This window comes from Callospermophilus lateralis, chromosome 17, assembly GCF_048772815.1.
Source record: "Callospermophilus lateralis isolate mCalLat2 chromosome 17, mCalLat2.hap1, whole genome shotgun sequence".
In the NCBI taxonomy this organism is placed as follows: Eukaryota; Metazoa; Chordata; class Mammalia; order Rodentia; family Sciuridae; genus Callospermophilus; species Callospermophilus lateralis.
The window spans coordinates 38,494,559-38,566,647 of record NC_135321.1 but is presented as its reverse complement, the minus strand read 5'-3'; the positions used below and the strand labels follow the sequence as shown (position 1 = coordinate 38,566,647).

Genomic DNA, 72,089 nt, shown 5'->3' with positions numbered 1-72,089 from the left:
TTGTTATTACCACTATTTTTTATTGGAGTCTTATTGTGTTGCCCAGGCTGGACTCTTACTCTGGGATCAAGCTTCCCAGTTACCAGAACTGTAGGTGCCTGTCACTGCACCTGGCAAGCTTGATTACCTTTGAGGATCAAGAAGTCAAATAAGTCCCAAAGGAAAGACCTAATCTAGTTCTCAGTTTGAGCTGCAACAAGCCTCCTCATGGCTTTTACTTATTGCCTGAATTTTGCTTTCCAAACAATATAGAATAACAATGCTGATTCTTTGACATATTTGAAGAGAGCTATTGTGTGCCCTTATAATCTGCTCTTCTTGAGGATAAAAATACAAGTACCATCTTTAGCAGTTCTTTTTAGGTTTTAAGTTCCTCTTCATTTTCCTAAGAATATTTTCATCTGCCTATGTTTTTCTAAAAATGCAATGCTTAGAATTGAACACGTATTCCAGATATGATCTGCCCATTAAGAATATAATGCAACTGTTATCTCCCATCATCTGAGTGGTATACTTTTTATAATGCCGCTTAACAAATAGGAAAAAAAGATGTTAAGTTTCACAGTGATGACAAGTATGTAGCAGACAGTCCAAAAATATTTCTGAACGTTGTTAAATGAAAAGCAAACATGTTTTCTTTGTTTTGCTGTTGTTGTTTCAAATTAAAAAAAAAAACTTGAATATGAAACTAAATTTTTATGAGACCTTGAATTTTTAAAATATCCACTTTCTCAGTGTATTTGATATCTAGTTTTAACTTGGATATTGCACCACTTTTGAGGATCAGTTGGATTAGCACCAATAATCATTTTTATTTAACTCAATTTTAAAGCCATATATCAATTTAGAAGTGATTTTAGGGGTGGGGGTGGGGTTACTGGGGATTTAACCCAGGGATGCTTAACCACTGAATCACATCCCCAGACCCTTTTTAAAAATAACTGTTTTATTTGTTTGAATTAGTTATACATGACAGTATAATGCATTTTGACACATAATATTTAAATGGAGTATAACTTCTCATTCTTCTGGTTGTATATGATAATCCCCAACAAAAGGGGATTTTTTATTTTGAGACAGGGTCTTGATAAGTTACTTAGGGCCTCAATAAGTTGCTGAGACTGGCCTGGAACTTGTGATCCTCCTGTCTCAGCATTCTGAGTCACTGAGATTTACCAATAAATAAATAAATAAATATTTATTTATTGGCACTTAGCCTGCCCATGGCATGTGATATGAATGCAAAGTGGTTTTAATACACAACCACACCCAGCTCAGAAGTGATTTTTACCTGAACAGAATTCCACTGGATAGGACTTGGAGCATGAATATAATGTGAACTTTGGTCAGCTGTTGTTTTATGGTGATAGCACTTAATGATATCATGGTTTTTATCTAAGGGAGCAAAGGGCTTATTATGGGGAATCATCCCAAACAGGAAATTGGCATGATCTGTTTTGTAATGTAATAGTGAGCTGTTGTTGTTTGAGCAGAATAGATGTTTATATGAACTGAAAAAATGTTTTCTGTAGGAACCATGTAAAAGAATCGCCTAATCTAGGCCGGGGTTGTAGCCCAATGGTAGAGCAAGTGCCTAGCATGCGTGAAGCACTGGGTTGATCCCCGGCACCACATGAAAAACAGCAACAACAACAAATAAAGTCATTGTGTCCATCTACAACTAAAAAAAGATAAATAAATAAATAAAAGAATTGCCTAATCTAAATGCATTAGTCTGAGATTAGAGAGTTTGGAATCATGATTTTGTCCAAGATGATCACTAGGAACAATATGTAAAAACTGTGTTTGCTGGGTCTGGGGTTGTGGCTCTGTGGCAGAGTGCTTGCCTAGCATGTGTGGGGCACTGGGTTTGATTCTCAGCACCACATAAAAATAAATAAATAAAATAATCTACAAGTTAAAAAAAATACTGTTTGCCAACATCTCTCCAGTAATTGCTATCATGCTTTCACATAGCAGACCCTCAAAAAGACTTTATAAGTTTAACAACAACAACAACAACAACAAAAAGGCAGCAAGGGTGGGGAGTGGGGTGGGGGATGGAGGATGCCTGGAAGAAGTAGAAAAGGACAAGAGGGGAAAGAGGAAAAAGTTTCAGGAACATCACTTAAAGATTCATATGTTGTATAAGATGGGGTCTCTAAAATCAGTGTGCAATCTCTTTATTGTAGAGATGATAATTAGTCAGCTATTTGTCTCCTTGAAACTTACCTAAAAAAAAAATATAGAATAACTTAAAATAGGAAACGTTTATTTTGGCTCACAGTTTTATAGGTTTCATTCTGGTCAGCTGGCTCCCTTGCTTTGGACCTGAGGTGAAACACAACATGGTAGAAGGACATGGTGAAAAAAAAAAAAAAGGTATTTAGTTCATGGCAGCCAGGAAGCAGAGAGAAAGAGAGAAAGGGCCAGGGATAAGATATAGTACCTAAGGGAATGCTCCCATGTGCTCTATTTCCAACCATTCACCACCTGCCTACAATTTCTACCACCTCCCAGTATTCCATTCATCTATCAATGGATTAATTCACTGATGAGGTCAAAGCCCTTGTGAGCCACAAAGGGTCAAGACCCAAAAAGGGTCATGAACTATAGTTGAAAAACATTATTTTGACAAATAGTGGTGATGGTCGGGGGAGTTGGCTGAACTTGAGGATTGGCCAGGGGGTCCTGCTTATTGACAGGCGTTAGTCAGGAGATCTGGCTGATTGACAGGCGTTTTCACCGGCATCTGATTGATGTTCTTTTCTGACTCGGCCTGCTTTGTTCTAAGTTGCCACTAAGTTGCCACCAAGTCGCTGCCACCGACCTAACACTGAGTTGAATTCCCTCTCTCCTCTGGGAACTTTTCGGACCCTTCTCCAGAGACCTCTTTTCTCCTGTGACAGAATGATGTAGGTTTCCCTCCCCGCTGCTTATAGTAGAAGGGCTAGTGGCAAAGAACAATGAAGAAACTGAAGAGGTCCTCCCTGTGATACTGCCAGTTACTGGTGACGAGTTCTGTTCCCTGTTAAGGTCTGTAAACAAGTCAGATTGGCACCTGTTATTTTGCCAGAGAAATGTTAAAGTCTGTAAACAAGTCTGGATGGTGCCTGGCCAAATGCCAGAGGGAGTGGTTTGTGAAGTAACAAAAGCGAGCCATTAAGTGTGGAGGTTCCTTATTGGTTGACTGCTGTATCTATTTTATGCTAATTAGATAAGCTGTGTAAAATGTATAAATATCACTCAGATCCTACAATAAACGGCTTCCACTCCTGCTGTATCAAGGTACACAAGTTATTCGTCACCCCCCGGATATTTTGCTGCAGCCTTCCCCCCGGGCAGCTCCCTCCTGTGTTGAAGTATAACATTAAAGAAGCACACCGAGGTAGCATATAAAGCAAGGTTCATTTTTAAAGGGATAACAAAATAAATTCAAAAAATAAAATAAAAAGGGGCAACACAGACTTCTCCAGGGAGGGAGAAGGGGCCATAACTGGTATCCTGGTATTCCCATATCCTGGTATCCCCTGAAGTGAGGGCAGTTTGCCTTTTTATATGACTTAGGCTTCCTTTGTTCTGTTCCCTTCCTGCTTATCTCCTTCCTGCATAGGTGACTAGGCCTAGGAAATGCTTGGGATGGTGAAAAGGTGGGCAACAGGGGCGCAACAGGTGGGCTGGAGGAGTCTGAGAGGAGTGCTCCTGGCAGGAAGTGGGTCCAGCACAAATTAATTAGCAATTCCCATTCTGCTCATTAACAATTCTTTAGGCTGTGCAGTGTAGGTGGGGCTTTGGGGACACTAACATTTCAATCTCACTGGGGCAGTTTACGATTTCCTGGCCTCCATTTTCTCCATCAGACTCCATTTACCTAGCTACACTAACTACAAGTCCTTTTTTTTTTTTTTAGAATTTTTAATATTTATTTTTTAGTTTTCGGCAGACACAACATTTCTATTTGTACGTGGTGCTGAGGATCGAACCCAGGCCGCACGCATGCCAGACGAGCGTGCTACTGCTTGAACCACATCCCCAGCCCTAACTACCAGTCCTTAAATCTGACTTCACCTGGTTGGGCTTCAAAAGGAAGGGCAAAGAAAGGAGCTCCACATTCTTGGGATAATTCAAGAAGAGCAGTTTCTAAAAGTTAGTTTGCTTGTTAAATATTGAGCTTCCCAGACAGGTATGGTTGTGTAGGCCTGTAATTTCAGATACTGAGCCGGCCATAAGAGGATCACAAATTCGGGTTTAGCCAGTCTCAAAAACACAAAGAGGGCTGGGACACAACTTAGTTGTAGAGAATCTTTGGGTTCAATCTACAGTATAGGAAGGAAAAAACAAAAACGAAAAAGCACAGTGGTCTTCCTGGGGCCTGCCTCTAGAAATTCTGATTTAGTGGATCTGAGGTTTGCTATTAGTGATATTAAAATAGGTTAATTCTGCTGGGGATATAGCTCAGGAGTAGAGCATTTGCCTGTCATGTATTGAAAGGATAAAAGAAACTGAAGTTACAATGTAAAGGACCAGGCATTGTAAAGCTGCTTCTAAGCTGCAAAGCCTGAGTTAAAATGTAAAGGACCAGGTATTGTAAAGTTTCTAAGCTACACTCAAAGCCTGAAATTCCTGTGGCAGTTAAGACAATTCCCGGAACTGCCAATTAGATGTGTTCCCCACGCCTTGACTACCTAGGTGCTTAACAACCCGGACCCCGAGCAGCTCAGCACATACGCACTCCGGGGCCTAAACCAATCAGTTTGAATGTACACCCCGCTTTAGGACTGACCTATCCCCCTGCCCAGCCTGTTCCCGCCAATGAATGTACTAATCATGTTTGAGAGTTGTTGTTTGACTTTCCCGAGCCTCATGATGATTTGCTCTGATGTATGCAAAGCCCCCGCCCTCTCCAAAAAGTGTACTTAAGCAATGCTTAACCCCTGCTCGGGGCTCTGGGCCACTGTCCCTTCTTGAGTGAGCACAGAGCCCCAGCGCGCTGGATCTTCAATAAACCCCCTTTTGCGGTTGCATGAGTCAGTCTCTTGGTGGTCTCTTCCTCCGTTGTTTGCCGGTCCCTTACAGTATGAAGCCCTGAGTTCAATTTCCAGTATTGAGAGAGGGGGGTACATAAATCCTTTCTTTGTAGCAGCAGTAATATTGAGATCAGGGCTCAGCAAGTGGTGTGCAACAAGCTACACCCAGACCTTTATTTATTTTTATTTTTATTTTTTTTTTTTAAAGAGAGAGTGGAGGGAGAGAGAGAGAGAAAGAGAGAGAATGAAATTTTTAATATTTATTTTTTAGTTTTCAGCAGACACAACATCTTTGTATGTGGTGCTGAGGATCGAACCCGGGCCGCACACATGCCAGGTGAGTGCGCTACCGCTTGAGCCACATCCCCAGCCCCACACCCAGACCTTTAAAAGATTTTTTATTTTAGGCTGAGGTTGTAGCTCATTCATAGAGTGCTAGCCTAGCATGCATGAGGCACTGGGTTTGATCCTCAGCACCACACAAAAATACTAAATAAACAAAATAAAGGTATTGTGTCCATCTACAACTAAAAACATTTTTTAATTATTATTATTTATGTTTACTTTAAGCCAGGTACACACCTGTAATCCCAGTGGCTGGAGAGGCTGAGGCAGGAGGATTCACAAACTCAAGGCCAGCCTCAGCAATTTAGTGAGGCTCTAAGCAGTTTAGCAAGATCCTGTCCCAAAATAAAAATAAAATATTTTTTAAAAAATTTAAAATGTGAGAAGCTAGGGATGTAGTTCAGGGGTAAAGCATGCTTTGGTTCAATCCCTGGAACAACAACAACAAAAAAATTACTCACTAAATTACCCAGAATGGCTTCAAACTTGCAGTCCTCCTGCCTCAGCCTCCTGAGTAGCTAGGATTGTTGTGGAAAGCTTAGTTGTTGTTATCAATGCCAATCAATAATGAGGACACAGTTTTGAGAAAAAGGAAAAAGAAGGTTGATTGCTTTGCTAGCAAAGGAGAAACACAGGGGAATCTTGTCCCAAAGGCTGTGATTCTGCCCATCAGCAAGAACAGGGGGCTTTTAAAGAGGTGACTCAGGGGTTGCGGTTGTCATTCAGAGGTGGAGCACTCACTCGCCTACTATGCATGAGGCACCAGGTTTGATCCTCAGCACCACATAAAAATAAAATAAAGGTATTGTGTCCACCTATAGTTAAAAAGTAAATATTTAAAAAAAATTTTTTTAAAAGAGGTGATTCAAAGGCTACATTAAACCTGTTTTCTGTTGGAGTTGTAACTCGTTAATTTGGAAGATAGTCGTTTCTTATATCTTTTGGCACCATCCCCAATTTCAGATTACTTCTTTCTTATGGTGGGTGTATACTCAGGGACAGATAACTCTGCCTAGGATGGAGAAGGAAGGTGATCTTGTTTCCCCTGAGATTAGAGAGGGGAAAAGGGTAGGGAGGAACTGGAAAAGAGGAAGAGAAAAAAATAAATTCCTTTTAAAAATCAGTTACAGAGCATGATGGCACACACCTGTAATCCCAGCAGCTCTAGAGGCTAAAGACAGGAGGATTGGGAGTTCAAAGCCAGCCTCAGCAAAAGCAAGGATCTAAGCAACTTGGTGAGATCCTGTTGCTCAGTAAAACACAAAATAGGGTTGCTGATGTGGCAAAGTGTATGAGTGCCCCCGAGTTCAATCCCCAATACTCCCCCCACACACACACTCAAACCAGTTGCAATGGCAGAGCATCAAGGGCTATATTCAGAGCATAATGTGGGTCAATGTTACAGGATTACAGGTATGCACTACCACATCCAGCTGATAAATTCTATTTTCTTTATTTTATTTATTCTTATTCTTATTATTTTGGTACTGGGGATTGAACCCAGGGACACTTTATCACTGAACTACATCCTCAGCTCTTTTTTTTTTTTTTTAATTTTTTAGTTGTATATGGACATAATTCCTTTATTTTTATTTACTTTTATGTGGTGCTGAGGGTCGAATCCTGTGCCTCACAGGTGCGGGGCGAGTACTCTTCCGCCAAGCCCTGACCCCAGCCACCCTTCTTTTTTTTTTTTATTTTGAGTCAATATTTCACTAAGTTGCTGAGATTCTTGCTAAATTGCCCAGGCTAGCCTGGAATTTGTGATCCTCCAGCCTCACCCCGCTGAATCCCTGGGGTTATAGTCATGACCACCTCACCCAGCTATAAATTCTATTTTCTGAAACATTTGAGGACAAGATTTGAATAAAGTGTGACAATCCTGTTAAGAACAAACACACACAAAATACCAGGACAAAACAAAAGCAACAATACCAAGGCAGCCAGGCATGTTGACACATGTCTGTAATCCCAGTGGCTTGGGAGGTTAAGGCAGGAGGATCACAAGTTCAAAGCCAGCCTCATCAAAAGTGAGGCATTAAGCAACTCAGTGAGACCCTGTCTCTAAATAAAAATACAAAATAGGGCTGGGGATGTGGCTCAGGAGTCAAGTGCCCTTGAGTTCAATCCCTGGTACCACAAAATAAAAATAAATTAAAAACCAAGGATTATGTCTGCTGTTCATCTGCAGACATGAAGACTATTTAAATAGAAGCAAGGCCTTTTCTTCTTGTGATTGTTAAACTGCAAAGTAGATTTTCTTAAGTGGGTTAATCTGTGTAAAGAACAATGTCTGGCACACAGTATGAGTTCAGTAAGTATAAGCTATTTATTGTGATTTTTTTTTTAGGATACATAAGAGAACAGTTGTTATGTAGATGAATCAGTGCTATAAATGATGCAGAGATAGGTTGCAAGATCTTGTATCATGGGGATTTTATCTTTATATCTTAAAATTCTGGGTCTGAACATGAGCCAAGTAAATAGTGAAGAGGCTATACAGTATCCAAACAGCTTTTGTGTGTGTGGTAATAAGGATTGAACCCAGGGCCTTGTGCATGCAAGGCAAGCACTCTACTAACTGAGCTATATCTCCAGCCCTCCACACAGCTTTTGACATTAGTGATACAGTCCTGTTTAAAAGAGTTGTGGAACAAAAAGGTTCCATGTGTTTAAAACTGGTATCTAAGTTGTCATCAATGGCACAGTACAAGTGACAATATTGCTAAAAGTTCACCTCCACAAATGAAGGTTACCTAATGACACTTCTTTTCTCTACTTCCTCTCAACAGATTGTTTTCAATTTTATTTTGTTTTCATTTGCTAAGTTGATGAACACCCAAGCACTGATCCCAGTTTAGGTTTCAACTTTGTTCTAAATGCTTGGATAATGACCCAGATTCTGTCTCTTTTTTAAAGCCACAGACTTTCAGCCTAAAGTGAGTCAGTCACTCAACTGACTCAAACAGATGAGTTTCTATGTTGGCAAGTGAGCAAACACGTGTTAAAACCTCCTTGAAAATTTCCAAACCTAGGTGCTCACGTGGATAACATCTTGTTTTATCAAGTTTGCTCTACTCCCACGAGAAAGACTATTCAGTAAATATTCCATACTTGAAATTTTAGAAAACAGCCAAAAAGGAGGTCTGCAAAAAGTTCAGGGCTGTTTAGAGCGGCTCAGCCTCTTTCCTGGGTCCTCCCTTCCTTGTGTGCAGACCAGAATGTTTCCAAAAAAAGATCAGCATCTTCATTGCACTTTTTTTTTTGTGTGTGTGTGTGTGTGTGGTGTTGGAGATTGAACCCAGGGCCTTATAAATGTGAGTCAAGCACTCTACCAATTGAGCTATATCCCCCACCCTAGAATATCCTTTTTAAGAGATTTTCTAGACTCTACTTTGTTTAAAGCTAATGAAGATGAATTTAATCCCTTTCAAAACATGTTACTCTATTTTTAGAAAACTGTTGGTAATTACAAGTCTTTTGCTTATGTTCCTTCTAATTGAATCCATCTATGCTACCTAGAGCCCTGTGCCCTCTGAGAAAAGCTGAGGGAATGCATCTCTCATAAGGTGGCAGTCTTTCAGCTATATTCAGACAGCCTTGACACCCATTCTCCACTCTTTTATCTTTTCTTCTCTAGCTTCTGAAAGAGGTGGGAGGTAACCATGCATATGCAATATGCATAGCTTGGAAAGAGACTGGAGTGAATTATTGGTAAGTGTGAATCCAATTGTATTTAATGCACTTTATATGCAGAAACTCAGCAGCAACAACAAAAAATTTCTAGAAGATACTAGAAATGTTCTTATAACCTATTGGGAATTTTTTTTTTAATTTTGTATTATTTTTGTTTTTCAGTTGATGGTAGATCATTTTTACTGAGATTCTTTTGCTTCTCTCACTCTCTGTATTTTTCTTTCTTTCTTTCTTTCTTCCTTCCTTCCTTCCTTCCTTCCTTCCTTCCTTCCTTTCTTTCTTTCTTTCTTTCTTTCTTTCTTTCTTTCGTACCAGGAATTTAAATCAGGGCCACTTAACCATTGAGCCACATCCTTAGTCCTTTATTTTATTTTGTTATTATTATTATTTTTTAATTTTGAGGCAGGGACTTGCCAAGTAGCTGAGGCTGGCTTTTGAACTTCAGATCCTTCTACCTCAGCCTCCCAAGCCACTAGGATTATAGGCATGTACCGCCATGCCCGGCCCTCTGTAATTTTAAAATAAAATAAAAATATGCTAAAGGCTGACATTTTGACTGAATGAGGACAGACAGCAGATTCTGTGGACTGCACCAATTCTTCCTTAAGTGACCCAGGAGGTTTTAAATGGCTTGAAGACAAAGGCCGATAGTCATCTCGGTATCATCAGTTCCTAGTACAAAACTATGCCCAAAGTTGGCCTCAATAAATACTTGTTGCATTGAATTTACTTGAGTTTTCAGAAATGGAAAGATCACCAGAGAAAGATACAGGCTAGGAAAAAGGGATCAAACTAACTTCAAGGAATTTTTAATATACCCTTCTAATCTTATCCTTCTGCTTATGAAAAATGCCCTCAAGAAGATGAAAAATTATCCTGACAACCATTTGGCAAATGTCTAGGAACCCTCCTACCTCCAGTGTAAAAGCTTTGTCTTTTAACATTTTTTTTTTTTTTTCATGTATTTGTTTTTGCAGTGCTAGGGATCAACCCAGGGCTTTATGCATGCCAGGCAAGTACAACCCCAACCCTAAATCTCTGCCTTTTAAAGTATCAGTGTTCTGATAACCCCAAAGGATCCCAGCCTGTGTCATCATTAGCATTCTTTCCCTCCAAGTCACTGTGCACTTCAAACACAGCCTTCTAGGGAAAGTGTTTTTAGACAAAGGAGAAATTATAATGATAGGCAGAGATGCTTTGGAAATTATTTTGATGGTGAGTGCTTGAAACTAGGAGCCAGAGATTTTCAAGTCCCTGACTTGACCAAGAAATAGAGAAACCCCCAGGAGAAAAGTTGGGGAGGGAGAGAAGCTGGGAATCACAACCAAGGTGATAGTGCAGTTTTCTGGAACTCCCCAAAGGATTCAGACCCAATGGCCTAATTTCTGGAGAGTGGGAGGACTGTGGTTGACAGCAAAGTGCGATTGGCAGACTCTTGTAAGTGCAAAACACCTCATGAACACGTGCCTTTGTTTGAGGACTGCTTGTACTTTAACCAGATACTCCAATTAACAGCAGAACTTGCCCTGTTACAGGAAGCATGACTGTTTTCTGAGAGTGGAACAGGCACCAGTCTTGGGACTTGGCCCTGGACTTGCTCCTGTAGGAAGGGGGTGGGAGAGTGTGACTCAGCTAACAACAGAAATGCAGCCAGAAGAGCAGAGGACAAGGTCCCTGGGGGAGGCCATCAGTGTTAGAGAGGGCTCTTGCTTGATGTTGACCTCTACTCACCAAAAAGCCTGGGTTTCTGGGACAGGTTCTCAGTCCCCACAGAGAGGATAGGCAAATTCGAGGCAAAGTTCTCATACCAGCTCTTATATCCAGTATTGGTAGATGGCATGGAACTGTACTGGGTGGCACTTGTCTTTATATAAATATCTTCCCCTTTCATCTTCAACCAGGTCTGCTTAGGACAATAAATCATGTCATTTTTGGCATGGAACACTTGGAAGGATACCAGACAAACAACTTTTGTAACAGGAACCAAGGCAAAGGCCAGCTTTATAAACTGGGGCAAGAGGGGATCAAGGTGAGAACAATGGCCCAGGACAGTGGATGGGATAAGCCTGCTACCCTTGTAGTTACTGGAAATCTCGAAGACAGTTCTAACCATATCCCATGGATAGAAACAGGAGTCTATCTTTATTCACAATGACCCTTGCAACCCTCTGAAATAGAGAGGGTTATGGTCTTCTGAAATGGGTAGTTCTTTTTTTTTCTCTCTACTTTCTTTTTTTGTATTGGAGATTGAACCCAGGGGTGCTTAACCACTGAACCACATCACATTCACAACCCTTTTATTAGTATTTTATTTTGAGACATGGTCTCATCAAGTTGCTTAGGACTTGCTGAGGCTGGCTTTGAACTTGCGATTCTCCTGCCTTAGTCTCCCGGGAGCTGCTAGGATTACAGGCATGTACTGCCACACCTGGCCTTTTTTTTTTTTTTTTTTAATATTGCTAATTGAACCCAAGGGCGCTACATCCCCCTGGGTTCCTCTTGGTACCACTGAGCTACATCTCCAGTTCTTATTTTTGTATTTTGAAGCAGGATCTCACTAAGTTGCCTAGGTTGGCCTTAAACTTGCCATGCTCTTTCCTCCGCCTCCTGAGCAGCTGGGATTACAGACTATACAACCATGCCTGGTTTACAACTGTTTTTGTATTTGCAGCCTTGTAGTTGAGAGTGACTGTGATTTACCTAACAGTTAACATAGTATTAAGTATCCTTGAAGAAGACAAAGGCTTTCATGGCGTATTATTTTCAAATGTATGAACACTGTGCCACATAATGCATAGGTTATAAATTATTTCTAATCTAATTGGAAAGCTAAATAGTTACAAAAATTTTTAAAAGTCCAAGACTCCAACAGAAGAAATATCAAAAATTGGTGTCTGGCTAGGTGCAGAGGTACATGCCTATCATTAGGAGGTTGAGGCAGGAGGATTACAAGTTCAAGATCAGAACTTAATAAGACCCTGACTCAAAATTACATCCCTACCCCGCTTTTGATATTGAGACAGGGTCTCACTAAGTTGCTCAGGGCCTCCTTAAATTGTTAAGACTGGCTTTAACTGGCGATTCTCTACCTCAACCTCCTGAGTAACTGCTATTACAGTTAGTGCCTCCTGGCTAACTGTAATATTTATGGGAGTTTAAAGGGGAAGATTAAAGAAATCTCATGTAGAAAATGGGACTTTAGGTCTTGAAGGAGTCCCCATTTATTAAGTACTTGTTACTTGTGAGGCATTTTCACATGTGGATTTTTTTTTAGTTGTAGATGGACACAATATCTTTATTTATTTATTTTTATGTGGTACTGAGGATTGAACCCAGTGCCTCACACATGCGAGGCAGGCGCTCTACCGCTGAGCTATGAACAACTCTATGAAACTGGTATTCATATCCATAGTCTTCAAAGAAGGAAAACAAGGCTGAGAGGGTTTAAACAATCTGTCCTCTATCACTCAGCCAGTAAACAGCAGAGAGGGCTAAGACCCATATGTATCTTCCAGTTTCTATTTTTTCCAAGGGGGGAAAAAATCACACACACACACACACACACAAAAAAAAAAAAAAAAAAAAAAATCAGTGGTCTTCAGAAAGATAGAAGAATGGGAACAAATACAGGAAGGTCTCTTAATGGATGTGTTTGGAGTTCCCTGGCAGTCCTATTTAACGAGAGTACAGGTTTCAGGAAAATGAAAAAGTGGAATTCCACCTAAAATATTAAGTAGGGAAAAGTTTGTGAAAGGCTGGAAATAGCTTGGTGCAGTAGTGCACATCTGTAATCCTGGTGACTCTGGAGGCTGAGGCAGGAGGATAACAGTTTTAGGCCAGCCTGAACAAGTTAGCTAGACTATGTCTCAAAATAGAGGGATGTAGCTTAGTGGTAGAGTGCCCTTGGGTTCAATCTTCAGTACCAAAAAAGAAAAAAAAAAAAAAGAAAAAGAAAAAAAGAAAGAATGTAGTGTTGAAATTCTTGAAATAACAGTGCCAAGAGCAATGGGTGACTGTTACTGTTTGGGCCTGGACCATGAATGCCTGGTGCCCAGAATGGACTGCAGCCCTGGGTCCTGGGTTGTATCCCCTCAGGTTGCAAGGGCAAGTATTTGGAGGAAGGAGCTGGGTGAGGCAAGGAGGGAGAGGAAGGAGAGGAGGAAGAGATGGAGGAAGAGGAGGAGATGGAAAGGAAAAAACTTAACCAAGATTTGACAGATAAATCACAAACTAGAAAAGAAAATAAGAGATGTTGGAGTCATGTAGCCTATGCATGAAAAGCTTTAGAATTAGTGGAGTTTAAATGTTGGCCTTCCCACCTATTATGTGTGAACTTGGACTGGTCACTTAACGTCTCCTTATTCATGAAATATGCCGACTTTATGGTGAATTTTGCATTGACCCCCCCAAATCTTTTCACCTCCGCTGATCCAGCAAAGCTAATCGTGGGAATCCCATTCTCTTCTGCTAATTATTGGCTTGGGGATAGCTAATGACATATGCATACAAAACTCGTATGTTGATGATAATTTGGAAATAAGACCTTTTGGAGTTAATTAGGTTTAGGTGGGTTCATGGAGCGGGGCCTTCTTGCCAGGATTAACGCTCTTATGAGAACAGATACAAAGAATTTGTTCTCTGTTCTCTCCCTCTCCTTTTCTCCCCCTCTGCCCCTCTCTGATACAGTAAACAGATGGCCCCTTTGCATACCAAGGAGAGAGTCCTCGCTAGAACTCTACTGTCGTGGCACCTGCTCTTGGACATCCAGGTTCCAGAACAGTGAGAAAATAATGATATGTTGTTGAAGCCACCCAATCTATGGTATTTTGTTATGGAGCTTCAGCTTAATAATAGAAAGAGCTTAATGGAGGCTTTGGAAAGTTTTTCCTTGCCCTACCAAAGGAGAATCAAAAAGTTTTATTCTTTTATCTCTTTCTTTTTTTCTTTTGTGGCATGGGAGATTGAACCCAGAGGTGCTCTACCATTGAGTTATAATCCATATATATATATATATATATATATATATATATATATATATATATAGTTTGTTTGTTTTGTTTTGTTTTGTTTTGAAACAGGATCTTGGTATGTTTCCATGTTTGGCCTCAAACTCCTCCTGCCTCAGCATCCCAAGTCACTGGGATTGGAGGCATATACCATCATGCTGCAATTAGAAGTTTCTTAGTCATACTTCAAAAAATATATAAATGGTCCCAACTGTCACCAGAACCCATTCCCTACCACCAAAGAAATCAGCTTCAGAAGAAGAGTGACATATAGAACTAGAATCACAGGGAAATGGAGAGAGAATCCTGATCAAACCAAGCCTGAAACTAATATACTATTGTACTTCCTGTTCAATGAGTCAATACAGTCTCCTTAAAAAAAAAAAAAAAAAAAAAGGCAAGCTTGGATTAGGTTTCTTTTACTTTCAAATTATGGCAAATTAGTGTTATTGTAAAGATAAAATCAAGCAACTGAAGACTTGGTCCAGTGCATGGTATACCAAATGTTCACTATTATTATTTTAGGCAGGTGGCTATTTTTGGTGTGGGGGGGGTAGTCTTGGGGATAAAACCAAGGCCTCACACTTAGCTCAGGCTAATCAAGAACTGTCCTTACTGAGCCCAGGTGTCCAATTTGTAAGTCAATCCCGGGTAGTAATTGTGACTGGGAGACCTATCTATTAGAAACTTCAGGGCTGAGAATATAGCTCAGTGGCAGAGTGCTTACCTAGCCGGTATGTGGCCCTGGGTTCCATCTCCAGCACCACAGAAAGGAGAAAGAGAAGGAGAAATTTCCAGCTAGCCCAGGGGGATGTACCTGTGTAGTCTCTGGTGGACAGGGAGAAGACCAGCAGAGGAAACCAAGCAGAGCTGACATAAATGTCAATGGCTGTAGAACAGAATATGCACTGTACTCTCTCTTCTTATTCCCAGTTTGCATCTAGGGGTTTTCCTGTCGTCCTAATGAGTCAAACAGTCAGCTATGCTTTAGAAACTCCCTTAAGTTCTTTCTTTGCTCTTGTTAGAGCTCCCATTACTAGTTTCTCTGGAATGTACTCTTACATAAACTCTACTTCTATTTAAATATCTGGACTATATAAATAGGTGAAAAGTAGTAAATTTGAAGTAGCTTATTTAGTTCTTATTCAATTGTACTTAAAAAAAATTAAAATGGCTTAATTACATATCTAAACCAAAACAACAAAAATTTCTGAAAATTGTCCCCAAACCACATTGTTTACTTGATGTTGAGCAGCTCCTAAACAAAACCAATGTAGCCAGGAAGATGGTTGCTCTAGGCCCTTGCTCAACTCTTCCTTGAATTGTTGTAGCTGGTAATTAAGTTAGTATTCATAATATGATTGTTAATGTTTTCTATTTTTATCAAGTTGCTTTTCTAAATTATGAAAACTATTTAGTCCTTGAATACTTATGAAATCATTTCCTTGTTATTAAGAAGTATGTAAAACAGATTAAATTAGCAATTATGATCCCAAAGCAAATATCAAGGAAATGTGCAAGGTTTGCCTACCAGGATATTCCTTGCAGTATCATTCATAATAGCAACAAAGAAAAATAACCAAATATTCAATAATAGGAAATTGGCGAAATCAATGATGATTATTACATACAGTGTCATTTAAAATACATGATAGGGCAAGGCTGTACCTCTGTGGCAAAGTGCTTGCCTAGCATGTGTGAGGCACTGGGTTCGATCCTCAGCACCACATAAAAATTAACAAATAAAATAAGGCATTCTGTCCATCTACAACTACTACAAAAAAAACTTTAAAAATATGATAAAATTCTACAGATTCTGACATGTTAAAATAATTAATAATATGAGCCAATAGATATTTAATTATATATTTTTGTTCATATACATTATATTTTGGAATCTGGTATTGAACCTAGGGATACTTAATCACTGAGCCATATCCCCAGCCCTATTTATTTATTTATTTTTGGACTGGGAATTGAACTTAGGAGCACTCACCACTGAGCCACATCCCCAGCCCTATTTTGTATTTTATTTAGCAACATGGTCTCATTGAGTTACTAAGTGTCTCACTGAGTTGCTTAGCACCTCACTGAGTTGCTTAGTGCCTCGCTAAGTTGCTAAAGCTGGTTTTGAACTCAAGATCCTCTTGTCTCAGCCTCCAGAGCCTCTGGGATTATAGGTGTGCACCAATGCACCAGGCTTTATTTTTTATTTTGAGACAGAGTCTCTCTAAATTTCTTGGTCTCCCTCAGTTGCAGAGGAGGCTGACCTTGAACTTGTGATCCTCCTGCCTCAGCCTCTGGGGTCATAGGGATTACAGTTACGTTCCACCATGCCTAGAGTCTATAATCATATTTATTAATATGGAAAGATTATCTTGTCAGTGACTAACAGAGACAGTAATGACTATCAAGACTGTAGATAACAGCATCACACAGACAACCCCATGTTAGAAAAACAAGGGAGCTCTGCAAAGTTACACTGGAGCACCCAGAAAAGTGTAGAGTTACTGTACCTCAATGTTGGTACCCAGTGAGAAGAAATTCTTACAAACATATATGGGATGCCTCATGATAACCTCCAGTAATACTGTGGTTAAACTGGAGATGGTTAGAAGAGATCTTGCATCCATCAGTGTTTGAGGAACTGCGAATCAGTGAAATTTAAATGATGATTATTAATATGTTTGTGTGTATATACACTTTTTTTTTTGGTACTGGGGATTGAACCCAGGGGCACTTTAATCACTGAGCTATGTTCCTTCAGTACTTTTTATTTGGAGACAGGGTCTTGCTAAATTTCTGAGAATGGCCTCAAATTTGTAATGCTCCTGCTATAGCCTCTGAGTTTTGCTGGGATTAGAAGAGGCTGCCACCTGCCTGGCTCAGCTTGGGCTTCTTGAGTTAAAGTCTGAAATTTTCCAAATTCATTTTATATTTATTCCGTATAAAACCAATTGATCCAGTTGAATTACTAATGGAGCAATGTATGATTTGCTCTCCCATGTCCATTACTTCATTTACCATTGGTTCAGTCAAATGGTTGAGAAACGATTAACAGCTATGGGGTATGCACCAGCACATTAGGCCCATTCCATCCCCAGTGATTACTTTAGGATCTCAGGCCTAAGCTATCTGGATTATTCTAATTTCCAGAGCGGATCTGACCCATTTAGGCCGATAAGGGAAGTTTGTGGAGGATCTTTCTTTCTTTCTTTTTCTGATATTGGGGATCAAACCCAGGCACTTGACCACAGAGCTATATTCTCCACCCCCTACTGAGGATTCTATAAAATGTATTCTCTGCTGAGTGTTGTGGTGCACAGCTATAATCCCAGCAAGTAGGGAGACTGAAGCAGGAAGATTGCAGTTTTGAGGCCAGCCTCAGCAACTTAGCGAATCTCATAATAAAAAATAAGAACTGCTAATGTAGCTCGATGGTAAAGCACTTTGAGTTCAATCCCCTGTACTGTCCCCCAACACCCCTGTAAAAAAAAAAAAAAAATTGAGAAGGAGAAGAAGAGGGGAAGAGGATAGGGAGGAATAGGAAGAAAAAGAAGAAGAGAAGGGAGGGAGGGAGGGAGGAATGAAGGAAGGAAGGAAGGAAGGAAAGAAGAAAGCCATGCATTGGATATCTTGTGACCATTCAATCCCTCGGTGATCCTCATGACCTAGAAAGTCTAGCGTCAGGAAATAGGTTGCTTAATAGATACACACAACCCTCAGGAGAGGACTGTATGCTGATGCTCACCCCAGATATGGCCAAGGAGAACATTGGGTAAAGGAGATCCTCCATGAAGACAGAACCAGGGCTTTCTGAGGAGATCAGAAAGGACAATCCTCGATGAGAATTGCATGGAAGAGGGAAGGAGACCCCCTTCGTTATCCAGAATACAGGTATGAAGATGTGAGGGGGGAAAAAAAAGAGAAGTGGGTCACATTAGATTGGGTAGAGAGAAGCGATGGGAGAGGAGGGGAGGAGAAGGGGGGAATGGAAGGACAGCAGAATAAAATAGACATTATTATTGCTGTGGGTATATACGTGACTGCATGACCAATGTAATTTTGCAACCTGTACACTCAGAAAAATGAGAAATTATATCCCATCTGATTCAAATGTATGACATGTCAAGATCATTGTACTGTCATGTGTAACTAATTAAAACAAATTAAAAAATATTAAAAAAAAAAAAAGAAAGGACAATCCTCAGCTGGCCCATGGGTGCATGCCTATAATCCCAGTGACAAGTGGGGGGCTAAGATAGGAGGATTACAAGTTCAAGGCCAGTCTCAGCAATTTAGCAAGACCCTAAGCCTGCAAGACCCTTTCTCAAAAAATTAAAAGGGCTGGGCATGGTGTCACGTGCCTGTAATCCCAGCAGGTCAGAGGCTGAGACAGAAGGATTATGAGTTCAAAACCAGCCTCAGCAACAGTGAGCAATTAAGCAACTCAGTGAGATCCTGTCTCTAAATAAAATACAAAAAAAAAAAAAGGCTGGGGATATGGGTCAGTGGCTGAGTGCCCCTGGATTCCATCCCCGGTACCTTACCTGCCCCCCCCCCAAAAAAAATAATAAAACGGCTGGGGATGAAGCTCAGTGGTAAAGCACCCCTGGGGTCAATCTTTAGTAGCAGGGAGAGAGAGAGAGAGAGAGAGAGAGAGAGAGAGAGAGAAGAAAAGAAAAGGGTAGTCAAGTTCTTAGGTGCACTGCCTCAGACTGCTAGTGTGGATTACCAGCGGCCTTGCCTGACACAGAACTTTGCTGTCCTACTGAGCAGGATATATGTGTCTTGGAAGAGTGAGTACTGTATGGTATGCCCTGTCCCTATTTTTCAACTTTTCAATCAGTTACAAGTTCTTTGAATACTGGGGTATTGGGAGATGATTTATCATTCAAACAGAGGCTCTCTGAGGAGATATAACTGGAATTGATGAAGATGATAAGACAATGCCCACATTGCTGAACTTGGTGCTGATACCATAACTGGATGAGGCTTTGGATTGACCCTGGGTGAATGCATCTCATATAAGTGGGGCTATTTATGAAAATCTATGTAGTAGGACCAGGCATGGTGATGCACACCTATAATCCCAGTGACTTGGGAGGCTGAGGAAGGAGGATAGCAAGGCCCAAGTCAGCTTCAGTCACCTAGCAAGACCCTTTCTCAAAATTAAAATAAGATAAAAAGGAATGGGGCTATAGCTTGGTGGTAAAGCTGGGCTCAATCCCAGTACCACAATTAAAAAAAAAAATGAAGATATATATAGTGGACACTGCAGTGCACCACTCAGATATTCCCTCCACGACCACAGCACTCATTCTTACCAGCTGCCAGGAGTGGAATTTACTAATGGCTCACAGTCAAGTGCCTGCCAGTCTAGGAATGGATCTCTCTCTGAGATACTCCTATCTTCAGAAGAAGCCTGAATCCAACATTACTCACAGGGAGGAGTAATGCTGTGTGAGAGGGGAGGAGAGATACAAAGGCCACAATTAAGGACAACTCTAGAGGATTACCCTGGATCTACCTCACCTGGTAGAATAGTCTGGGACTGCCGCAGTCTCTGGCTGGGCACAAATCACGAGTCTCCACACAGCTTGTAGATTCAAACAGCAATTCTTTATTCCTGAACTCACACCGGCCGTCTACAAACACGCTCTGGGGGAATCCAGGTTCTCTGCCCAAATCCACTCCGCATGGGCTTCTGTCTCCCAAAATATACTGTCTGACCCTAAGCACTCAAGAGGAACTCAGCAGCAGGATACGCCCTATTCTAAAGGGGGAACACCCTAATCTCCTATTATGCTAAACTGCCCTATTCTAAAGGGGGAACACCCTAATCTCCTATTATGCTAAACCGCCCTATTCTAAAGGGGGAACACCCTAAACATGGATCCTGCCCTGGTCCTTGAGCAAGGTCACCTTTCAGAAGTCCTTCCACTAGACAGCATGGGAGTAAGCTGGCAAGGAATTTGTCATACCTACTTGGCTGATGGCTCCCAGCATGGGACCTCTGTGACAACCATGTTACAGTTCAACTTCTCCCTCTTCCCAATCCTGCTTCTTTCTTTCACTCACGATAGTTGATCCCATAACTTTCCAACCCCAGAGGTATTCATGTGGTCTGTATTGCTTCTCAGGAAGGGAGTGTGTAAGGAGGCTAGTGAAACCGCTGTTGACCGGTGACGAGTTCTTGCTTCCCCAATGTTGAAGAATAACACCAGAAAGCACACGCCGAGGCAAGGTCAGAGTAGAAATTAGAAATTTATTAAAGTACAGCAGAAAAGACTTCTCCCGGAGGAAGAAGGGGACCCAAGAGGTGGAATCCGTGGAAGGGCTGTTCTTTCCCCTTTTTATAGTTCTTTCAGTGATGGAATGTAGGTTGGAGGCCTACAGGTGGACTTAATTATCACCTTTTGGGATGGGCTATCTCCAAGTCTGTTGGGGCTGTTTTCCGGGCTCCATTAACATTTCTTTGAGGTGGACTTTGGCCTAGGACTTCATTAACATTCCATGAGTTGTCCTGCGTTTTCCCTGAGTCATTCCCAGCGTGGCCTCCATTTTAGATTTCACTCGATATTAGACCCAACTTACCTAACTACACTGACTACCTAACTTTAAATCTGGCTTCACTAGCAAGCCTAGGGAGCAGGCCTGCTCAGTGGACAGGGTGGTAGAATCTCCCATCAGCTTCCCCCCATCCTAGAGTAGCAGCCATGTTCTTCAGGAGAGTGATCCTGAGGAATCTCCATCTTGTTTTTAAGAGGTTGGTTCAGACCGGGTGTGGTGGCTCACCCCTGTAATCTCATTGACTTGAGAGGTTGTGGCAGGAGGATTGCGAGTTCGAAGCCAGCCTCAGCAATAGCGAGGTGCTAAGCAACTCAGTGAGACCCTGTCTCTAAATAAAATACAAAATAGGGCTGGGGATGTGGCTCGGTGGTCAAGTGCCCCTGAGTTCAATCCCTGGTATTCCTCCCCCACAAAAAAAGAGATTGGTCCAGGAGCTTGGGACTCACTTAGCATGTGCCTGTCCCCTGCCACTGGTATTGCAACAAGGATTAGAGCCAGTATAAATTTGCTGGGGGAACATTACAGAAGTGTCCTTGCTTTGGATGTGGCACTGATCTTACCACTTGCCTAAGGAAGAAGTTGACCCGGAGGCAGCAAGGAAGTGAAGAGAAAGCAGGACCTTGGTGCTGGGGCCTCTGAAGCATGTACCCAGAAGCCTGTACTGCCTCTGGACTGGTAGCCACCTGAGCCAGTAATTTTCATGGATTGGATTGTCTTCGCTTTAAGCTGAGGGCTGGAGCAACTCCAGGTGTCACTTAAACCATCTCCCCCTCCAGACCTATCCACGTTTTCATGAGACCAACAATTGGGAAAATATTGAGGGCTTTTATTTCTTCAAGTATGAATTTGGAAACTAGTGGTTGCAAGTAACAAGTGCTAATGTTACTAATTGTAAGCAAAAAAGGAAAAAAATATTGTTTTGGAAAATTGGGACATTTCACAGAATCCAAGCACAGAATCACAGCTTAGCCTCAGAATAAGTCAAAGCCTGAAACTTTGTGGGGGATCTCAGGATCCTCATTCTCCATCCTTCTCCAGGCCTCCTGCCTTTTTCTCACTGCCAGAATAGAGTCTTTTATTCAGTTCACAATGGACATTAAGTGCACAAAGCTTTTGGATTCTACATGTTACAGCTAATGTGGAGAGAAGCTCGTTTATTTTTCCCTCCCTCCCACTTTCCCTCCCTTCTTCTCTGTCTTATGAAATCCATCTTCCTGAATTTCAAAATTCCTACAAAATAGCCTTAGGCCAGCAGGGGTCAGGAAGCTACCCTGAGCCAGTAAACAGAGCTGGTGGCTGGGGGAGGGAAGTTGGTTGGGTTCAAGGCCATTTCTAGGCAAGTGATTACTCTTACTGAACCCAAAGGATAGAGTGGGTGAAGGGAACAATAAACAGAAAAGAAGTTCCCAGCAACATGCATCTGAACAACAGTGAAAGGGAATATGACAAAAATGAAAGCATTTATCAAAGCTATGAGTTTATGAAGTTATGCTTTAAATTTTGTACTTTAGAACAGAAAATATAGTACAGCACTTACAAACTGAAATTTTGTTGTTAACAGACCCCTGTCTGCATTCTACACTGTTTACAAGCTGTGCTTTTAAGCCTCATACTGCTTATAACTTCAAATGGAGAAAATAATACCTCCAAGAGTTTAGAATGAAATGAGTTTAACCTATGTAATATACTTAGCATTATATTGGTACATAATAAGTGCCTTATGAGAAATAGTTGATAATCTTTATGAATTTTCCTTAATTGACTAAAAACACCATTTAAAAATTGAAAAATAAAAGTTCTTAGCATGCATAAGGCCGTGGGTTCAATCCTCAGCATTTCCCCACCCCCTAAAGTTAAAATACCACTTTAACAACAAATAAAAATTGGAAAATAAGTACATTTCTGCTGCTTTGTCTGAAACAAGGCATAAACCATTGGTAGGTACCCTGACAGTCTTTGCTCAGCATTGTGCGGTAAGACTGGGTCAGGTGATTTGCTATGACAGAGGTCTGTGGTCCCTGAGACACAAAATCTGAAAAGCAGCATTGCTATATTGATTAACTGTGAAGGAAAGTTCTTCACAGGAGATTTGACAATAGCAGAAGCATTAGCTGCATCTCCTTGAGAGTCATCTAGCATTGATTTTTCCACTAAACTTCCTGAGGGAGGATGTGCGGGGCCTCAGAGTAAAGAAAACAATGATTCTCCTCTTACCTCTGCAACTGCTGACTTAGAAGAAACTGTTGTATTTATATTCACTTTGAAAACACAGAGGTAAGCTATAAATAAATAAATAAATAAGGGCGGGGGGGGCAACCCATGGGCATCTCATGACAATATACTCTTTACCTTACTTTTCTATTCTATTCTATTTGTGGTGCTAGGAATCAAACCCAGGTCCCTGTGCATGTTAGGCAAGTGCTCTATCATTGATCTATATCCAAGTCCCAAACATTTTAACTTTTCTTCCCCAATACTGGGGATTGAACACTGGGCCTCACATACACTAGACACATACTCTATCACTGAGCTACATTCCTAGCCCCTTTTATATACTCTTCAATATTGTGCTTTTAATACATTTTAATTACTAGTGATGAAATATTTTGTACATTGCACTAAAGAAGAGAAAGGCTGCATTTTGCTTTTGATAGTCCCAGTTGAAGCTTAACTTCAGTCCCCTTTGATCTACATCTCTTCCTTCAACATCTGCTGTCAATTGCAAAGGGGCAGGGAATGACCACACATCCAGCTATCATGCCACCTAACCTGGCAAAGCACCAGTGGTCAGATGGCTGTGTGTAACTAGCATGGTATTAGAGAATTGCCACAGCCTGTCTTCATCCTCTCTGTCCCAAGAGCATGTACCTACTTTTATTCATGGCCCACAATCTCCAAGTAGACTGTGTCTCTCCACTTCCTCCATTCTGTCCCGCTTCTCCTATTGCTTATACAAAGAACCAAAAGATTGAATGTTAACAGGGGGGAAAAAAAAAAACACAAACAAGCTATAAAAGAGGAATAGAAGCACTCCATAAAATGTACTTTCTCTATCACTGTCATATAGGCAATTCTTGTTTAACATCTGAGAATAAAACAGCTCTTTCACATGGTGGTTTTTTTTGTTTTTTGGTTTTTTTTTTTCCTATTGGATGGGGCAGGGAGGCAGGGGACAGGGCTGGGATTGAACCCAGAGTATTATGCATGCTAGGCAAGCTCTCTACCATTGAGCTACATCCCTAGTTCTATGATTTGAAAATTTGATATATCAAACAATGGATATCCAGAACTCTTAAAACTAAGCTATTTTTAAGAGAAGTTGTTCTTTTTGAGGCACAACAGAATGGCCCTTACCATTAGTCTTCCCAGAAAATTTTCTATAAAATCCATACATTGGTTGCTGTCACCATTTTTAGATCATTAAAATTTACCTGCTACCACAATTTCTATATATTATTTTTATCACCTTTTTCATTTCAAGTTATAGGGGCATAGGTTAGAAATAAAAGGTGTGTTAGGACTATTAATATACTAAGTGCTCACTAGACCTTGGGTTCAATCCCCGTACTGCTAAGTAAATAAATAAATACTCCCTGTTTTCCCCATATTCTATATTATTTTCTGAATTTGAGATTTCAGAGTGCTAAACTTTTTTTTTTTTTTTGTACCAGGGATTGAACTGAGGAGTGCCTAACCACTGAACCACATCCCCAGACCTTTTTTACTTTTTATTTTGAAACAAGGTCTTTTTTTTTTTTGTACCAGGGATTGAACTCAGAGGCACTCAACCACTGAGCCACTTTCCAGCCCTATTTTGTATTTTATTTATTTTTTATTTTATTCACTGAGTTGCTTAGCGCCTTTGAACTCGTTGCTGAGGCTGTCTTTGAACTCGCAATCCTCCTGTCTCAGCCTCCCCAGTCACTGGTATTTACAGTCATATGATACCCATCCAGCAAGACAGGGTCTTTTTAAGTTGCTCAGGCCCTTGCTAAATTGCTGAGGCTAGCTTTGAACTTGTGATCTTTCTGTCTCAGCCTCCTGAGACTATAGGTGTGTGTCACGGTGCCGAGCTCAAAAACACTAAGCTTTTGATTCATTAAAGGAAACAAGCCACATAAACAGAATAGAGTCAGTCCTAACTTTATATTTGATGATACAATGGGGAAAATAATACTAGCACCTATATGTTTGCATAAGTGTCAGAAACATAGACTTAAGAGCCTGAAACATATGGTATAGACTCTGCTCTAGGTTTCGGGATGTAGAACAGTAGAAAAATGCATGCTTAGTATGTGTGAGGCCCTGAATTCAATACCTAGCTTGTGTGTGAGCACACACACACACACACACACACAGAACAAAACAAAACTCTTCTATTACAAGGGGATTGCATGGGCAAATTATTTAAACTCTCTGAGCCTCAATTTTGAAAAACAAGTAAAAAAGAAATTGGTGTTTTCAATATAAGCTATACATATATATGTATATACATAATATAATTGTACATGTAGGTAGATACACACACACACACACACACACACACACACATACTTTACTTGTTATAACACTAACATATATATACACATACATAATACATATATACACATAATGTAATGCAAGCATTACATTAACATTGCACATGGCCCAATAATAATCATGTACTATTTTTATTTTATTTTTTAAAGTTTTTCTTAGTTATACATGGGCACAATATTTTTATTTTGTTTATTTATTTTTATGTGGTACTGAGGATAGAACCCAGTGCCTCACATGTGCAAGGCAAGCGCTCTGCCACTGAGCCACAACCCTAGCTCAATTTTTATTGTTATCTGTTACTTAAATCTTCCAAAATGGGAGCATATTTAAATACACTTATATGTACCAACAAAATATATTTTAATTTACTTAGGCAAAAGATAAAATTTATCTAGGTTGTTCATTTGTTTTTTTGCAGAACTGTAATTTGTTTATTTGAACCAGGGTTGCTCTACCCCTGAGCTACATCCCCAGCCCTTTTTAATTTTATCTTTTTAAACTTTGAGACAGAATCTCCCTAAGTTGCTAATACTGGCCTCAAATTTGCAAACTTGCCTCAGCCTCCCAAGTAGCTGGGACTATAGGTATGTGCCACCAAGCCCAGCATGTAATTTATTGATAATGCTAGCACAGGAAGCAATAACATTTTTATTTTTACTAATATTTTTATCCTTTGTGATCTTGCTTCCCCAAATATTTATATCTCTTAAAAATAGAACACTACTTGGACTATTGATATGTACCTCAGTGGTAGTACTTGTCTAGCATACATATAGCCCTGGATTCAGTCCCCCCATACCACACACACACACACACACACACACACACACACAAACAGGCTAGTATTTTTCAAGTAATACTTAATAACTTAATTTTTATTTTAAATAAATTAATCTGAAATGTTGAAGAATGTGATGGGAATGTTTTTTGCCTCATTGGAAATCAGTTTATCTGTAAAATGACAGAATTAGGTTAAAAGAACATTCTTCCCATGCTGACATGTCATGTTTCCATGCTTATTGACTTGGTATACCCAAATGGACAGTCCATTCAAATGTTACCCAGTGACAGATACTGAGATATTCACAGAGTTATTCCTGAAGTAAAACAGTATGCTTGGAAGATAGGCTGTAATGTATTGACTTATCTATAGTTGAAGTAAACTGCAATGTTCAGAAAGTAATGGGGATGACTGCCTCCATCTTGCTATTTGTCAAACCTTGCCACAGGGAGCAATAAGACTGGCTAGCAGAAAAACTCTGGGCAATATTCAAAATTGAAAAAAACTGTTATGCTGAAATCAAGGCAGAAGATCCAGGTCCTTGGATGGCTTATCTGGATAAATTCTTAAGCCCTTCACTTCATTTATGATGGTGTCCTTCTTGTTTTAAGAAGCAAGAGGTTCTGGCTCAGTGGTAGAGCACTTGCCCAGCACGTGTGAGGCACTGGGTTCAATCATCAGCACCACATAAAAAATTAACAAATAAAATAAAGGTATTGTATCCATTTATTAAAAGAAGAAGAAGGAGGAGGAGAAGGAGGAGGAAGAGGAAGGGGAGGAGGAGGAGAAGGAGGAGGAGGAGAAAAGGGGAATGGTGACTGGGCGCAGTGGTGCACACCTGTAATCCCAGTGGTTTGGGAGGCCAAGATAGGAGGATAGTGAGTTCAAAGCCAGCCTCAGCAACTTAGCAAGGCCCCAAGCAAATCAGTGAAATCCTGTCTCTAAATAAAAAGAGTTGAGGATGTGGCTCAGTGGTTAAGCACTGCCAGTTCAATCCTCAGTACCAAAAAAAAAAAAAAAAAAAGAGAGAGAGAGAGAGAGCCAGGGAGAGTGAAGATAATGGTCTCTCATTTTGTCTTCAAATAGTGCTTCAGATTGTGGAGCTGTGCTAAATAATATTCAAGATTCCATCTCATATGTTTGTATTTCTGTGGAATACTAAAAGTCTTTATTACTGTCAATACATGCATAGATAAAAATTTTTTAAATTATCTTTGTCATTCAGAAATGTCTATGTGTCAGTGTCAAGTTATTTAACCAGTGTAATGTCATTCCATAGTGAGGATGAAATCATGGATAGATTATGACACAATCAAAATAAGGGATTCTCTCCTGGTACTTGACATCTCTGCTGTTGTCAAAGCAACTTGAAAAGCCTGTTGTTGCCCATCACATAGAACTGTATTTCTCATAAAATGGTCCTTTGACACCTGCATCAGAACTAGCTGGGGAACAGTTAAAAATGCAGCTTTCATAGTTCACCCCAGCTATTACATTGAAATATCTCAGATTGGGGTCATTTTAATAAGCTCTTCAGGTGACTCTGATGAAAGATAGGGTTTGAGAACCCTTGACACAGAGAGAGTGTGACTTGTCAAAATTGCACTTATGGCCATGTCACCCTCCTATCTGTACTCATAATTGGCTCCTCAAAACAGAGAGCAATTGAAAATGTCCAACCTGTCAAATGCCATCTTCCTGGCTTTGTCTCTGGCTGGGTCTCTAGTTTTTTTTTTCCCTCACCCTACTGATCACTGTGTGCTGAAAATTCCAGCTACAAGGATTGTTTACAAAATGTCCAACTAGAGCAAGGTGTTTCCAGGCTAAGTTAGCACCATTGCTCTTTCTTTATGTAGATTCCTATCACTGATCCTATCATATTGAATTATAAATGTGTTCTTTTCCTATTCATCTTATTAACTAGACCATGAAAGCCTGAAGACAGGGTAAGTGTGTCAGTTTGGTTGTAGACAATAGAACTCAAATCTAAATAAATTATGCAACTCAAATCTGAATAAATTATGCAAGAAACAAGGTGTTCTATAGCTCAAGGATAAAAACAAAAGTTTAAACTGGGCCTGGTGACACATGCTTGTAATCCAATAGACTTGGGAGGCTGATCCTAGAGAATCACAAGTTTGAGGTCAGCCTGGAAAACTCAGGAAGACCCTGTCACAAAATTAAAAAAATTAAAGGGGCTGAGGATGTGGTTCAGTGGTAGAGCACTGCTGGACTCAAACTCTAGTATTAAAAAAGAAGAAGAAGAACAAGGTGAAGAAGATTTAGCAACTATACTTCAGAGGGGCAGATTTCAGATTTCAGTAACAGGAACTTCTATGTAAGAAAGGAAAGGGCCTTGAGAATAAAAAGTGGAGACTGTAGGTGACAGTTCCATCAAAATCATTGTTATAACAGTAAAACATATACACATACATAAATATACAATTGCATTAATATTATGCATGATTCATAGTAATCAATCAACTTAGTTAAATTCTGGGACAATTCCTCCAACAGAAGTGTATGTGTAGTTACAGAAGAACAATATGAAGAGATAGTTGCTCAGCAGCATAAAAATAAAGTAAAATAAATAGATGGCCATTCAGCTGGTCACTTTGGGCCTTGCTCCTGTTTGTGCCCCTAACATCTATTGAGGTACTTAACACAAAGTAGGTTCTCATTGAATGCTTGCAGAGTGAATGAAGTCAGAGAGAGAACAAACGCTTATTTAATACCACCTGCCAGGCAATAAGTCAAGGGTTTCATTGTTCTTGCATTTAACCTCTGACAATAATTCTGCAGGTAAACATTATCTGTTGTTTTTCAGATGAAGAAACTAATGACCAAGTAGAAAACTGCCAAGGTCATTCAGGTTGCAAGAAAAGGAGTTGTGACTTTGAACATGTCCACATTAGTTTCTCCCATTGGTAAATATATAATGCCTTTTGCCCATAAAAAAATATATCTTATATTGATTTTTGTATTCTTTGGTAACATCCCTTTTTAGTTATTTTTTTAGTGTCTTTGAAACACTTCCATGCTAATCCAAATGAAGGAAAGCCAATATTTCATAGTGGTTAAGCACACTGATAAGAAGAGCCAGATTTCATGAGCTCAACTTCCAGCTTTACTTTTTTTTTTAAAATATTTTTTAGTTGTCAATGGACCTTTATTTTATTTATTTATATGTGGTGCTGAGAATCAAACCCAGTACCTCACACATGCTGGGCAAGGGTTCTACCACTGAGCCACAACTTCAGCCCCCTTCCAGCTTTACTTTTTACCATAAATGTGATCTTAGTCAAATTTGAACCTGTCTTCACCTCTGTTTTCTGGAAATCAGTATGATAATGTTAATTTCCTATCTCATAGGGTTATTATGAAGATTAAATGAGTTAACATCCCCAGCCCTTTTATTTTATTTTTATTTGAGACAGTGTCTTGCTAAGTTGCTAAGGGTCTTGCTAAATTACTAAGGCTGACCTTGAATTGGTGATCCTCCTGTCTCAGCCTCCCAAGTCACTGGGAATACAGGCACAGGCCATAATGCCTATATACTTTTAAAATTTTATGAAATACTGCCAAATGGACCTAAAAATGATAAGCCAGCTATTTTTAACATTACTTTATCTATTTGTTGAGTCAATTTATCACACTTTACCAAACTTATCAAACTTTACATTTTCCTATGATAGACATTCAGCTTCCTCTGATTTTGCTAATAAAAATAAGCTCCAATGAATCTAGAAATGTCTTTCTCATTCCCTCAATCTTCTTGAAGTTACAAATTCCCTTCTTTTCATCTTTTCTGCAAAGAAGTCTACTTGAGTTAGCCACATGAAAGCCACCAGTGACATTGATGATGGAACCATTTGGGGACATATAGAGGTAGAGAGTTCCTTACAGAACCCAGACTGGACAGGACAAAGAGTGGAAAATTAAGAAATGGAGACATAAAAGTAGAAAATTAGCTCTAGAGATTTGATTTTGAAAAGATTTAGGGGACAAGCTGAGGGATAAGTGGAATCAGGAAGGGTTTTTGGTTTTTTTTTTTTTTTTTTTTTTTTTTTTTTTTTTTTGCTTTTCTTTTAGAAATAAGAGTGACTCTTTATTTTTCATCTACCAATCTTCCCCTGCTGGTCCAGCTCCACACATCTTCTCTGGTCTTTGTTCCTATCCCACTCACAGTTCCCAGTGCTTTTCCGGTGCTTCTCTAAATTTTGTGAATGGCTGACTCCTTTGTTACTTAATTCAAAAATTTTCTTTTTCTTATTCTTCCTTTTTTTTTTTTTTTTTTTTTTGCCATGATAAAAGTTAAACCCAGGGCCTCACCCAGGCACTCTATCTCTGAGCTATATCCCCAGTCCTTTTCTTATTTTATGTGAGACAATAAATTGCTCATTGCTGGCCTGAAACTTACGATTTTACTGTCTTGCCCTCAGGAGTAGCTGGGATTATAGGTGTGTACCACCATGCCTGGTTTCTCTGAACTTATTTTTTTCCCATCCTTATTCTTTGTGTTTATCTTCTTTATTTTTGTTGTTGTAGTTTTTTTTTTTTTTTTTTTTTTTTTTGATACTAGGAATTGAACCTACAGGCTTTTTACCACTGAGTTATACCTCTAGTCTATGTATTTTTTTATTTTGAGACAGAGTCTCACTAAATTGCTTAGGTCCTACCTAAATTTCTGAGGCTGGCTCAAAACTCATGATCCTCCTGCCTCAGCCTCCAGAGTTGCTGGGATCACAGGCACAGGCCACAATGCCCTATTTCTTGCTGGTTCTTATTTGAGATGATTTATTCATTTATGTGTTCATCACTTATATTATCTTGGGGAAACAAGATGAAGCTTAAGATATCATTATGTATTAGAGGTATGATATACATTATATGTGTGTTTTGAATGTTGTTCTGTAAAACTACATGAGAATTTATAACTTGCTCAAGATTTTTTTCTTTTTAAACTAAATTATGTGATTCTGTGAAATTTGACTTTTTATTTGTTTGTTGAAAACTTATCACAGATAGTGTCTGGCATGCGGTCAGCACTAAATACTTTTTTTTTGAAAATGCATTAAGTCAGTGAGTGATATCCAGTCTTGGTCATGTTAAAAAATGATAGGTGGGGTGGGGAGAGTACAAACAGTAGAAAGAAATCCTTAATTGAGGAAACCAGAATCCCTGTCCTAGAATCAAGATTTGAATTCAGATCTCTTTCAAAACCCCATCCCACCTCTCCATTTATGGAGCACTGAGTAGATGACTAATCTACTGGTGATCATCTGTGATAGTCTGTGTCTTAGGAGACACTCAACCTTGAGGGTTTATATTTTTGTTTTTGGTACTGGAGATTAATCTCAGGAGTACTTAATCACAGAGTCATATCCCCAGGCCTTTTTAGTTTTTATTTTGAGACTAGGTCTTTGCCAAATTGCTTGAGGGTCTTACTAAATTGCTGAGGCTGGTTTCAGAGTTTGTGATCCTAGGGACTCAGCCTCCTGAGTTGCTGGAATTACTAGCCTGAGCCACCACAACGGGCTGTTTTAGGTCATCTTTGCAGCTTATTACGATTCCAATGTGGAGGACTGATAGGATCATCATCTATCAGGTAGGTGTTTTCTAATTACCATAAAGCATGACCAGGACATCACTCTCCATAACTTGTGACCAGAGAGAAGGAGACGTGTGCCATAGCCTGGCAGGTTCACAGTCTGCCCAAGTCTTCTCCTCTGCGATAGAGGTTTCAGGTTTCAATTCTCCCAGGACCTCAAGACATCGCAGCCTGTGAGGTGCGTCTGTCGACTCCGCCTCTGCACCCCAATCGAGGCAGCTAGCGAAAGACAATTTCAAACCCAGGGCTGCGCACTTGGCCTGCCCTCGACCGAGGGTGAACGCGGCGGCGGAGACGGCTTCCAGGCTGTGCTAGCTGGGCGAGCTAGGAGGCGGCGATCACAGCTGGGCTGGGACTTCCTTCCTCCACCGCAGGACAACAAAACAACCGAGAGCCGGCACTGAGCTCTTGGCAGCTGTCTGAGCGAGACGCGCAGCGATGGGCTCCCTGCTGAGCAGCGACAGCAGCAAATCCTCGCCAGCCTCTGCCACCCCACGGGCGGTGGAGCGCAAGGGGGACCCCGAACTGCCCGTTACGTCCTTCGACTGCTCCGTGTGCCTTGAGGTGTTGCACCAACCCGTCCGGACCCGCTGTGGACACATGTAAGTGTCTGGGGAGTTCGGCTTGCACGCCTACCCTCTGGGGAGGACGGTGTTGGGGAAGCCGAAGGCATGGTGTGTGTGTGTGTGTGTGTGTGTGTGTGTGTGTGTGTGTGTGTGTTTTAAAAGAAGCCAGCGAGTTAGAAAATTGCTGCAAGGATAAACCTCAAACCGCTGGGGGCGGGCCACGGGGAAAATGCCTCATCGGAGGGTTGCACAGAATTTTGGTAGGAGAAAACAAACAATCGGGCTACGCAGCACCCTAAAGCTGCCTCCCTCTGAAACCCAGGTGCCTGCTCCAGAGATAGGGATCCAGGCGCTGGCCAGCGGAGAGCCAGGGCTTGCCCGTTGGTGGAGAACCAGCACACGTCCTGGCACAGAAAGGAAACAAGCGCTGGCCACAAGGCTCCCACAAAGCAGTTTTCCCGCTGGACTTGGTTGAACCGGCTGTAGCTTCTCTCTCCCCACGAGAACTCGAGTGGTTTTGTTTTGCTCTATCTGTGCACGTGCTGCAGAACCCTCACGGAAGCTGGGTGTCTTGAGCCATCGGGGGTCTGTGAAAACTGCCCTTCCATCCCAACCCCGCGTCCGTTTCTATACACACACACACACACACACACACACACCTCAAAGATCTTCAAGTCCAACTGGAGCATCTGAGTGACTTTCTAAGTCGTTGGACAACAAGGTGGGGCATGGGACTTGAAGTTAGCACCAAACCAATGGTTGTAAGCCATTTAAAACCCAGCCACAAAGTGACAGGAGGCTGCCGATTACCTGCTTTATGCTCGCCTCTCCAAACTGAAAGTATGATTAAAATAACTTTCTTAAAAACCACGGTACTATTTACTTAAAACTCAGTTGGTGCAAAGCACGGTAGTTTCTAAGAAGGGTTTAAAAGTTCCTATATAAAATCTGCGGGTCTTTAGCGAGAGCTTGAGTAGTAATGTGGTGGAAATTGGATCTGTAATTCGTGTTCACTGTTCACTTACGAGAACTGCCCCCTTACATGGGTGTGAGTGTGGTTGTTGTTGTTGTTGTGTGTACATGATGCATAGATCAGGAGTGAAGCCACTTAATGTCACCTGGTAGATGAAGCACAGGAGCAAAACCTCAGTTGCTTAAATGGGCTTTTGGCTTACCAAGAAAGAAGAAAAGGCATATTAAAAATGCAAACGTACAAAGTGCTTTTGAAGGATTTAAGTGGTCCTTGAGAAGCAGTTTGCACCATTGCTCATCAGTGAGCCAGGGAGAAAAGTGTGCTGCCCACACATATTTAAGTAGAGTGCTCTGGGCATTATTTTGTGACTGTATTTTCAGGGCTTTTTTTTTTTTTTTTTTTTTTTTTTTTAGCTTTGTACTTTAAACTCATGGCTTAAATTTACCCCCTTTCTACTTATTGATGTTTCCCAGTCATCCAGACATAACTCATTGACACAATATCCAAAGGCCAGTATGAAAGCAAAAAATGCTGTTGTGTAACAGGATAAAGTATGTTGATGAGTTCAGGATAATAATAACCTGAAGATAATAACTACATTAAATTTAATCTTTATTAGCATTAAGACTAAAGTTGTGCCAAAGATGAACAGTGAGTCTTTAGTTCCTTCTGTAAAACTGGAATGGGCATCTGGAGGTTGTTTTTTGAGTTTGGAATTTGGACACTATAATTTATTGTTTACAGTGTTCTGGCTTCTACTAAAGGGTAATATAAATTTGCAAAATGTCAAATTTTTAGTTTAATCTTTTTCTTTGTTAAAGTGAACAGGAAGCCAGGACTGGAAAAATAGTCATAAAATAGCATAACAAAGGCTGGACAAACTGTCTTCCCTAACTTTACTGTTCTTTGTTTGGACAAATCTATGTCCATTGTTCTGGCTGTGGGCAGAATTTCCATATTCCTCCTTTTGGCAAATTTACTTGGGCTCCTTCCACTTTATAAATGTTAACCAGGGTCCCTTTTACACTGGAGGCTGTGTGTTAACACCATTTGTGCACACTAAATGAATTAATCTTTTCCAATGAATATAGAAAATAAAGAAATGCAAATGGAATCTCTATTTTATTATTCCATATTGAAATTAGATTTCCAAACTTATTGAACTAAGTCTTTTTATTCTGGTTTCTGTTTACAAACCTATTTCAAGTCAAACAAGTATAATAATGAAATGATACTATGAATATGTATAGAGTACTTTATAAATTGTATTGTAACAGTAGAAACTGGGCATTACAGAGCACTAGACTTAATTCAACTCTGCCACTAGCCACGTATGCAACCACTAAACTGTTGTATCTTTTTGAGTCTGTTTCTTTTCTTTTTTCTTGTACCAGGGATTGAAATCAGAGGTGCTCAATCACTGAATCACATCCCTAGTCCATTATTGTATTTGGAGACATGGTCTCATTAAGTTGCTTAGGGCCTCACTAAGTTGCTGAGACTGGTTTTGAATTTATAATCCTCCTGCCTCAGCCTCGCAAGCTTCTGGGATTACAGGTGTGCACCACCATACCCTGCTCTCAGTTGTTTTTTATTTGTAAAGTGAGGTGAACAGTGCAATTTTGTAAACATTTAGAATATAAAGAAATTCCATATTAAAGATTAAGGGCTGGGGCTGTAGCTCTGTGGTAGAGTACCAGCTTCTTTTGCACGAGGCCCTAGATTTGATTTCCAGCACAGAAAAAAGAAAGTTCAAAATATGGTTTCTATTTCCTTCAGTCATTCAATGAGCAAAACACCCATGAACAGTTATTGTTTGTTATTTCTGAATTTTTTGTTTTTTGGAAGCAAACTGGGTCACAAAAGGTAAATCTATAACATTTCCAAGATGTCTCAGATAGTCTTACTTTTAGCTTTTTTCTTTTTCCTATAGCAGACTTGAAGAAGCTTTTTTTTTTATATATTTTATATTATTAAATTGGCTTTGTTCATATTACTATATTAGTCATAAAAACATTTTGGGGAAAGGGCTCCTTAACTCTGAATCTTCTATTATCAGAGCTGGGAAAAGAGAAGATAGATAAATTGAAGTTGTATGAATTGAGCTCAAAAGGAATTTGGTTTACAAATAAAAGAAATATTCAAAATATTCAATTGCTGTCAGATTGGATATACAGGGAAATATATCAAAGACAACTCCCACATTTTAATCCCAGTGATAAAGAGAGGAGGAGAGTTTGACTCAGGAGGAAGTTAATGAACTTCAAATGGGCCTGTTGAAGATACAGTAGTCCCATATGAAAATATCTAAGTGGAAATAGTCCAAAGATCCTGGGAGAGTAGGATTAGGGAAAGAACTGGAGGGAGTTATCTGAGTAGAATTATAGAGATTGAGAATGAGTTTAAGACGGACGGCTGAGCACTAACTGGGCATTCAGTAAGGTCTAAAGAGCCACATCTCCAGTGAACTCAGTGGATATGACTGCTCTGTGTCACAGAAGGTGATTAATTTTGCTTCAGTGAAACTGTCAAGGATAATTCTGAAGTGCTTTCAGGTATGTGGATTAAAACATTCCATTTGTGGTCAAGTATGAGCAGAAAATCCTGCCCCAAATTGCTGGTTCTCTAAGTAGAGTCTGAGTGTCTTCCTGGTGAGTTCTAGACTGATCTAGAAATATACATCAGTGCTTTCATTCCATTTCATTTCTTTTTCTTTTTCTTTTCTTTCTTTCTTTCTTTCTTTCTTTCTTTTTTTTTTTTTTTTTTTTTTCAGTGCTGGGGATCAAACCCAGGACCTCAAGCATGCTAGGCAAGTGCTCTACCAACCCCACCCAGTGCTTTCATTCTTACAGGAGATATTAATCCCAAAGACTTCTTGTTTAATCTGAGATTAAAGATTTTATCCTACTATTTATTATAGATTTTTTTTTAATCTACTTATGTAGTATCTGTTAGTGGAGTTTCTCTAGAGAAACAGCCAATAAGGGTGTACATGCTCACTTCCTGGCAGTATCATTGAATCTGTTGGAAAAAACTGACAGTAAATTAACAGGAGAAAAGGCACACAGTTTATTAAAGATCCAAAGGTGCTGGGCACTGTGGAGCACACCTGTAATCCCGGAGGCTGAGGTAGAGGGATCGCGAAATCACAGTCAGCCTCAACAATTTAGTGAGGCCCTAAGTAACTCAGAGAGACCCTGTCTCTAAATAAAATATTTGAAAGGGCTGGGGATGAGGCTCAGTGGTTAAGCGTCCCTGGATTCAATCCCTAGTACCAAAAATAGTAAGTAAATAAAGGCCCAGAGACATCACAGAGTGAACACCCAACAACCCAGTGAGATTCAGAAACTTACACACCCTTTCTTCTTAGGGGAGAGAGAAGGGCAACCTGTAAGCATATCTGGAAGGCTATAAAATATTTTTAGAGGAGATGAATGAGCTTAAAGAACAAAGTTTTTCTCCTTTCTGGGTATGGTGTCAACTCTAGGTTTCTTTTGGGGGGTGGGGGGCGGGTACCAGCAATTGAACTCAGGGACATTCAACCATTGAACCACATCCTCAGCCCTATTTTTTTATTTTATTTGGAGTCAGGGTTCCAGTGAGTTGCTTAGCACCTCGCTTTTGCTGAGGCTGGCTTTGAACCCTCCTGTCTCAGCCTCCCCAGCCACTGGGATTACAGGTGTGTGCCACCACCCAGCCAACTCTAGCTTTCTTTCTAGTGAATTAATCTAAAGCATATGGCCTTTAGGTAGATAAGAGGAATTCAGAGAAAGTCCCTCTCTGTTTCAGAAGGAAAAGAGGAGTGGGAAGTCAGACTAGTTTTCAGGCTACTTCTTCAGTTCAAAGAACTCAGTACGTCAAAGAATTATACTTTGCGGTATATAGATATTTTTATTCAAATATATATTTTTATAGTTTTATGTATTTGTATTTATATATTTCATATGTAGTTGAAACTCAAACTAAGAAATATTTACATATTCTATATTATTACATATATTCATTTATATATAGAGAAAAACATACATAAATATGTAAGTATAAATAGTCACTGATTCCTTAAAATCTCCCTCCCTTATACATACGTGGGAGAAGGAAGGGAAGGATATTTTTAAGGAACTGGTATATATTATCAAGGGTAATCTCTTATAGTCAATTATTATAGATGTTAACCCACATCTACAAAATACCTTTAGAGCAATGTCCAGGTAAATATTTGACTAAACAGAGTACTAGTATGAAGTTAACACATATGATTGACCATCACATTTATTAAATGAGTTGTGTGTGTGCGCGCACACATGATTATGTTACTGGGGAATTAAACCCAGGGGTATCTACTACTGAGCTATGTCCCTAGCCCTTTTTAAATTTATGTATTTATTGGTACTAGAGATTAAACCCAGAAGTGCTCTACCATTTATCCACATCACCAGTCCTTTTTATTTTTTATTTTGAGACAGGATCTCTCTGAGTTACTGAGGGTCTTGCTAAGTTGCTGAGCCTGGCCTCACACTTGAAATACTATTGCCTCAGCCTCACTAGTAGCTGGAATTACAGATGTGCACCACTTTGTCCAGGTATTAAGTTTTCCAGGGTTAGTAAAATCTGGTTACTAAAAACAAAAATTAGATCATGATTGGTCTTTACCTGAGGATATTTCAGCATGCTACTAGGCAACTTGGTTGTCTGTTAACAATGCACATAACCCTGTGTGGTTCTTTAAATTTAAAAATCTTTGTTTATAGCTGGTAAGTGGTGGTACACACCTGTAATCCCAGCACTCTGGAGACTGAGACAGGAGCATCTGGAGCTGAACAATTGCAGATCAGTCTTGGCAACATAGTGAAATCCCATCTCAAAAAATAAGTGTTCATCAGCCGGGTGCCGTGACGCATGCCTGTAATCTTGGTGGCTTGGAAGGCCAAGGCAGGAGAATTACTAGTTCAAAGCCAGCCTCAGCAAAAAATGAGACCCTGTCTGTAAATAAAATACAAAAAAATAGGCCTGGGGATGTGGCTCAGTTGTCAATTGCCCCTGAGTTCAATCCCTGGTACCCTCCAAAAAATAATAATAATAAAAGCTCATCGAGTTTTATCATTATCACTTTGGTTTGCCATGGGTTATTTAGTTAGATCTGTAATTGTATGGAGTAGATTAATTTATTGATCCAGTAGATGTTCTTCCAGGGAAAATGGACAACAAATAAGATGATAGTGTTAAGCATGCAGTACACAGTTGGCCCTCCTTATCCACAGATTTGGCATCCTGGGTTTCAAAACAACCGTTATTTCTGAAAATATTCAGAAAAAAAATGTTTGTACTGAATACATATGGGCTTTTTTTTCTTGTCCTCATTCTCTAAACAGTATATTATTTGTGTGTAGCATTTTATTGTATTAGGTATTATAATTCATCAAGAGATGATTTTTTTCTTTCTTTCTTTTTTTTTTTGGTGGTGCTGGGGATTGAACCCAGGGCCTTGTGCATGTGAGGCAAGCACTCTACCAACTGAGCTATATCCCCAGCCCAAGTGATGATTTCTTTATTTTGAGATAGGGTCTCACTATGTTGTCCCTCTTGGCCTCAAAATCATGGTCTTCCTGCCTCATCCTGGAATTTAGTGCTGGAATTATAGGAGTGTGTACCACCACACCTAGCTTAGAGATGTTTTAACATATACAGCAGGATGGGCCTGCGTTATAGGCAAATACCACATACCATTTTATTTATTTATTTTTTTCGGTGCTGAGAATCTAACCCAGGGCCTCATGCATGTTGAGACTACCACTATACCACTGAGCCACGTCCCCAGCCTGATGTGCCACTTTCTATGAGGAACTTGAGCATCAGTGAATTTTGTTCCCCAACAGATATGAAGAGATGACTGTATATTGATGGATGTTAAGGGTTGTGGAGGAAAAAAAGAAGGAGAGAGAGAAGGCAAAGAAACAGAATGGAAAGTACATGGGAGAGTTGTAATTTTAGGATTTAAAGAAGTGCTTCTCAAATTGTCTACTGTAAAGACCAGGAGCGAGTGGTTCAATTCCCAGCACACACACATGCACACAAAGTGGTTTTTTGTTTTGTTTTTTGTTAATTTCCAGCCCATCACTAATTTTGTAAAATAAATACAAGTCTTATAGGAAAATGAAAATCTAAGCCAGGTGTGATGGTGCATCTATACTTACTCCCAGATACTCACTAGGTTGAGACAAAGGATCACTTGAGTCCAGTATATATATATATTACAAGCACTCATTTTAAAAATTGTTAGGTTCTGGCTCAGGACTGAAATCTCAGAAGCTCAAGAGGCTGAGGCAGGATGACCACAAATTTGAGGTCAGCCTCAGCAACTTAGTGAGACCCTTTCTCAAAATAAAAAGAAGATTGGGATGTTTCTCAGTGCTTCTGGGTTCCATCTCCAATACTAATACTACTACTAATAATAATCAAAAAAAAACTTTAATAATTTTTAGGTTCAACACAAATAAAATTACTGTCAGATTGCCAGCTGAGTTTTTAAATAACTCTCTCAATTTCCATACTTAATTAAACATGAATTAATTAAAAAAAGGGCCTCATTTTGTACAGGCGTGTCTAGAGGAAGGAAGGAGGTGAGGAAGCTAGTTTGGCTGCAGCTAAGTGAATGAGGGGAGCAGTAGGGTGGAGTGGGGTTGGGGGCATTTATAAAAAGCTGGCCTTTTTCTCTGAATATTTTTTTTTTCCTTGACCAAACCACTCGAGTCTATAAATTCAATGTACAGCATGAAGTCTGCAATTTCTCAAAATTCTTACCTGGCAATTAGAAAGAGCTAAATCTGCACTTTCAGTCTTTATCATTAGGAAAGGGATCTCATTCATCCTCTGTCCATCTACTGGGAAAGTCTGGATATGGAAATTGACCCAACATAATATCTGAGTCAAAGGAAAAGCTTCAGAGAACACAGAACTACATGGTTGCCCTGGAGACCTCAGCCTGAATCACCTGGGATCTGGTCAACTGGGGAAACTGGCTACACAGGAGATTAGCGTGCACATTAACACCAGGATGAGAATTCCCGTCTCCAGCCACCTGTGTGGCAGCCTCTGAACAAGTGACCTCTGACATCAATCAGTAAAAGGCACCAGCTGGGTCAAAGCCAAAATGCTAAAGCCAGGCCCAGGCCAGGCCACCCTGCCCCTGCTTATGTCACTTCACCCAAGTTAGGGTTTTGAACAGAGATGTGGCATGAAATGACTTAATAGAATAGAATAGACTATAGGGAGGTGGCTAGGACCAGGAGAGCGAGTTGGAGGCCACTGTCATAATCCAAGTGAGAGACTAGAACTAGATGTGAAGAGTGGATGGGGTGAGAATGGTGGAATTTTAGGAGTATTTAAAGGTGCAGCTACGAAATGGATTTAATGTGGTATGTCAGGGAAAGTGAGGAAGCAAGATGACGTCAAAGTTGGGGACAACCAAGTGGAGACAGTGAGCAGTAGATTGAATCTCTGAGTCTGAAGTTCAGAGGAAGACATGGATTATAGATAAACACAATTTTTGGTCATGGCATATACTTGATCCATGAGACAGGGTGAATTTATCAAGGAGTAGACGTGGTTAATAAAGCATAGAGGTCTAAGCCTGCATAGTGTGCTCACCAACGTTCAGAGACATGGAAACTACAAAGGACCAGCCAAGAGTTAGGAGGAAACCAGATAGGATTCTGGAGGCCAAGTGAGTGATAAAAATATTCAAAAAGGAAAGAAAGATTCACTCTATCTACTGTTGCTTAAAGGTCAAGAAGATGAAGATAGACTTGACCTTTCATTGGATTAGCAACATGGAGACCACTGTCATCTTGAGCAGTTTCGGTGAATAGCGGGCTCTAAAGCCTAACTAGAGTGAATTCACGAGTGCCCAGAAGAGAGAGTCAGAGACAGGGAATATAGAAAGTCTTCATGAGATGGGCACCCTGGCACATGCTTGTAATTCCAGCAGCTTGGGAGGCTGAGACAGGAGGATCACGAGTTTAAAGCCAACCTCAGCAAAAGAGAGGTGCTAAGCAACTCAGTGAGACCCTGTCTCTAAATAAAATACAAAATAGGGCTGGGGATGTGGCTCAGTGGTCAAGTGCCTCTGAGTTCAATCCCCAGTAATCTCCTCCCTCCCCACCCACACACAAAAAATTCCTTTAATGGAGTTGGAAGGTAAAGGGAAGGAGAAAAATTGGGACAATCGCTCAAAATATTTGATCTATGATTTTCCAATAAATGACTTTAAGATGAAACTGCAGCTTAAACATAAAACATCCATGCCCTGATGCTAGAACAAAAAGTGCATAGAACACCCTTTCCTCCCAATGTACTGGGATGTTACTTAAAATTAGATGAGTGAGGTCTTTTCTACTATAATGATCCAAAAACTCTTCAGAGCCATTGTTCTAATAAAAGAATGCTACTTTCCACATTGCCACTTCTTGAAGATCTGGCAACTTATTGTTTGATGGTTGCTGAATTAGTGAGTGACTCCAAAACAAAAGATGGTTGGTATAATTTGGTGAATGCCCCTTAAGAGGGGACCATCACTCCCCAGGTGTCAGTCACCATACGCCATGTAGTTATGTATGTATTTTAGGCTTGCAGTTTGGGTAATAGTAGTCTTGTGATAGTTTTGAACCTCATCCACCACTCCTAAAGGGTTATTCATCTGTGCCTGGAGTGATGAGAATTTCAGAAAGATGTAATTAAGCTGGCCCACAATTTGCCTCCCCCGGTAGCTAGACTGCTCTGTGTTTACTTAGCAGCATTAGTATTGTCATAGATGAATTAAATATTACTGACCTATTGGATTATGTATGTTCTCACAAACAGAACCTAAATAACTTGGCAGATTGAGTTTTACACAGAGATTCCTCTTAGGTTCTGGTATCTGGTCCTTAGACCAGCGCACTGCAGAATTTGGGACTTACATCAGATCTACTGAATAGGAACATGCGTTTAAAAAAGATCCCCAGGTGATTTTATCTTCTTTAATGTTTGAGAAACGCAGCCTACGTAATCCTAATTTCATTTACAGTAAGATGAGGCAGTGTTTGAGGGTTATGAAGAAGCGCTCCTCTAAGATTTTAGGGTAAAGAATAAAATTTAAATTTAAATTTAAAATCAATACACAGTGATATGCAGAGATCTGCAGAGGCAAATTTTGGAGATTGAAAGACCAATTCCCAGGCTGGACTTTGACTATGACCTAGTCAAATATATCAACACATCAAAGGGAATCTGGAGGCCATTCAAGGTCAGGGGGGCTCAGCTCCAAGAATTGCTGTACTTGGGCCTGTCCAGTGTCATCCATTAATGAAGAGGGAGTGAAATGTTTATTCCCCGGGTGTTTATTGCCCTAGAATAGACTATTCTAGCCAAGACTTTGTCTCTTTGAATAACAATAACAACTCCCTTTATTGTATTTCCATGTTCATGTTTACCAAGACAGGCCAAGATTTTAATTCAGCTTCACATTAGCATACCCACAGTGAGACAGCTTTATATAGAAGATTAGACCTGCCACGGGTTGCCAACAATGTCTTCCAGAACCACATTCGAAATCAGCTCTGGGTCCTTATTTTGCTTTTCTTGCCCTAGACTCCAGGGACTCCCTAATGGCATCCCTTTCCTTTTAAAATCCATTTAGGATTTAGTTTTACCTCATCAGATGGAGCCCATAAATCTACCCAGGATCCTCAGCTGTCTTCCTGTTTCCTTCCAGTACTTTACTGACCTCTTGGTTGTAGGGGATTTTTGGCCAACCATTTAACTTAGGGAAACAGAAAAGGGTTCATAAAATAACAAATAGGAATGAGGTAATTAACTTTCCATCTGGTTTCTGAGTTGAGTCATTATCTAGTTCCTCATTGATTTCCTCATGGATAGCTAGCTACAGTTTCACAGGGGTGAGATTCGTGCTGCAAATGAGTGGCAAGGACCAATAGTACCCTCTGGAAGGGGCACCAACCCATGTGGCTTCCCAGGGATGAGATTCCACAGTCACACGAGTCTAGTGAGACTAGCTTAGCAAGAGCAGCCAGAAAATTGGCTTTGTGTGAAATCTGATGAATCTGTGAAATCTGATGAACCACCACCACAAACAAGATCAGGAACATTTTGTTTCTTGACTCTAAAAAATTCCCTCCTAGCCTTTGTAGTCGATTCCTTCTACCAACCACCAGCCCCAAAGAATCCCATCTGCTTCTGTCATCCAGTTTTAGAATCGTGCAGTCAGTAGTCTTCTGTTTTGACGTCTTTCACTTTGCATAAAAGTATTTTATGTCATTTGATGTTGGAACCCAATTGTCTATGCTTCCAAATTAAATCCTAAATCTGCCGATTTACTACTGTCAATTACTACTTTGCTGGCATAAACCACCATCCTCTCTAGAACTGCCTCTTAAAACAGACCTAAAACACCACTCCTTGCTATGCTCTTGTAAATCTGTAATCCATCTTTTTTTTTTTTTGCAAAGGGCGGAGTGTATCAAGGATTGAACTCAGGGACACTGCCACTGAGCCACATCCCCAGCCCTTTTTATTTATTTACATCCCCAGCCCTTTTGTATTTTATTTACAGACAGGATCTCCCTGAGTTGCTTAGCACCTTGCTGTTGCTGAGGCTGGCTTTGAACTCAAGATCCTCCTGCCTGAGCCTCCCAAGCCACTGGGATTAGGGCGCTTGCCACCACACCAGGCAGGCCTCTTCCTTTTTTATCTTTCTTCCTTACATCTTTCCTTTTTTTTTTTTTTTTAATTTTTTTTTTTAGGAGGACTGGAGATGAAACTCAGAGTCTTGTACATACTAGGCAAGCACTTTATCACTGAGCTATAGCACCAGCTCTTTTTATTTTATTTTTTCATTGTTTTAGATTTTATTTTATTTTGCTATTCAAAGTATTGCTAAATTGCCCAGGCTGATCCCAAAGTTGCTACGCTGGTGCCTTAGCCTCCTGAGTAGCTGGGATTACAGATGTATATCATCACACCTGGCTTTTAAAATTTTACACCTGTACACTTTTTTTTTTGTTGTTTTTCAGGGGATTGAACCCAACACTGCTTTATTAATGAGCTACATCCTCAGCCCTTTTTCTTTTTTATTTTGAGGAAGGGTCTCACTAAGTTGCTCAGGGCCTTGCTAAATTGCTGAGGCTGGACTTGAATTTGTGATCCTCCTGCCTCAGCCTCCTGAGTTGATGGGAAAGTAGGCTAGTGTCACTGTGCCTGACTACACGTGTACATTAGGATGAGGATGTTGAATTCAATTCTCTAGCTCTCATAAGCTGAATTTGATTACTATACTAATTTTAAGGAGAAAAAAAATTGTGTGCTTTTTAAAAAAATTTTGTTCTTGTCAGATATACATGGCAATAGAGTATATTTTGAGTATATATACATGGAATATAACTTCTTGTGGTTGTCCATGATGTGGAGTTACAAATAGCTGTGTATTCCTATATGAACATAGGAAAGTTATCTCTGATTCATTCTACTATCTTTCTTATTCCCATTTCCCCTCCTTTCCCTTTATTCACCTTTAATCCAATGAACTTCTATTCTCCCCCTGCTCCCGTAATGTGTGTTAGCATCTGTAGGTCAGAGGGAACATTCAGGCTTTGTTTTTTTGGGATTGGCTTATCTCAGTAGGATCGGCTCCAGTTCTATCCATTTATCAGCAAATGACATCATTTCATTCTTCTTTATGGCTGAGTAATATTGCATTGTGCATATATACCACATTTTTTTTTATCTATTCATCTGTTGAAGGGCATCTAGGTTGGTTCCACAGCTTAGCTATTGTGAATTGAGCTGCTATAAACATTGATGTGGCCGCATCACTATAATATACTAATTTTAAGTTCTCTGGGAACATGCTGAGGAGTGAGATAACTGGATCAAATGATGGTCCACTTCAAGTTTTCTGAGGAAACTCCATACTGCTTTCCAGAGTGGTTGCACAAATTTGCAGTCCCACCAGCAATGTAGGAGTGACTCTTTTCCCCCACATCTTCACCAACATTTATTGTCACTTGTATTCTTGATAATTGCCATTCTGACTAGAGTGAGATTAAATCTCAGTCTAGTTTTAATTTGTATTTCTCTAATTGCTAAAGATGTTGAACTTTTTCACATATATTTATTGACCAATGGTATTTCTTCTTCCGTGAAGTACCTATTCAATCCCTTTGCCCATTGATTGATTGGCTTATTTATTTGTTGTGGTATTAAGCTTTTTGAATTCTCTCTAAATACTAGAGATTAATGCTCTATATGAGGTGAAGGTGGCAATGATTTTTCTCTCATTCTGTAGGCTCTCTCTCTATGTTCTTGATTGTTTTTAAGGAGAAAATTTTAACCTCAAGTCTTTTTGAACTAAGTAGTTCTGCATGTAGTCTTGTTTCTACATGCCACAAAGGAGGACAGAGCTGTGGGCATTCCATGACTTTTCATAGCAATATTTTTAAATGTTTTTTATATATACAGAATTAATTCCTGTGGTCTCTTATTCAACTCCATGGCTTTCTGGGTTTTTTGTTTGTTTGTTTGTTTTGTTTTGTTGGTATTGGAGATTGAACTCAGGAGCACTCAACCACTGAGCCACATCCCCAGCCCTTTTTTATATTTTATTTAGAGACCAGGTCTCCCTGAGTTGCTTAGTGCATCGATAAGTTGCTGAGGCTGGCTTTGAACTCTAGATCCTCCTGCCTCAGCCTCGAGAACTGTGGGGATTACAGGTGTGCACCACTGCACCTGGCTGTTTTCTCCATTTAATAGCCACTTTTATTGAGTGATTATTTGCTACTAAATTTTCATATGATGCAGTAGCATCTATATAATGCACATGTGTGTTTCATCCTACAGATAACACCCTTTTATAGAGGTTAGGGTGTTAATATTAGGAACTCTAAGGAAAAAAATGCCTCAAGGTTACTATTTTGCACTAACATCCCCACTTTCATAAACATCAGCAAAATGAGAAAGATTGCATCCATTTACAATTATTACAGGAGAAATGGGTAAAGTGTACAAGTGCCTGCCACATGGTTGCACTGGTATTTGTCTTCTGCTTGGATTGGCCTAAAACTTAAATCAGTTGAGAAAAAAAAAGGTGGACACTTGTAGTTGAGAAAACCGAAATGTTATCTGCTTGCTCCTAAATAATTCATGTCAGACTTATAGGTCTTGAATTTGAAATATTAACATTGAGTTGAAGGGTTGGGGATGTAGCTCAGTGGTAGAGCCCTTGCCTAGCATGCATAAGGCTCTGGGTTCCATGCCCAGCACTGCCAAAAAACCCAAAAAACAAAAACATATACAGCTCAGTGGTACAGTGTTTGCCTAGCATGCTCAAGGCTATGGGTTCTATCCTTAGCACCCTAGAAGAAAAAATATATTTGAGTTAACATTTAAACCATTTGTGTGTGTGGTTTTTTTTTTTTTTTTTTTTTTGGTGCTGGGGATTGAACCCAGGGACTTGTGCATGCAAGACAAGCCCTCTACCAGCTGAGCTATATCCTCAGTCCTGTATTAGATACCCTTTAAGACTACATTTTGAGAACCAATTCTTAGAGACCTAGAAATATGCAAGGGCAGACTGTTCCTTAGAGTTTACAATTAGCTAATGTTGAGAGAAGTAAAAGGTCGTAGAGACTCAGGTCTCATTATTCCTAACTGGAGCAGCTGTTGTGGTGGAATGAATGGTTACTGTTCTTTGGATCAGAAAACCTCAGCTCACGACCAGTTGAAGCCAGGTACTTTCTATTTACATGATCTTACAGAAGTAACTCTGTGTACCTCAGTTTCTTTGTCTATAAATGGAAATTGTGATCTTTTTCAGGGTTTTCTTGTGGTTAAATGAATTAAAGTATGTGAATGTGTTAAGGTTTTGAAAAGGAGTCAGTGAATCCAGTTTCCAATGATATCAAAATTGTTACCAAACAAGAATTAAAAACAGAAAGAAAGAAAAAAAAAAAAACAGAAAGAAAGAAACCTAGGCTGATCTGGGATTCTAGGTAAAGATAAGGTCAGTCCCATCAATTTGCTGCTGCTTAGACTTTGTGTCACTGTCTAGTACTCAACTTCCAGAAAGGGTTAATGCAGCCTGGCCTGCATCCAGTGCTCACATCTTCAGCAGGACGCAGTTGGCACCTTGATTAAGGTTCCACTGAGGTTGCATTTAATGGAAGTGGGATTGCTTCTGCAGCACAAGACGCTATTGGAAGAAAAATAAGACACTATTGGAAGGGAGTGGACGTCGGGTTGACAGAAGCATCAGGATAATTCAAGCACTAAGCAACTTTAAGTATCCCTTGTGTGTTTAAAATAATTTAACAACACACTCAAGAGAGAGTACTTTTAAGAATCATTAATGTCTAATATAACTGGGAGTTCAAGGGAAACCAAAGAGCAAGAAGAGTTTAGAAGCTATCTGTGCTTGTCCATTACTAAAATTGATCATCAGAACACATTGAAATGTTACCCAAATGCTCATTGGCAATACAATGGGAAAGAAATTTTGTTACATTCACACAACAGTCTTTACCAAATTAGAATGGACAATCTCAAGTACACACAGCAATATGGATACATCCCTTAATCATAGTATCGAATTGAAGAAGGCAGATCGGAAGACTACACATACCAAATGATTCCATTCATACAAGGTACAAAATAGCAAAAATAAGTTTTGCTGTTAGGATTCAGTGATTATAGCTACAAAGGACCATAAGCAAGAATGGCAAAGCTGTAAGTCTGAAGATTGGTACATTTAATAAATATATTATAACATTTTGAATATTAAAGTATAGATAATGTTTTTTAGTGTTGTTGTTGTTTGGTACCAGAGTATTTTACCACTGAGCCACATCCCCAAAGTCTTTTTATTTTGTTATCTTAAGACAGGGTCTCACTGAGTTGTTTAGGGTCTTGCTAAGTTGCTAAGGCTGGCCTTGAACTTGGGATCCTCCTGCCTCAGCCTTCTCAGATACTGGGATTACAGGCTTGGGCCACTGTGCCCTGCTTAATTTTTTTAACTCAGTGATTACATGGGAAAGATCAGAATTGTGACTGGAAGCTAGGAAGAGGGGAGATTCTGGGGTGTGGTCATGCTCTACTTGTATGGGTATGTTCTCTTGGTGGGTCACATTTCATTGAACTATATAGCTTCAATATGTAAACTTTTCAATATGTATGACATATTAACCTTTTGTATTTGGTTTTGTTGGAGATCAAACTCAGGGCTTTGGGCATGGCGGGTAGAACCCCACCAGTGCGCTACACCCTTGAAAAGTTTTAAGTTTTTTTTTTTTTTTTGTTACCGGGGATTGAACTCAGGGGCGCTTGACCACTGAGCCACATCCCCTAAATAAGATACAAAACAGGGCTTGTATCTTATTTAGAGACACAAGCCCTGTTTTATATCTTATTTAGAGACAGAGTCTCACTGAGTTGCTTAGGGCCTTGCTTTTGCTGAGGCTGGCTTTGAACTCTCAATCTTCCTGCCTCAGTCTCCCAAACTGCTGGGATTACTGGTGTGCAACACCGTGCTCGGCTAGTTAAAATTTTAATATGTACTAATACTCCCAGATAGATATTAAGTGCTGAATAGTTTAAGAGGTACCTGATCATGCTAATGTATATAACTGTTCTAAAATGCTCGTTTCAATTCATGTACACTTAGCCTTCAACAGCTCCTATAAATAAGTCAAGATTTTCTGTGAATTCTATTAAGATTTTATTATGATACCTCTAAATAAGTCAGAGAATATATTTCTTGGCTCAGAGGTCATTCCTAAAGTGGTGACTTTGATTAGTTAATTTTCAATATCAAGGAATGACATTAAAATGATTTTCAAAAGAATTATAGTCAGCTAGTGGCACCTGCTTGCAGTCTTTGCTATTTGGGATGCTAAGGCAGAAGGAATTTTATTTCAAGCTATCCTTGACAACATAGTGAGACCCTGTCTCAAAAAAAAAAAAAAAAAAAAAAATGCCTGGTATTTTTACTTCTTTGACTTGCTGCTATTTTCTTCCTCCTCCTCCTCCTCCTCTTCCTCCTCCTCCTCCTCCTCCTCCTTCTTCACCTTCTCCTTTTTTTTTGGTGCTGGGAATTACACCCAAGTCCTGGCACATACTAGATAAAGTCCTCAACCACTGAGCTACATCCCTCCAACCCTCTGCTATTTTCTTATCCAATGCACACAAAAAAAAAAACCACGGACCAAAGACCAATTTTCCAACAATTGAGGTAAAGTAAGATTAGGGAAAAGGAAAAACAATAGTTATTTTTTAGTTAGTTTTAAAAAATCACTTATTTTTCAATTTGTAAAATTCATTAATTAGTTAATTAATTTGGGTAACAGGGATTGAACCCAGGGATTCTTAACCACTGAGCCATATCTCCAGTCTTTTTTTTAATTTTTAATTTTAAGATAGGATTTCATTAAGTTGCTTAGGGCCTCACTAAATTGCTGAGACTGGCCCTGAACTTATGATCCTCCTGCCTTAGCCTCCGGAGTTGCTAGGATTACAGGTACGTGGTACCAGCCCCTTTCTTTGAGTTAGTGGGTTTTTGTTGTTGTTGTTGTTGTTGTTGTTCGTTTGTTTCTTTTTTTGTTTTTGCTACTGGGGATTGAACTTGGGGGCACTCGACCACTGAGCCACATCCCCAGCCCTATTTTGTATTTTATTTATAAACAAGGTCCCAGTGAGTTGCTTAGCACCTTGCTTTTGCTGAGGTTGGCTTTGAGCTTGCAAACTTCCTGCCTTAGCCTCCTGAGGTGCTGGGATTTTAGGCTTGCACAACTGCGTCCGGCCTTGAGTTAGTTTTAATGCTCTTTTGCTCACTCTGTATTCTTACTTTTGTTTACATAAATGCAAGTACTTGAGGTGAGAGCATGTGATCTCAAAGAAGTCTCACCAGGAAGGTGAGCCATTCTCTGGGAAGTGTAGGATGCAAGTGGACCTATATTTTTGGGTAGTATGATTGATAGTGCACATTAAATTACAATTTATGCAAACACATGGTGGTGGCTCTTTTATGTCATTCAAGGAAAGTGACATATTCTTGGTTTGTTTTGGGTAGATTCTGCCGTTCCTGTATTGCTACCAGTTTAAAGAACAACAAGTGGACCTGTCCATATTGCCGGGCATATCTTCCTTCAGAAGGAGTTCCAGCAACTGATGTGGCCAAAAGAATGAAATCAGAGTACCAGAATTGCACTGAGTGTGACACCCTGGTATGTGACATGCACATGTTCACCGTTACTGGCTTAGGTGACTGAAAAAATTACCACTTTTCCTGTGCTTTTCTTTTCAAATATTTTTAGTTATAGATGGACACATTATCTTCATTTTGTTTATTTTTTGTGTGTGTGGTGCTGAGGATTGAATCCAGTGCCTCACATATTCGAGGTAGGTGCTCTGCCACTGAACCACAGCCCCATCCCACCTGTGCTTTTTTGTGGTTGTTTTGTTTTGGTACCAGAGATTGAACCCCCAGGAGTGATTAACCACTGAGCAACATCCCCAGCTCTTTTTATTTTTTATTTTGAGACAGGGTCTCTCAAAATGTTGCTTAGGACCTTGATAAATTGTTGACTTTGAAGTTGTGATCCTCCTGCCTCAGCCTCCTGAGCTGCTGGGATTACAGGCAAGAGCCACTGTGCCTGACTTTGCCTTTCCTTTGATCCCATCCTACCCAGCTTTTCTAAGTGCTTTATCTCAGCCTTTGTACTGGCATCTCTCCAATTTCATATGTATAGGCAGCAGATGAAACAGACCCCTGTACTATGTTTGCCTAACTTTTCAAATAATTTTTTTTTCACCAAAAACTATTGGAGGTTGAATCTAGGGACATTCTACCACTGAACTACATCCCCAGCCCTTTTTTTTTTTTTTTTTTTTTTGTGGTGCTGGGGATTGAACCCAGGGTCTTGCACATGCCAGGCATATTTCCACCTATATTATTCCGATCCCTGTAGTCTTCATTAATCACTTCCTCCTGGTTGTTATTCTCCACCTTTGGCACTATACTAATCTGATCAGTTAACATGGAGTCTTGGAGTTCATGTAAAAGATTCTAGATTTTGCTCTAAAGGCAATAGTAAGCCATAGAAAGAATGTGAGCATTTGAATGCCAAAATGGAGCTTATATTTTAAAGATAGTCCTCTAGTATTTGCATAAGGAATGAGTTTGGAGAGGATGAAAGGGAACCTTGGAATCAGGTGGCTATTATGCTAGGTCAGGTAAGGAAGCTGGATCAGGACGATGCATTAGGTATGGAAAAAGAGATTGTTTCAACGTATAGTTAGGAGATAGAATTGAAGAAAAATGGTATTTGACTGGTGTCATTAAATGAAAGAGGTGACATTAATAATTAAATAATTAAATGACATGAATAAATGAAGGTGCTAATAAGGTAGCAAATTTGAAGAGGAATCCACAGAGATATGTTTGGATATGTTAAGCTTGAGCTGCCTAGGGGAGATGCTGGGAGGGTGTATAGACATCCCAGTCCAGAGATCAAGAGATTTCTTTAGGGAACCTCTCTTGATGGTTAAATCTTTTTTTTTTCTTTTTTGTACTAGAAATTGAACCCAGGGGTCTTTTACCACTGAACTGTATCCCCAGACCTTTTTATTTTTTACTTTGAGACAGAGTTTCACTAATTGCTGGCCTCAAACTTGAGATCTTCCTGCATCAGCCTCCCCGAGTCCTGGGATTATAGGTGTGTGCCATTGCATCCAGCTCTTGACTGTTAAATGTAAACTGGAGCCCTGTCCCACTTTTCCTTAGAACCCTGTGCTCTCCCTTTATACTACTTACCACTCTTTTGTGGGTTTTTTTTTTTTTTTTTTTTTTTTTTGAGTTCCATTAGGGTAAAGATGTTGGCTATTTTGCTGACGGTACCTGTGTCCAGTCCTTGAAACTGGAATTTTGCCCCCATCATCCAGAATAGTAAAATAAAATTATCAAAATGGAATTTTAGAAAAACATAAAGCAAATGAAATCTAATTCCAGGAGTCTATATACAAGACTGTTCCTTGCTTTTCTGACTCAGACAGATCCGGGGCCAGCTGAGGGGTTAATAGGGATGGAGCACATTGCTTCAGCCACGAGCTCCTCACAAATTAATTCTTTCTTTTTAAAAATATTTATTTATTTTTTCGTTGTAGTTGGACACAATACCTTTATTTTATTTATTTATTTTTATGTGGCACTGAGGATCAAACCCAGGGCCTCGAATGTGCTAGGCAAGTACTCTACTGCTGAGCCACAACCCCAGCCCCAAATTAATTCTTACTGTGGAGGCAGGAAGCCCCCAGAGGCAGAGTGCTGGCATCTTAGCTCCTTAGCTCCTGAGGAGGACAGACCTCCTGATTCTTTCTGCTTGGCCTTCCTGTTGGGTGGGGCCCTCATTGTCTTCGAGTAGGCCATTCCCTTCTGCCTTGTTGCCCCAGAAACCTAGGTGGCTTACCTTCATGTGTCAGCCACAGCTGGGGCCTGGGTAGCATAGCACTTCCTCCAACACTGTACCACCACCTGCAAATTGGCTCATAGTCAGGGCAATGCATTTTATATGTTAATATAAAACTTTTTGACTATTTATGTAATCTGTTCATGGCTACCTGACTGGAATTTATGCATGGTCTTTGGGGTTCAGACACCCTGAGATCAAACACTTAATTCTCTCAATGCACTCAGTATGATTTTGGGCAAGTAATGAATCTAAGTTTTAGCTTACCTTTTTGTAAAATAAGGGAGAAGATAATGTTGCTACAGAGTTGTTGTGAAGGTATATTATATAAATGTGTCTTTTAGCATAATATCTGGAATATAGTGAAGTAAAAATCAAAAGCTTTTTACATTTTGGAGAAGAGATTATTGCTTATTTTCACTTATTTTGTCATCATACAAAATTTAGCATGTACAAGTCAAGCTCATGGTATTCCATTACCCACTTCTTTCCCTCACGATTGACATCTGTCAGGAATAACAGCATTCTCTGCATTATCCTGGGTAGAAATCTTCCTTTTTTCAACCACCACCCCTATATATGATTAGTCACACGGATTTTGATTTATCTTTGAGGAACTTATTGCATATGTTCTTCTTTTCTATGCTATTCCTGTTGCCAGGTAGGCTGCATCTTTCTATGGCCATTTTAGACTTGGCTTATTCTTCAGAGTCTGGGCCAGACTGCCACTTCTCAAGGCCTGGCCATAGTATCTCACTGTGCCCTATTAATTTCCTGTGTATCTGTGCAGCCTTCTTCCTCTGTTAGATTACCAGCACCTTTAGAGCAGGCATGTGATTTATGTTTCTTTTGCCATCGCACTGTACAGTGTCTTAGATAATTTTGCGTGTAGACCATGAGCTTATCAATTCATCTATTCGTATACAGTTCCCAGATCAGCAATTTTCCTGAGGAATGCTTATCTTTTTGAACAAAGAGTTCAAAGAAAAAGACATATTTGTTAACAGAAGTAGCAAGGAGATTAGAGGACTTTAATGTGTAAAGCTGGATGTTAAAGGTTGTAAACACATCTGTAAAACAACCAACTATGTCAGCCCTTGTTTTTATGTTTTAAACAGATATTGTAAAGCAAGGCTTATGGTTTTACTTTTTTACTACCTTTTATTTTGCCTTTTGTTCAGCAATGATAACTGTTTCCTTGACACAGTAAATTTCACATTTGAGGCTGAACTTCCGCAGCTTGGGTAAAATGAAGCACAGCGGGTTGACTACTGTACCACAGCTCTACAAAGCTTCCTTTAGTACAAGATCTTATCAGAGTTCTAATGAAACCTTTGGTAGAATGTGTGTTATGTTAGCAACAGATGCCTCATGGTTAGCATCTCTGAATGTATGTCTGTAGGAACAAGGGCTCTTTATTCTGCATTAATAAAAATGCCCTGCAAGAGCTGTTTTTTATGTTTGCTCTTCATGGGACCATTAAGTATGCTATGCATTGTGAATTCATATCGTGCTACAGGGTATGTTATAAATCCATGGTATTTATATCTTTACTAAGGCACAGGGTTTCTTACCATTTTTTTTTTTTTTTTCCTTTGGGTACCAGGGATTGAACTCAGGGAGACTTGACTACTGAGCCACATCCCCAGCCCTATTTTGTATTTTATTTAGAGACAGGATCTCACTGAGTTGCTTAGCGCCTCACTTATGCTGAGGCTGGCTTTGAACTCTCACGATTCTCCTGTCTCAGCCTCCTAAACCTGGGGACAGATCTAAAATTCATACATTTATTTTTCTCGCCTCTCTTTACTTCTTTTCTGTTTCTTTTTCCTTCTTAATTTTTTCCCTTCCTTCCTCCTTTCTCTTTTTCTTTACTAGTTTTTTTTCTCTTCTTCCCGCCCCCCAATCTATTTATATAATGGCATGCAAAAAATCATTTTCAATTACTATACTTCTTTTCACTTTAAAAGAATAATGCTTTTACTAAACATGTAAGTCCTCTTAGTATTGGAGAGACTTAAAAATAGCATTATTCTTCATCATGCCTCACTCTGTGGTACTGTTTCATGAATGCATCCATTTATTCAGCTGACCCCCTGGTATGGTTTAACTTGAAAGTTATAAAGTTGGGTCACACAAAACTCCTTTTCAACAGTGAGCTTATTTTGAATTTGCTTTTCCATAGGTTTGCCTCAGTGAAATGAGGGCTCACATAAGGACTTGTCAGAAGTACATCGAAAAGTATGGACCACTACAAGAACTTGGGGAGACAGCAACAAGGTTTGTTTTAATACAGCATAATTTAGGACTAAATTTGATATATCTATAAATAATCTATGATCTGGAAAGTTTGACATTTTTTATTATGAAAATATGGGGTTATGATTAGGTTCGTCACCGTAATACCTGGTGCAGGTGATTGTTTGTTAATAGTAATCATTATCAAATAATTTTGCTCTATTTTAAAAATTGCATAGGGGAAACCAACTGGAGATTTGGGGCAACTTCCTCAAACGAGTTTGTATTAAGGAAGACCAAAAATAGAATGCAGAACTTAAATTTCTGCTAGGCTCTGTTCTCTAATAGATTCCTGAAGTAGTTTGTGGTGAAAAGATTATTCACCTTTACTCTTTTCTTTTTCTTTTTTTTTTGTGGGGGGGTGGAGGTGGGTACCAGGAATTGAACTCAGGGGCACTCAACCACTGAGCCGCATCCCTAGCCCTATTTTGTATTTTATTTACAGACAGGGTTTCACTGAGTTGTTTAGCGACTCGCTATTGCTGGAGGCTGGCTTTGAACTTGGGATCCTCCTATCTCAGCCTCCTAAGCTGTTGGGATTACAGCTGTGCACCACTGCACCCAGCTCATCTTAACTCTTCCTTAAAATACTATTTTATTTCTTTACATGTGAGTTGTAACTCTTTCTTTCTTTCTTTCTTTTTTTTTTTTTTTTTTTTTTTTTTTTTTGCACCAGGGATTGAACACAGGGGTGCTTCACCATTGAACCACCCATTTGAACCACATCCCCAGGCCTTTTATTTTTTGAGACAAGATCTCATGAAGTTGCTTAGGGCCTTGCTAAGTTGCTAAAGCTGGTCTTGAAATTGCAATTCTCCTGCCTTAGCCTCCCAAGTCACTGGGATGCAAGCCTGCATCACCATGCCCAACTCATCTTTATTCTTTTTTTCTTCTGTGGTACTAAGGAGTTAACCTAGGGGAGCTCTATTACTGACTTATATCTCCAGCCTTTTTATTTTTATTTTGAGACAGGGTCTCACTAAGTTGCAAAGGCGGCCTCAAACTTGCAATCCTCCTGCTCCAGCCTTCTGAGCTGCTCAGATTATAGGTGTGCACCACCACACCTGGCTCATCACCTTTCCATCACCACTGCTTGGTTTCCCAGCTCCTTCTCTCTCATTTTACTAGTTTCCTTTAGAAGGAAGTGGCATCTCAGTGTATCTTCTAACAAGGGAAGAACAGGCCTGGGTCAGGTATCATGATTCCTTTGCCTTTTTGGTTGGGTGATCCCTATGTGGGGCTGAGAAAGGGTGGAGGTGGTAGTCAGTATAATGGAGGACACTGATTATTAACTATTTTTTTTCTTTAAAAAGGAAAAAGATGGGAAGGATAGTTTAGTTGTATCAGAGTAATTAGAAAATTTGACATATGTCCCTGTTAACAAAATTAAGAAGTGATTTGTATCTCTTGCTTAGGTCATGGCTTTGAAACCATTAAATCTACTTATGCACAGTTTCCCGCCATTGGTATTCAGTATGATTTCTTTCTCTTTCCTGAAATTTTAGTTCTACATATTTTAAGAAATGTACTCAAAATAGTAAACATCATAACCTAAAGTCTAAGTGATCACCCCTTTCCTTTTGTTCTACTAGACACTGCCTTGCAGATGTACCTGTTCTTACAGATTAGTTTTATACTATGACGTTATACATCTTAAATGAGCACTGTAGCTATAAGCAGACTTTGGCTTCTGCAGGACTGACCACAAGGACCCTTGAGAAGGAAGGATAATAAGTGGGTTAAGAAAGTGTGTGGGTTTGATTGCAAGGTAGATGGGCTTTGTGAAAATTTAAAAATATATGAAAGCTAATTTAAATCCTAATTTCTTTTGCTGGTTATAATTACATAGTAAAGAATTTTAAAAATAGATGGAAGTGGAGTCGTAGCTCATCGGTGGAGTGTCTGGGAGGCCCTGAGTTTTATCCCCAGCACTGAAAAAAAAAAAAAAAAAAAAAAAGAAAGATAAAGAAAGAAAAGAAAACGAGGAGCTTGTCAATCAGTTTTATAGGCCAGATTTATATTTTCATTTATGATCGAAATCTTTGCTTTATAGAAGAATTAACTACATGATTCAAATATTGACAGCTCTTATACAGGAAATTTTTCCAGAGTAACAGTCTCGGGAAACAGGAAATGACATGTATAATGGAAAAGGAGCAAAAGCTTCAAGCTTCCGTACTGTTGCTAAGAAATTAAGGCAATGTTGTCTAATAGAAATGATGTTGATCACATTTAATTTAAAAATCTTCTAGTAGCCACATTCAAAAGATTAAAAGAAACGAGTGAAGCCCTGTGTGGTGGGGCATGCCTACAATCCCAGCCACTTGGGAGGCTGAGGCAGGAGGACCGCCAAGTTTAAAGCCAATCTCAACAGCTTAGTGAGACCCTATCTCAAAATGACAAATATTAAGGGCTGAGGAGTTTGGTAGAACACCCCTGGGTTCAATCCCCAGATACTCCCCCACAAAAAAAAAAAAATAATAATAATAGAAAAGAAACTTTTAATATATTTTCTTTTAATATATTTTAATATATTTTCTTTTAATCTAATATAGTCAAAGTATCATTCAGACATGTAATCAGTATAAAAATTATTGACATAGTTCACATACCCTTTATTACATTAGACTTTGAAATTCCAATATGTAAACTCAGTGGTTGAACACTTGCTCAACGTGCTCTTACATGCTGAGCACGTAAGCCTTGGGTTGAACAGTGTGTATTTTATACTTCCAGCATATGACAACTTGGACTAACCGGATTTCATATGTTTAATAGACATATTGGACAGCACAGATGTAAGGGATAATTACTAAGTACTCAAGAGGACAGCTGCAGATGAATTTTCATTCTTCATTGGAAACTAAGAATGTGTAGTGGATACCCCTTAATGATGCTCGTGGAGTTGGAGAACAAATAACACTCATATCAGATGGTACTTGAATTAGGAAAGAAAAGAAGAAAAAGGTAACTGAGAGCTGGGTGCTGTGATCATCAGTTTCTCAGTTAATGGGTGTTGGATTACACTTCTCTCCCAAAAGGAATAAGGAGCTTCAAAAATTCTATATAACTCTCTGCCCTGTCCCTGTTAGCACACACATTTACATTTCTCACAGGGAAAAACCTAGGCACAAGCAACATTATCAGGAGAGGAAAATAGTATTAAATCAGAAAAGAACTAGAATTAGATAATCTACCTAACTTCTCCTCCTTCATTTCCATTTAAGTGATTGATTACTCTCTAGCTGCCCATGGTTTTAGTAATGTTTGGAATTCTACTCATGTTTGCAATTTCCAGGTGTATATGTCCGTTTTGTCAGAGGGAACTGGATGAAGACAGTTTGTTGGATCATTGTATTACTCATCACAGATCAGAAAGGAGACCGGTGGTAAGGACTTTTATGACTGTCTTTTAGCAGTATTTTAATTTAAGATGCATTAGAAAATCCATTTAATAGATTTAGTTTCTTCTTTTACTTCTTCCTCCCCCTCTCTTTCTTGTTTTTCATGTGTATGTATATATTTGAAGACTGAACCCAGGGCCTCATGCAGGCTAGGCAACTGCTGTACCACTGAGCTACATCTTCAGCCCTAGAATTTTAGACTCATTCATTCTTACTCTGCTTTAACTGTTCTCACACATGGTTCCCTAGTAAGGGAAGTCTAGCAATAAACAAACAATATTGAATCCTTTTAAGAAAACACTTAAAATTCCTCCAGGAAGAAAAAAACTACCCATTTTGAAGCACAATACTCCCATCATAAATGTAAGTTTTTAAGTGTCTTACAAAGTTAAGAGCAGAGGTAAGAATTTTTTTCATTTAAGAAACGTTAATTTTAAGAAACCTAAGACATTCTGTTATTCTGTCTTTCTCTCTGAAATACTTTTATTTTTTATATCAGACAGGGATATTTTCTCCTGACATTTCCAAGGACTCTCACTCTCTTTGACATTCCAAAAAAAAGAGACCAAGTGGACCACAAAAGAAGAAGCGTTTTTTTATAGGCTCTCTGTAAAGCATACAGTCCTGAGTACTAATTCCTTATGAATCTAGATTGTGCTAAAGATGGTAACTGCTTTATAAAGTTTTCCAAAATGAAAAAAGTCTTTGTTTTTAGATCTCTCAACATCTTAACTTTCCATCTGTATCTATTGATGTTTCTCTTACCCAACAGTTAAAATAAAATACAGTGCTCCAAGAATGCTTAGGTTTAGGGAAGGATCAAGCAATGGTGCACATCTGTAACTCAGGAGGCTGAGGCAGGAGGGTTGCAAGTTGGAGGTCAGCCTGGGCAACATAGCAAAAATGTGTTTAAAAAAAAAAAAAAAAAAACAGTTTAAAAGGGTGGGGATATAGCTCAATGGTAAAGCACCCCTGGGTTCAATCCCCATTACTGGGGGAAAAAAGTTAACAATTATTTTAGATAATTGAATGCTATCAGAGCTATTCATTATTTAGCATTTTACTAGCTTTAAAAAAAAAGATTAAGACATACTCTGGTTTGATAATGATTCTCAGTAAAATAAAATCCTTGAAAGACTTTTCTCTGTAGGTACTGGAATTAAGAAAGGTGATCCTAACCACATCCTAGGTATTACAGCCAGAATTTCAAACTTATTTCCTTCTATTTCATCTTTTTTTTTTTTTTTTAAAGGAAATCACATTTTCTTTAAGGCAATGTTTCTCAACCATTCTGCATCAGAATCACCCAGAAGGCTTGCTTAGGCAGAGATGCCTGGGTCCTGCCCACTAGAGTGTCTGATTTAGTCAGTCTGGGCTGGTGTCAAAGAATAAAGAATTTGCTTTTCTTTCTTTCTTTCTACTTATTTTTTTCCCAAAGCTGGACATTAAACCCAGGGCCTCATACTAGCGATCTACCATAGAGCTACACCCCCAGCCCCCACATTTGCATTTCTAATAAGTTCTTTCAGGTGATGCAGATGCTATAGGTCTGAGGACCTCATCCTGAGAATCACTGTTTTCTTTAAAACATTGAAGAAAAGTCAAGCTAGACATATGACTGATTTTTCATTGATTGCTGTTGTTGACCTGTGTTGAATATTCCTAGAGACTTGGAGAATAAATATCCTTCCAAAAGGATCTTCTCATCTGATTAAAAGTGGAAGGAAACATTTGTTTCCAACCATATCGGCAGTGGATTTTATTTTAGTCCCCTTAACACATCCTATGTCAGGAGATCTATCCCCTTTTCTTAGCAAGGAGATCACTTTGGGTCCTCAGTTTAACCATCTGTAAAACAAAGGTAGAGAACATCACTCAATGGTGTTGGTTATTTTTGGCATTTTAGTTTCTCGAGAGAAGAGAACAATTAATGAAGATTTATTACATGCAAAGGGACAATTTGTAATCAATAGGCCCAGGACCAGAAAATATAAACCCCAGGGCTATGAGAGGTCAAATGAAGGCACCAGTAGGAAAGGATGAGGCTCTTCCCTAAACTATCAGCTCACAATTCTGTACCAGCAGATGTCCTCATCTGCTGGGTGTTGGCCTATGGTGGCAAATGGACTGTGAGCTCATCTACTGAGGACCTGCCCCTTGGGGGAATTTTAGAAATAATTCTCAAACCCCTTTGCTTAAAATTCCATGTTTTCATTATCTCTGCCCTCCACCAAATTCTAACAAGTTCCTTCATGGTTGGGACCAGGGCTCAGTAGTCATTTCTGACTTCTGGCTCTTGGCACAGGGAATACAGAAACCATGTTAGCTGCTCAAGTAAATATTGAACAAAACTGGTCCCAACTTATTCTCCCAAAGGCATCTCCAACCACTTCCACCAACATGCCCTACCTTCAGCTACATTGAGTTTTTGCCATTGCTTAAGCTGGCCCTGTCCTTTTAGAAGTTCCTGCTTTTTCTACATCCTTTCCTCTGCCTGTGATGGTTTCCTCCACTGGCCTGGTTAGCTTATTCTTTAAAACTCACCTCTGTGACCAGCAGTTCTGCTGAGCCTGTTCCGACTTCCTGGGCAAAATTAGTGATTCCCTTTTCAGGTCCCTTGTCCAAGGTCTTGAGTTGTTGTCCGTTCATATCTTGAATGTAGTACCTGCTGTGCTCTATTGAAAGTATCTGCTTAACCCATAACGGCGACCTTTTATTACTGTGCCAAGGACTGGACTTCATAATATTACACAATATATTATTTTAAACCTATCAATAGCCCTGGAGCATAGGAATAATTCTCATTTTGCAGATTAAGATTAATTATTTGCCAAGGATATTTTAGTGGGAAGTTGAGATGAAATTGGAAACTATCTTCTGGATACTGGAAATACTGGAGTCAATACAACAAATGTGGTTTCTTTCTGCAGGGAGCCCCAACTCATTGAGGACAGGAATCATATAGAAGTAAATGTATGACAATTGTTGAGTTCCTAGTACAGATATGGCTTGTTAAGGACATTGTCTCTAAATACAACAGCTAACCCTGCAAGGTGTGTAGTAGTTTCCCCATCTCATAGAAGAGGAAATAATATACCCAAGGTCACACATCTAGTATGGTTTGAATCTAAAGTTGTCTGACTTCAAAAAACTATGTTGTAAGCCAGGGGTGGTATAATTATATTGCACCAATTTTAAAAATAAATAGATAGGAGGTTAGAGTAGAGGAAGGGGATCCTGGGTAGGGAAAGGGGAAGTACTAGGGAATGAAATGGACCAAAACCAAACTATGTTTTGTGCATGGGTGAATGTCACAGTGAACCCCACTATCATGTATAGTTATTATGCACTAATAAAAACAAAAGAGTCATTTTAGTCATTAAGGAAAAAACATAGCGAGACACCACTACACACCTATCAAAATGGCTAAAAAATTTTGACAACATCAAATACTGGTGAGAATGAGGAAAAACTGAGTTATTCACACATTGCTGCCATGATGTAAGACAGTATAGCCACTCTGGAAAACAGTTTGGCAGTGGAGTTTTTTGTTGTTGTTGTTGTTGTTGTTATTATTATTGTTTTTTTTAAAGGTAGACATACACTTACCATATGACCAAGATTTCAAACTTCTAGAAATTTATCCTAGAGAAATGAAAACTTACTTTTATACAAACATCTGTATATAAATATCTGTTGCATTTTCACTAGTAACAACCCCAAATTGGAAACAATCCATATGTCCTCTAAAAGGTAAATGGATAAATAAATTGGGACGTCCATACCATGGACTATTTCTTAGAAATAACAAGGAAGGAACAACTTAGACGGCCCTCATGGTCATTGTACTCAGTGGAAGAAGTCAATCTCAAACAGTTAAATGCTGTCTAGTTCTATTCATACAGCATTCTCATAAACGATGAGATTATAGAGGTGGAGGACGGATCAGTGGGTGGCAGGACTTATGGAGGGAAGAGGAAGTAAAAAGATAGCAGCACAGTGCAGTTCCTTTGTAGTGGCAGGAAGATTTTGTGTTTTGATGTGACAGTGGTTATATGAATCTCTACATGTGATACGATTTCATAAAACTGCACATACACATTTAAAAATTGAATATGTGCAAAAACTGGCAGAATGTAAGGTCTGACCAGTTTAATTTCACATCTTGTACAACCACAAGAATGAGAAGTTATACTCCATGTATGTGTAATATGTCAAAATACATTCTACTGTCATGCATAACTAAAAATAAAAAATAAAAAAATTAAAAGATAAAAATAATGTAAGGTCTGAGCCTAGTTAATTGCCAGTTTCCTAGTTTCAACAATGCACTATGCTGATGTCAGATGTTACTATTTGGGGAAGCTGGATGATAAGGACATGGGACCTCTGCACTATTTTTATAATTTCTTGCAAGTTTATAAATATATCAAAATGAAAAAAAAATGATACTGGGGTTTGAACCCAGGGTTACTTTACCACTGAGGTACAGCTTAGTCTTTTATTTATTTATTTATTTATTTAGATACAGGGTTTTCCTAAGTTACTGAGGCTGTTCTTGAACTTATAATCCTCCTCCTCAACCTCCTGAGTCCTGGGGTTACAGGCATGTATCATGGTGCCCACAGAAACATATTTCTTTAAGAGCCCTAAATGGCTATTAAATTAGAGAAATATGTGTAAATGTTAATGACTAATTCTGGTACTTTGTAACCTGTATTGCTAATGTCAATACAAAAAACTACAGAGCAATAGATATTATAAACTGTAAATGTTCAGCAGTTTTGTCATAAGTATCTCCATTTCTGGCCTAAATAATCCCCTAAAAAGTGAACACCATAGAAAATGTCATTTGTGGGCTTGGGATGTGGCTCAAGTGGTAGCGCGCTCGCCTGGCATGCGTGCAACACAGGTTCTATCCTCAGCACCACATACAAACAAAGATGTTGTGTCCGCCAAAAACTAAAGAATAAATATTAAAATTCTCTCTCAAAAAAAAAATTTAAAAAAAAAAGAAAATGTCATTTGTAACATCAACTTATCCACATACCAAAAAAACTGAGTATTTCAAGAGGTAGGCAACTAATTCAGTAAGTTATGGTCCATCTACTAACTAATATTGTTTAAATAAAAAATTTATGCCTATGGATAGGCATAATTGTACACACCTGTAATCCTAGCAACTTGGGAGTCCAAGGCAGGAGGATTGCACATTAAAGGCCAGCTGGACAACGTAGCAAGAACATGTCTCAAAATGAAATTTAGAAAGGGCTGAGGATGTACCATAGTTGTAGAGCACTTGCCTAGCACATGCAAAGACCTGGGTTCAATCCCCAGCACTGCCAAAAAAAAAAAAAAGATTGATTAAATTATGAAGCAGTTTAATTTTATATATGCAAACAGACAAGGAATAATTTGAAGAAATGAATGCAATTTTATTTGTTTAATATTGTTTTTAATAGTTATGCAGTTTAACCCTACAATATTAAGATAGAGTGAATGGAATTATAAAAGTTAAAATTTACTTTGAATAGTTACTTATTTTTTTAATTATAATGCTATTAATTAAAATTTTTTCTTGAACTCTTGGTGTTGGTTCTTTCCAGTTCTGTCCACTTTGCCGTTTAATACCCAATGAGAATCCAAGCAGCTTCAACGGCAGTTTAATAAGACACCTGCAAGTTAGTCACACTTTGTTCTATGACGATTTCATAGTAAGTATATTTTCTAACTTTCATATGACATTTTAATGCTGTGTATGTTAAACTTACCTTTTAAATCCAAGTGAATAAAATTATAGAGGAAAAATGTGTTTGTAGCTAATGGGTTAAGGATCAGCAGTAAGAATGAAAATATGAAATTTAAGTATTTTATAAATTTGACTATTGATATTAAAGTGGTTTTCTATCCTGGACAAAATTATTTTCTTTGTGATCTAGATAATCATGCATTGTAAATATATTCAGGTTTAATTTTTAAATTATTTTAATTCTTATTCTAGTCCCTCCTTTTACATAGTTATAATTTTTGTGACATTGTGGACTTATATAGCTGAGATGCTCAAAGTTCTGTATCCAATTACTTTTATGAGTACGTTGAATGTCTATAACAGATATGATATTATCAGGCTAGTAAATTAGCCTTCTCATTTTTTATTTAAATTTGATAAAACATAAAACTATTGTTTATTTGAAACATTTTTTGGGCTGGGGATATAGCTCAATTGCCTCACATGCACAAAGCCAATCCTTAGCACCACACACACACACACACACAAAAGTTGTACTCAGAATTGGACCCAAGTACCACTGAGTCACATCCCAGCCCCTTTTATTTTTTTATTTTTATCTTGCTAAAGTGCTGAGGCTGGCTTTGAACTTGCAATCCTCCTGTGTCAGCTTCCCGGTTGAAATTTTTAAACTTAAAATTTATTACAAAAAATGTTAAATATGAAAGTAGACAGAAAAATATAATGAAACTTGATATACTCATCACCTAGCCTCAAACCATGGCCAATCCTGTCATGTTGAATATTTTTGAAGATGGAGGAATAGTTACATACAGTATGAATAGTTTTAATATTTTTTAATATATTTCTCATTATCAGAAATGATAATAGCAAGCAAATTGTTTTACTTTGGTCCATGTGTTGTCATGTGTGGCGAATGCATTGTCTCCTAAGTTTCAGCAAAATAGTGTTAACATTTATTAATGTAGTCGGGGGAGTTACTACTAGTATATTATTCTGAAATAAAATATTTTTATTGTAATGGAGTCAAGTTTGGATTTGCACATAATTTTCGCATGTTTTTGATTGTTTTCTTGTTATACAATTTCAAGATAAAATTTGATCGTTGTTGAAGACTGTTGTTTGAAAAATTTTTCCCTGCTTTCTTATTCATTGTGGTTATCCAGATTGGACCCAAGGAGCCTAGGTTCTGAGTTAGGTCTAAGTAATAACTCTCAGACTGAGCAACCTTGGGGAATGTATTTAACCTCTGAATTTCAGTTTATTTATTTGCAAAGTAGAAGAGTAAAAGCACCTACTCTAAAAAGCTCTTGTGAGGATTAAATGAGAGTGCATAGAAAGTTATTTATTTGAACTTGCAATCCTCCTGTGTCAGCTTCCCGGTTGAAAGATGATAGTCAAGTTGAAGACTGGCAAGGAGTAAGTGGGATTATTAGGACCACTTAAAAAAATTGCACAAGGCACATGACAGAGGCTAAATATTCTCTGCTCAGCTTCTCTAATAGTCTTTACTGGCCCCATCTGGTACACAAGTCCTCAGCATAACCTGGTTCTGGTCCTGTGTTCTTGTCAGTAATACAAAGGGATTCCTCTTTATCTAAGCTCTCTAAGATGTTCTAAAAGCCAGATTGGTTGTATGCCTTTCTGGCCAGTAATGTTCAGTCCATCTTCATCAAGATCTTTAGAGAAAGTATGACTGGTCACTTTGAGAATACTTTCTCACTACTCAAAACCATCTTTACGGGTATGGAAGTGAACTTGAATTAATGTTATTTTGATTTCTGTTTTTTAAGCTACCAGATGAACTATATATGTACTTTATGCATATTATTTTATTGCTTCCAGAAACTCTGTTAAGGTGAATATTGTATTTTTATCCTAATTTAATTGTGAAATATCTGAAGCTCAAAGGCTAAGAAAGTTGCCTAAGAGTAAGCCAGTAATGAGACCAGACTAGTGCTCCACTATGCTTTATGGCTTTCTTTTGGATTTTGTTTCTGTGTTTTAAAGTGGTCTTCCAGGAGATTTCACTTTTTGTTGGTTGTTTATTGTAGAAGAGGAGAGAGATTGCAGAGGATAGGGCTCATAATACTTTATATTTTATTAACAGAATGTGCTGATATCAAGTTTTGAATTCCATTTGGCTCATGGAGAGGCAAGAAAAGCCATTTTTGGTTTTGTTTTTTTAACAAATAGATATTTAGTAGTACTGTTGGCATTGTGAATCCTAGGGGGAGATAAATCTACATCTCTATATATCTATCTGCTTTTTTCCCCTGCAGTGCTAGGGATAGAACCCAGGGTCTTGCACATGCTAAGCAGGTGTTTTACCATCGAGCTATGCCCCCAGTCCCCTAAGGGATGTCTTAACTTACTCCATTTATGTGTTATGTGAAATATAGAAGTCTGCCCAGAATTTTTAGCATTGTGTACAAAACTATTAATTAGGCAGATAAAACTTGAAATTCCAAATCAAGACTATTTTATTATGACAGGAACTAGTTAATTGCTAGTCCAGTGAAGGAAAATAGAAAATGTTCTAGCTCTAGGGCTGGGGATGTGGCTCCAGCGGTAGCGCGCTCGCCTGGCATGTGTGCGGCCGGGTTCTATCCTCAGCACCACATACAAAGATGTTGTGTCCGCCGAAAACTAAAAAATAAATATTAAAAATTCTGTCTCTCTCTTAAAAAAAAAAGAAAAGAAAAGAAAATGTTCTAGCTCTAAAGCTTAAGTCCCGGGCTTAGTGCCAAGCTTTGTGAAACCTTGAACAAGTCAGGTAGCTCAGGGTTTCAATTTCCTGAAAAATGAGGTCTTTGCATTGACCAACATTGTCCATTTCTCTTTTTGGTACCAGGATTGAATCTGGGGATACTTAACCACGGAGCCACATTCCCAGCCCTTTTTATATTTTATTTAGAGGGAGGGTCTCCTTAAATTGTTTAGGGGCTCACTAAGTTGCTGAGGCTAGCTTTGAACTTGTGATCCTCCTGTCTTAGCCTTCTGAATTACTAAGATTACAGGCATGTGCCACTGCAATATCCTCCAATTTCTGATACACTGTTGATTCTGCATATTTCTAATTATTTTTCTTTATTGTAGGATTTTAATATAATTGAGGAAGCTCTTATCCGAAGAGTCTTAGACCGGTCACTTCTTGAATATGTGAATCACTCGAACACCACATAATTTTATTAAGAGGAAGGGGAAAGGGACCATTCAATAGCAACATTTAAAACGCTGCTTGAACAATTGGAGGGAAGTTGTCAAGGTTTGATGGAGAAAAATGTATAACCCAGTTATATGTTTGTCCATTCTTATTGTTATAGTGCATTCAAAAACTGCTTTCATTTTGATGGTTTAAGTCTGTTTTGCATTCTTGAGTTTCTCAGACATTTAACAAGAAATAGTCTCTGTCCGTCATTAATTACGGAAGAAATACAGGCTGAGTATGTAGGTGGAGGATCTCTATTTGTGAAAGGGATGACATCATTTGGAATGCGACATTCATAGTTAGGCAAGACAACTGATCTTTGTTCTATGTAAAAAGAGGAAGAGTGGAACAAAGGTAGACACTCAAGAAATATGAAATCTGTTCCAATGATTTTTTTTCTAATCTTTAATAAAATAACATGAATAATCTTGTATGGGAGTAGGAAAGAAAATTTTGATGTCAGCAGTCCATTTAACAGATATTCTATACCAGATATTACATAATACTATAACAATAAATTCTGTGTTAGAAACGTATGTAATTCCTTGACTTGTTATAACTGAATACATAAGAATTTATCATTATATTTTTAAAATATTTGTAGCTTATTATTTAGAAATTTATATAATATAGATAATTTCTTAAGAATCATCAGTTGATATTTACAGTAAAAGGATTTATACCCATCATTTTTTAATAGAAATCCTAAGGGCTTTATTTTAAATTTTAACCTTTTAAAATTATAAAACAAGGGGCTGGGGATGTGGCTCAAGCGGTAGCGCGCTTGCCTGGCATGCATGCAGCCCGGGTTCGATCCTCAGCACCACATACAAACAAAGATGTGTCTGCCGAAAACTAAAAAAAAGAAAATAAATATTAAAAAATTCTCTCTTTCTCTCTCTCTCTCAAAAAATAAAAAAATAAAAAATAAATAAAATTATAAAACAAAACACCAATGCTGAAAAACAGACACAAAATTTATAGCTAATGCATTATTGTAAGAAACATTCTTTTAGAACTCTGCCAGTCAACCCATTTGTCCTCTTGTATCACAATTGCAATCCCGTAAAAGCAGCCACTACACTGATTTTTACAATAATGACTTTCCTGCATTTTGAATAATTTAATCACCTAGGGCATATCTTTCTATTTTAATCTTATTCATTTAAAATTGTTTCATTTGATTTATATTTCACAGGGACTGGAGCCATAGCTCAGCAGTGGAACACTTGCCTAGCTTGCTAAAGACCCTGAGTTCAATCCCCAAGCACTGTAAACAAACAAACAAAAACAAGATATATGTTTCATACCTCTCTTTGATCTGTAGGTTCCTCCTTCCTTCCTTTTTTTTCTTAAAATTTCCTTGATGAAGAACCTGACTTACAGATTCCCACAATTTGTAGTTACTGATTGAATACTCATGACACAATTCAATAGATGCCTCTGAATATTGGCACATGGATCCAGAGTTTTGATTAGACTCAAGTTTGCTCTTTTTGCAAGATTTTGAGTCATGGTATGTTCTTTCATCAGAGGGCACCTGCTTTTTCCCCCTTTATTTATTCATATATGTTGCAGACTGAGGATTGAACCCAGGGCCTCATGAATGCTATTCAAGTGTTCTACCACTGAGCTATATCCCCAGATCTATTTTTAGATCTTATTTCAAGTCAGGGTCTTGCTAAGTTGCCCTGCTGACCTCAAGCTTGCAATCCTCCTGCCTCAAACTCCCAAGTAGCTTGGATTACAGGCATGCACCACATACTTGGCTTTTTTCCCCCTTTTATGTACCAGTTTTCGAGATGATAAAGGTGTTCATTATCTTCCAGAAATCACTTAAAAAAAAAAGTATTATGGAGTAATATATTTAAACATATTTGATGGACTTCAGTGCATTACAAATATAACTGTATAGAGACTCCGGTTGTTTAATTTTTGGCCATTAAGAGCCTAGTCAAGACAGTTCTGAGAACTTTTGACACTTTAATGGATTCTTGCTATCCTATATGACAAGAAACTTCAGGGTGAACATGTATGTGAACTTGTGTGTTTCCTGCTCCAGATTTTGAATCAGTCATTTCTTTAAGGGCCTGGTTTTTTAGCTGTGAGAAAAGGTATTTCAAACCATACTGTGGACTCTAAGGATGCTCCTTGCTACTAGATTGGTCATTGTTTCAAGGAGAGAGCTAGGAATTATCTGTATGTTTTTTAAAGATAAAACACTTGATAAGTTCCTTTGATATTTCCAAATAAAATTTGGTAGTATAGGGTTTTTACCTAAATTTTCTATTCCAAGAATATTCTATACTTCCCTACTAAAAATCTTGTTTTTCTGGACTGGGGTTATGGCTCAAATGGCAGAGTGCTCACCTAGCACACATGAGGCACTGAGTTTGATCCTCAGCACCACATAAAAATAAAATAAAATAAAATTGTTGTGCCCACCTAAAACTAAAAAATAAATATTAAAAAATCTTGGTTTTCAAGGACACAGAACATGATAGAATAAACCATGATTACCTACTTCTTTATTTACCTTTTACATGCAACTGTGTCAGAATAACAATACTAATACAATCATAACCAATATCATAACCACAACAACAAAAAATTTATTTGCTCTCCCCATTTTCCCTCTTAAAAAGTTGTATTATGTCAACATTTTTAGAACATCGGTGTAATATACTTTAGTTTCTCCCTTTTATCTCCAATTTAGTCTTGCCTCTTCAAGTAATGATATATTTAACATTTGCTACCATTCTTCATTCAATGTTCTATTTTTTGTATCTGGCTCTTTTAGTGACACTTCTAGGATGGAGATTAATATTCCAATCTTGAAAGGAAGAAAATATGCAAATAAAGATTAGTAGTATCAACTCCTGAAGATAAAATGTTATTTGACTTAGAGTTAGCTTGTCATTATAATCACTTAATTTAATTGTAGTCACTGATAAACTTACTTTTCTCCTGGGATATAAATATAATCATACTCATGGTGCCCCAAATTTTCTATAGCAAGTTACCCCTAACTCACTAAGTCTTGCTACTGTTTTTCCAACCAGTACAAGTTAATTGGAAAAATGTAAGGCCAAATAAAGTCTATAGGGCTTCATGTCCTCATTTTACTTTTTATTTTATTGATGGTGCTAGGGGTCAAACCCAGGGCCTCATGCACCTAATCACATGCTCTGCCACTGGAACTGTACCCCCAGCCACATCCTGCATTTTAGATAATGATTTCAAACTTTCTTTCACAGTTGCTAGCAAGTAACAACAGATTTTTAGTTTCACAACCTCTCTTCCTCTAATTTGGGTGGTTCACATAATAAAGCAAAACCTGTTGGACAACAAGAACAAGAAGAGAGGAATTACTTAGAAATAATCATTGAACTGAAAATCTAGCCCTTGAAAAGTAGAACATATTTCTGAGCATAAGTACCTAATATCCATACAATAACTTTGTTAATTTAGAGCAGTACAAAAGTCATATTTATATCTGTAAAATTTGATTTTAAAAAACATAAACTTTTAAAAATCTGTCTTTTAAGTAAAGCTTTAAGTCCTCTCCCACTATTAACCTCAGTGCAATTCTGAATCCTGACCCTGAATTCCTCTATTGATTCTCTTGCCACCTACAGGACAGATTAGGTGCTGGCCACCTGCATTATTCTGTGTTCGGAATTATTTTGAGTTGTAAAATGTTGAAGTGCAAATATTCATTGTTTCACTGTGCCTTTGGTCTTTTGTAAAAGGAGTGCATCATTCATTGTTTTAAAATAACCAATATTTGAAGTTGCTGACTACCAACAAAATTTCACTTGCTTTTAAAAAGTGCCTCAGGCTACAGCTTTTTCAAGGTTGTATAAGGGAAAAACTGATTCACATGTTATTCTTCCAGAGATAAATTCTAACCTATGAAAGCTTATGGGTATTTCTTTTTCATATGTTTTTTTTACTCAGATTTCTAAAATGTAGGTGGAACACCTGGATTAATTGTACATACATGGTAAAGACAGAGCTCCATGTCAGATCTTCTAGGAGATTCTATCTCCAGTGATGTTGTTTGGTTATTGTTATGGGGTGCTAAATGTCTTCCATTATGAAGTGAGCTTATTCCAGTTTTTCAATGTTTATCATGTCATAATTGTATTCTCAAACACTGATGGTATTTTAAAAAGTACTAAGGAATTCATTCTTTTATTATTCAACTGTAAAAAACATCTGTATAATGGTCAGAATTTAAAATGTACAATTCTTTTTCTTTTGAAAATTGCATTATTATGGGAAATAAAGAATGGCAGGACCATTGTTTTCATTAAAATATCTACTGTGTCTATTCTTTCTTTCTTTCTTTTTTTTTTTTTTTTTTTTTTTTTGGTACAGGGGATTGAACCACTGAGCCACATCCTCAGTCCTACTGTGTCCATTCTTAAATATTGATCTTGATAATTTTTTTAGACAAATCTAATATGTGTTTTTCTTCTTCCCTGTCTCTTCCTCCTCCTTCTCCTCTTCCTTCTTTCCCCCCCCCCTTTTTTTTTGTGTGTGTGCTGGGGATTAAACCTAGGACCTCATGCACACTAGGTAAATGCTCTGCATTGAGCTTCACCCCTAGCCTTCACAGGTTTGTTTGTTTGTTTGTTTTTGTTTTTGGTACCAGGGATTCAACTCAGGGTCACTCGACCACTGAGCCACATCCCAAGCCTTATTTTGTATTTTATTTAGAGACAGGATCTCACTTAGTTGTTTAGTGCCTTGCTTTTGCTGAGGCTGGCTTTGAACTTGCAGTCCTCCTGCTTCAGTCT

At 38.8% G+C, this 72,089-nt stretch overlaps 1 protein-coding gene and 1 non-coding gene across 2 annotated transcripts; one reads left to right on the top strand and one right to left on the bottom strand.

Annotated features, from left to right (window-relative positions):
* Positions 1-31,761: 31,761 nt before the first annotated feature.
* Positions 31,762-71,605, top strand: Rnf125 (ring finger protein 125). Its single transcript, XM_076836958.2, has 6 exons — positions 31,762-32,180; positions 50,228-50,381; positions 54,808-54,902; positions 58,219-58,309; positions 63,931-64,038; positions 67,173-71,605. The coding sequence occupies exons 1-6, from the start codon at positions 32,017-32,019 to the stop codon at positions 67,257-67,259; spliced, it is 699 nt and encodes a 232-aa protein (XP_076693073.1). The 5' UTR covers positions 31,762-32,016; the 3' UTR covers positions 67,260-71,605.
* On the bottom strand, positions 38,571-38,643 carry Trnav-cac (transfer RNA valine (anticodon CAC)). Its single transcript has one exon. It is a non-coding gene; the product is annotated as a tRNA-Val (tRNA).
* Positions 71,606-72,089: the final 484 nt, after the last annotated feature.

Excerpts from the sequence above, each read along its gene's own strand:
- Rnf125 (XM_076836958.2), top strand. The coding sequence starts at position 32,017 with ATGGGCTCCCTGCTGAGCAGCGACAGCAGCAAATCCTCGCCAGCCTCT. Across the intron at positions 50,382-54,807 it reads GCACTGAGTGTGACACCCTG|GTTTGCCTCAGTGAAATGAG; the intron begins GTATGTGACATG and ends GCTTTTCCATAG. Across the intron at positions 58,310-63,930 it reads GATCAGAAAGGAGACCGGTG|TTCTGTCCACTTTGCCGTTT; the intron begins GTAAGGACTTTT and ends GGTTCTTTCCAG.